A 67,104-nucleotide genomic window follows, 5' to 3' on the forward strand; every position below is an offset into this window, starting at 1 on the left:
TCTGATAGGCTAATTGACATCATTTGAGTCCATTGGAGGTGTACCTGTGGATGTATTTCAAGGCCTACCTTCAAACTCAGTGCTTCTTTGCTTGAACTAATGGGAAAATCAAAAGAAATCAGCCAAGACCTCAGAAAAACAAGTGTTGTCTGGTTCATCCTTGGGAGCAATTTCCAAATGCTTGAAGGTACCATGTTCATCTGTACAAACGATAGTACTCAAGTATAAACACCATGGGACCACGCAGCCATCATGCTGCTCAGGAAGGAGACGCGTTCTGTCTCCTAGAGATGAATGTACTTTGGTGCGAAAAGTGCAAATCACTCCCAGAACAACAGCAAATGACCTTGTGAAGATGCTGGAGGAAATGGGTACAAAAGTATCTATATCCACAGTAAAACAAATCCTATATCGACATAACCTTAAAGACCGCTCAGCAAGGAAGAAGCCACTGCTCCAAAACCGCCATAAAAAAGACTACGGTTTGCAACTGCAGATGGGGACAAAGATTGTACTTTTTGGAGAAATGTCCTCTGGCCTGTTGAAACAAAAATAAAACTGTTTGGCCATAATGATCATCGTTATGTTAGGAGGAAAAAGGGGGAGGCTTGCAAGCCAAAGAACACCATCCCAACCGTGAAGCACGGGGGTGACAGCATCATGTTGTGGGGTGCTTTGCTGCAGGAGGGACTGGTGTACCTCACAAAATAGATGGCATCACGAGGAAAGAAAATTGTGGATATATTGACGCAACATCTCAAGACATCAGTCAGGAAGTTAAAGCTTGGTCGCAAATGGGTCTTCCAAATGGACATTGACCCCAAGCATACTTCCAAAGTTGTGGCAAAATGGCTTAAGGACAACAAAGTCAAGGTATTGGAGTGGCCATCACAAAGCCCTGACCTCAATCCTATAGAAAATTTGTGGGCAGAACTGAAAAAGCGTGTGCGAGCAAGGAGGTCTACAAACCTGACTCAGTTACACCAGCTCTGTCAGGAGGAATGGGCCAAAATTCACCCAACTTATTGTTGGAAGCTTGTGGAACGTTTGACCCAAGTTAAACAATTTAAAGGCAATGCTACCGAATACTAATTGAGTGTATGTAAACTTCTGACCCACTGGGAATGTGATGAAAGTAAAAGCTGAAATAAATCATTCTCTACTATTATTCTGACATTTCACATTCTTAAAATAAAGTGGTGATCCTAACTGACCTAAGACAGGGAATTTTTACTAGGATTAAATGTCAGTAATTGTGACAAACTTGAGTTTAACTGTATTTAAACTTCCGACTTCAACTATGTGTGTGTATATATACATACATACATACATACATACATACATACATACATACATACGGATATATATATATATGAATAGTGTCAATAGTATTTTGTTTTCTCTTGGTGTCTTTAATATAACTCTTATTTTAATTTGTATTTTGAATTTAATGTAATATCTTATGTTATTGTCTTACTGTTCTGTACTTGGTCATCTATTTGTATGTTTTATGTGGACCCCAGGAAGAGTGCTGCATGTACAGTAGTTAATTGTAATCCTAATAAACTAAACCTCTGCTTGTGTGTGAATGTGCAGTAAAATGGTTTGTCCATTGTCATGACGATGGTACTATGACGCCTCAGAGTTCTAAATGGCAAGGCATCATAATTCTGAAAATTCTGTCATTCTGTCAAGACATCAGACCAACTATCTCATTGTTGCAGTTACAGAAATGAATTGTCTCTCAGTCTGTTATACCCTTTGATCAGAGCAACAGACATTTACTCTTCAGCAACCTTTCCTGCAGTTGTTTTGTTTTCACATCACTTTTTGTTGATAATTTAAGTCAATAGATATTTGATTTATTTTATATTCCCCTCAAGTGGAGAAAAGTATTTTACACAAGATGAGCCCTGAATCTTTTAGATAAGTTGGACAATGTCTTTACTCTGTGTGTTTGCCATATTTTTCTTTCTATCGTGAAGCTATAATCATTTGATACATTTTGACGTTAAATCTGTTTTGGAATTCCATTGAGCGATGGGTGTAACACCTCAAATGTGTAGATAGTGCTCTACATGCAAGGACTGACAGTCCATGTCATCCATGACATGTTTTAACATATTTGGAAGCTATACATGGTTTACATTTATAAGTAAGACCCTGTGTTTTGGTTAAGCATGTCACGACCTTTTCCAGAAATGAGAATTAGACCAAAAATTAAAGCAATTGTCTGAGGATGGTGCTGGACCATCTGACATAAAAAGAAAAGTGGACAGTTTGATGGAAAAGCTTTAAATACAAGTTAAAATCCAGGTCATGTGACATGATTAACTGAAACGGCGCCCTATATACACTCGCAGGCCAGTTTATTAGGTTTACCACACCCTTCACGATTATTGACTATTGATGGAATGGCTCTCAAGATGGTCAGGGAGTATCACGACTCAGAATATGACCCAGATATATTTATTATACAAGGGGACAGGCCAGGGCAGGTAGAGGTCAATAATCCAGGGCAGAGTCAATGAGGTACAGAACAGCAGGCAGAATGGTCAGAACCGGGAAGAGTAGAAAACAGCAACTAGAACGACATAATGGGAAAACACGCTGGTAAGACTTGACGGGACAAACAGAAAAAAACTGGGATAATGGGGACAAATGGGAGACACCTGGTGGGGGGGTGGAGACAAGCACAAGACAGGTGAAACAGATCAGGACGTGACAGGGAGAGCGTTCCATAGGCGAGGCAGCAAAATGCTCAGTTCCCCATAGTACAGAGAGTCAGAGACATGTCTTGGGGTCTTGAAGCAATGGAGTGTTGGTAGAGTGAAGAGTGCGAGTTGGCTCATTGTCTAACAATGAGGTCGCTGATGTAGGTGGGATTCAATCCATTCAAGGCTTTAAACACTAGGAGGAGGATTTTAAAGTCAATCCTATAGTTGACCGGTAGCCAGTGGAGTTCAGCAGGGATGGGGGTGATGTGGGCTGACGCCTTGGTCCTGGTCATGACCCTGGCAGTATTATTCTGTTGAAGTTGTAGCCTCTGAAGTGATTTGGCTGGAAAGCCCCATAACAGAGCATTGCCGAAGTCAATCAGAGAATATGAAGGTGTGGACAAGTTTGACATAATTTCACTATTAGAATAATATTTTTTTAAATTCGGTATCTTTATAGTCAAAATTTGACTTAATCAATCACAGTGAACATGGCAGATGTAAACAGCATAAGGCTGCATTTCTCCATAGTTCTTGGCTAAAAGCAGCAGTGAAAGATTCTGATTCTGTTACAAAAAGGTTTTCTGCTGAGTGTTTTGCATTGATCTGTGTCAGGTCTTGTGAGTTAGGTACGCGTCTATAAATAGAATATTGATGTCAGGGCTAAAAAGTAGCTCAACGCCCAGTTCTAAAAACATTAAAACATTTGTTTTATTAAACTAGGTATTTCAAATGTCATGGTATATCCTTGTAGGTAACAATGTCACAAGGACAATCTAATTTAATGTATTACAAAGCTTTTTCATTGTTAACATTTACATTTACATTTAAGTCATTTAGCAGACGCTCTTATCCAGAGCGACTTACAAAATAGGTCTACACATTTTTCTCTCCAAACTAGCCCCCCCCAAGAACAATGTCTAATTTCTGACATAAAAAAGCAACGTTTGGGAAAAAATTGGTATGTGGATGAAGGTAAATCTTAGGCAAATAAACTATAAAGGGAAATAAATGGTTACAGTTGACACGTTTTTAGTAATTTTATGAAATGTTGTTTTTAGAAAAGGGGCATTACCCCGGTAGAAGATTATGGCATAGGGTTTCACACAAGTGTGTTAAAATCCATTTAATCAGTTTTATTTAGAAATTCTTTAAGTAATACTTAAAAGCTAAGTCTGTCTTATTTTAATGATTTAAATAAAAAATGGGGGGGAAATGGTGTTGCACATTAATTATCCATTAATTATCCGCACTATGAGGAGATTTGATGTAAAGACCCTCTTTTTAACTCACCTGCACATTCATTTTTTTAGTTTTTTCTTTGTTGTGCCTTTTCCATACAATATATTATGTACAATTGCACTAAATATGAATAATGCAAGATTTTAAATCCCACCAGTCATTAAAATTACATTCAGGAGAAAAGTGTTTTCAATAGTTGTTTTTAATTCATAAAAATACAAAAATAATTGGAATGGAATATAAATAATAACATTTAATAACAATAACTCAGTGTAACATTGATGCGGCAACTCTTATGCTCTGCTATTGCACGATTGTAATTTGTACCTGTAGGTCACAAATAAAGCTATCCCCAGTAATATTGGAGCACAACTCATGAGCCCACCTCTTGCACTGCTCACACCTAAATCAAATCCCCACCTGTGACTGAAAACAGGGGGAGAGATGCCAATTGAAAAGTCCTCTCTTAAAAATGTAGATAGCTATCCAGCTATATGACATAAAATGCTGTGTAAAATCAGTTACACCAGCTCTGTCAGGAGGAATGGGCCACAATTCACCCAAATTATTGTGGGAAGCTTGTGGAAGGCTACCCAAAACGTTTGACCCAAGTTAAACAATCTAAAGGCAATGCTACCAAATACTAAATGAGTGTATGTAAACTTCTGACCCACTGGGAATGTGATGAAAGAAATAAAAGCTGAAATAAATCATTCTCTACTATTATTCTGACATCTCACATTCTTAAAATAAAGTGGTGATCCTAACTGACCTAAGACAGGGAATTTTTACTAGGACTAAATGTCAGTAATTGTGACAAACTGAGTTTAACTGTATTTGGCTAAGGTGTATGTAAACTTCCGACTTCAACTGTAACTGCAGAGATGGAGGACAAGCATGTGAAGACTCAAGAGGGAGAAAGCTGTTGCAAAGGGAATTGTGTATGTCAACAGAAAGAGAGAGGTTGTATTTTCTTTCTCTGTACTTTATTTTTAAACAGTAATTGTAATTATTTATCACATTTTGAGGGTGTTATGATTGATTGGTTGACTAACTACGGGGTTCTCAAACCTCTCGTCAGGGACCCCCAGCTGTTCCATGTATTTGATCTATTCTAGAGCTAGCACATCTGATTCAATTTGTCAACTAATTATCAAGCCCTTGATTAGGTGAATCAGGTGAGCTAGTTCAGGGCTACAAAAAAATGGTGAAACGTCTGGGGGTACCCGAGGAGGGGTTTCAGAACCACTGATCAGGAGCAAAAGCCTATCACCATTCCTGGTACTGGTATCTTGATATGTATGAGACTTTTGAGCAAAGTGATAGCAAGTAAGAACGTGAACCTTCCAGTGGGCCTTTTCTGAAGAGAGAGAGAAAGAGGGTGTGTGTGTTTGTGTAGTGTATGTGCATGTCCATTGTAACTGTGTCCACAGGATGATGTGGTTAGTGGAGTCCAAGCTGAGCGTGGAGGCAGCTGTTCCACACGCAGCTCACACCACCCAACATCCGAAGATGAGCAGAATGGCCAGGGCCATGGACAGAGTTCAAAGAGAAAGGAAGGCAGAAAGACAGGAGTGGAAAAGAGAATGGAGAGACAGACAGTCAAGGAAAGCATAGGTACAGAGGTGAAGAATGAGATCCGTAAGACCTGCAAGAGGGAGAAAGATGAGCTAGAAGATAAAGAATTTGTAAAAGAAACAAAATAATTGGAGGGAAGAGAAATAGTAGATAAAGATGGCGAACAAGGAATTGGATAAGGAGGAGGTAGATAAGAAAGAGGTGGTGAGGGAGAGAGAGAGGAGGATAAGGAGAGGTTTGAACAGAAGGATAGTTGAACAAGAAGATGGGGACAGTGGAGAAAAAAACAACAGCCTTGAGAAGGAGTTTCTGCCGGAGATGACTGTTTTTTGTTTGGAGTGTGTCTAAGGGTGCGTTCAGAAACCTCTGGTTGCTAGGCAATGAAGTTAGGCGGGAGATCTAGTGATTACCCGCACCTGCATCTCATCAACCTTCTGCACACCTGGTCCTGATGATCAACCCTTCTTAAGCCCTGAGCTGACATCCATTCCCTGCCGGATCGTTAGCAACGAACAGTATGTTGTGCCAGCGTATCAGCCACATGTTTCCTGAGCTAGTCTTGTTCTTGTTTCCGGTTACTCACTCCCGTTTACTCTGTCTACAGTCATTCTCCCGGAACATTCAACTCCCTTGCCTGGCCGTCGGTGGATACAGTGACGTCACTGAATCCACCCATCTACTCTCATCAACTCACCTCCGCTGCCGCTTCGTCTCCTGGATCACTCAAATTACACATCAAGACTACCAATAAATACTCACCTTCATTTTACTCACCTTGTTCTGGTCTGCTTCTGGGTTCTGTCTTAGAGAATCGTGACAAGTACAGGCCGGTGCTGATGGAGGATGATAGCACCCAGCAACAGCCAACAAAGAGCTATTTGAAAGTTTAGTGCTTAAAGCCAGCAAACAAAATTGTTTGGGGACAGACTTGATGGAGACAACTGAAGGTGATCCTTGGTAAAGATTGCCACTCCCCCACCTTTGGAAGATCTGTCTTGCCGAAAAAGTTATAACCAAAATAGTTCTCAGTATTCAAAACACTTCCTTAAATAAAGGTTACATTAAAAAAAATGTAAATGACAATTAGGAGCTCATTTGAGTTAGCCTGCACTGTAGCTAGTCAGCTAATAATGTTTTTGTTTTTTTTACATTTTCAAAATGTATTTACTTACTTGAATAGATTCTCCCAGCCATGTGGACAATTGGAAACAGGGCAGCAACGTGTGTTTGTTACCAGAGCATATTACTATTGAACTAACGTACCCATTTATTAACCAGACCTTCATACAAATTTGCTATGCTGAATTACTGACTCACAATTGAACGTGCTGCCAGCCCGCCCACAAGCGAGTCACAATGGGCGGCCTAAGTGGCACGCGGCAATTTACCACATGGTAGTGAACATGTCTGTCCTAACGTTTCTCACTTTCTGCTCTTCAATACCATAGAGAATGATAGAGGCCTCTAGTGTCTTTAAGGCCATTTTAGCATAGGCATCCACCTTGCTTCCACCACTTTAAAGTAGTCAACTGGGTGGGAATTCCTATGAGTTGTAGGCTCAATGGCGCTGCCCATGTTGTCAAAGACGTTATAATAGCACAGCTATAACGATGTATCCTCTATCTCTATGGTCAATACACTGTTGAAATGCTTGCTGGGATACCTGTCATGGCTGCGGCTTGTGAAGGATTGAAATGGATGTTTGTTATCGCTGAACATGTAATGCTTATGGCATTGAAAGCCATGGCATTGAAAGCCATGGCATTGGAATGGCAGTGTCAGCCAGTATGCAAAGTTGATCTTCATGTAATAAGGAATTCCCTTTGACCACACCCACGAATTGGGGGGAAACAAACATTATTTCCAAATGACCCCCATTGTAAAAGAGCCAACTTCGTGTTGATTTTTATGTTATACAGAAATAACAAAACATGCCAAAAAACAAATGTGTTTTTTGTAATGCTCCCACGTAGGGAAATGGAGGCTGCGAGAAGAGCCCGGTGGTTTCAAGTTATTCAATGTGGGAAATGTGTGGACCCTCAGGCCCCTTTTCATGAAGTTGCTAGCAAACTGTGGTTGCAGATCCCCGTAGTCAATCTACTGTACAGCACGACTGCAGATGCCAATGTGAAATGAAAATAACAGTTCTGTTTTTTTAGCACTGAAATGAATTGGGCGACCTCCTTGATAAGCAGGGTGAGACTGATAACCCATACCGACCCTACACTGGTTGCAAACTATCTCCTTTCCCTATCTTTGCTCCAGCTTGGACCCCTGCTCCTCCACTGACCTGCCACCATGCCAGATATTCCTTGCTACTAAGCAGGTAAGAAATAGGGGCATGCTTTGAGTTTAGGAAAAACGTATTCAGACCCCTTGACTTTTTCCACATTTTGTTACAGCCTTATTATATAATTGATTAAATGTGTTTTTTTCCCCTCATCAATCTACACACAATACCCCATAATGACAAAGCGAAAACAGGTTTTAGAAATGTTTAAAAAACAGAAATAACTTAGATAAGTATTCAGACCCTTTGCTATGACACTCTAAATTGAGCTCAGGTGCATCCTGTTTCCATAGATCATCCTTGATGTTTCTACAACTTGATTGGAGTCCACCTGTGGGAAATTCAATTGATTACACACCTGTCTATATAAGGTCCCACAGTTGACACAGTGCATGTCAGAGCAAAAACCAGCCATGAGGTCAAAGGAATTGCCGTAGAGCTCCGAGACAGGATTGTATCGAGGTACAGATCCGGGGAAGGGTACCAAAAAACATCTGCAGCATTCATGGTCCCCAAGAACACCGTGGCCTCCATCATTCTTAAATGGAAGAAGTTTGGAACCACCAAGACTCTTCCTAGAGCTGGTCGCCCAGCCAAACTGAGTAATCGGGGGAGAAGGGTCTTGGTCAGGGAGGTGACCAAGAACCCAATGGTCATTCTGACAGAGCTCCAGAGTTCCTCTGTTGAGATGGGAAAACCATCTCTGCAGCACTCCACCAATCAGGCCTTTGGTAGATTGGCCAGACGGAAGACACTCATCAGTTAAAGGTACATGACAGCCCGCTTGGAGTTTGCCAAAAGGCACGTAAAGGACTCAGACCATGAGAAACAATATTCTCTGGTCTAATGAAACCAAGATTGAACTCTTTGGCCTGAATGCCAAGCATCACTTCTGAAGGAATCCCTATGGTGAAGCATGGTGGTGGAAGCATCGTGCTGTGGGGATGTTTTTCAGCGGCAGGGACTGGGAGACTAGTTAGGATTGATGGAAAGATGAACGGAGCAAAGTACAGAGGGATCCTTGATGAAAACCTGCTCAGGACCTCAGACTGAGGCAAAGGTTCAAATCAAATCAAATTTATTTTTATAGCCCTTCTTACATCAGCTGATATATCAAAGTGCTGTACAGAAACCCAGCCTAAAACCCCAAACAGCAGGCAATGCAGGTGTAGAAGCACGATGGCTATGAAAAACTCCCTTGAAAGGCCAAAACCTAGGAAGAAACCTAGAGTGGAACCAGGCTATGAGGGGTGGCCAGTCCTCTTCTGGCAGTGCCGGGTGGAGATTATAACAGAACATGGCCAAGATGTTCAAATGTTCATAAATGACCAGCATGGTCAAATAATAATAATCACAGTAGTTGTCGAGGGTGCAACAGGTCAGCACAGTAGTTGTCGAGGGTGCAACAGCCGATCATTGAGAGTATCTCTACCGCTCCTGCTGTCTCTAGAGAGTTGAAAACAGCAGGTCTGGGACAGGTAGCATGTCCGGTGAACAGGTCAGGGTTCCATAGCCGCAGGCAGAACAGTTGAAACTGGAGCAGCAGCACGGCCAGGTGGACTGGGGACAGCAAGGAGTCATCATGCCAGGTAGTCCTGAGGCATGGTCCTAGGGCTCAGGTCCTCCGAGAGAGAGAAGGAAAGAGAGAAAGAGAGAATTAGAGAGAGGATACTTAAGTTCACACAGGACACCGGATAAGACAGGAGAAATATTCCAGATATAACAGACTAACCCTAGCCCCCCGACACATAAACTACTGCAGCATAAATATTGGAGGCTGAGACAGGAGGGGTCAGGAGACACTGTGGCCCCATCCGATGATACCCCAGGACAGGGCCAAACAGGCAGGATATAACCCCACCCACTTTGCCAAAGCACAGCCCCCACACCACTAGAGGGATATCTTCATCCACCAACTTACCATCCTGAGACAAGGCCAAGTATAGCCCACAAAGATCTCCACCACGGCACAACCCAAGGGGGGGCGCCAACCCAGATAGGAAGACCACGTCAGCGACTCAACCCACTCAAGTGACGCACCCCTCCTAGAGACGGCAGGACAACGACCCTAAGCACACAGCCAAGACAATGCAGGAGTGGCTTCTTGACAAGTCTCTGAATGTCATTGAGTGGCCCAGCCAGAACTTGAACCCGATCTAACATCTCTGGAGAGACCTGAAAATAGCTGAGCAGCGACGCTCCCCATCCAACCTGACAGAGCTTGAGAGGATCTGCAGAGAAGAATGGGAGAAACTCCCTAAATACAGGTGTGCCAAGTTTGTAGTGTCATACCCAAGAAGACTCAGGGCTGTAATTTCTGCCAAAGGGTCTTCAACAAAGTACTGAGTAAAGGGTCTGAATACTTATGTAAATGATATTTCAGTTGTTTTTTTTTTAAACCTGTTTTTGCTTTGTCATTATGGGTTATTGTGTGTAGATTGATGAGGGGAAAAAACTATTTAATCCATTTTGAACTAAAGCTGTAACGTAACAAAATGTGGGAAAAAAATTGAGGGGTCTGAATACGTTCCGAATGCACTGTAAATGCAAATGTTAAGACATGTAATAGGGCTTGACCTTAATTGAAAACAGAGATCATGTGGCCTGTGGCGGTTTAGTGATCTTTCCTTATGCTTTTAGATCCATAAAAGTTTTTGAAATCGTGTCTTTTATTCTAGGGAAAATGCCCTGGTAAAGTTCAGAAAGTCAAACCGAAGCAGGACAAACAGGAAGTAGAAATATAGCAGAGGATGACGGTGTCTGCACTGGCTCAAGCTATGAACAAAGACTTTGGTAAGGCTGATTAATTGAATGTAGAATCATTCAATAGTCATTTATTTTCCTGAATTATGGCATGAAGTATTGAGTGTTGTGGCAGACCATGGGGTTTGGTCAAGACGTTTACACAGATCAGACACAGACAGAGTAGGATTAGCACGGTTTCAAGGGCGTTTATTTAAATAATAAATAAAAAATAAAAAGTATAGGTCTCCCCCATGAGACCCTCTCTGGGATACCGTCTTCTGGGCTCCGGGTCTTGCTGTATCCTGTCGGGATCAACTCACTCCTGTTACCTCTGTAACCATCGCCAACTACACAGGAGTCCTTTCTTTCCCCACGTGCTGCCCTTCTGCAGCTTTATGGACCTTGCACAGCTGGTGAGCAATCAGCCCTTGATTACTCACCAACTCCCAATCAGCCGAATTGGTCCTGGCCGGAGAACCCATCTAGACCTGGCACGTCCAGCAGATGGAGCCATCACCTCGTGATGTATACACCGTCTGTCACCAGGCCTCGACGAGTCTCCCCCTGGTGGCAGACCTGCTGTACGCCACACTGTGTTCCAAGATTATTAAACTTGTCCAATAAGAAACGCTTGTTTTCGTTTTCCATTCCAAAACGTTTTACTACGGTGTGCACTAATGAGTACAACCCAGGTCTGATGTGTAGTACTAATTTGAACAGCATACCATTTATTCCATAGATCATGTCTTTGAGGCTCTGCTCAACACCTCAGTGGACCTGGATTCCCTTGAGCCCCACTCTGTTCTGGAGGAGCAGTGAATCAAGGTTGTGAAGCGGTCTGGGAAGAAGTACAAGTGGGCCAAGCTGGTGGAGTCCAAAGAGCGTGAGAACAAAGACACTCAGAGAAGGTAGAGGACCTTTTCACTTGTCTTGTCGGCTGATTGTTAGAAGGGTGGTTAATAGGCCTCCCGAGTGGTGCAGTGGTCTAAGGCACTGCATCGCAGTGACGTTCCCATTCAAGCTCAAACCAGCATAAAACCCAAGTTATAGCACCTGAATATGAACTTTTTAAAAACATATTTATATATTTTTCTTTTCACGTGAATGAACATACAAAGTAGAAACAGAAGTTGAATCTGAATGTAAATCAATGTTTATTCTAGAGCTCCACCAGATCCGGCCGTCCTGGTGTCTCGTCCTCCTGTTGTAACCATTATGGGCCACGTAGATCACGGGAAGACCACTCTGCCGGACAGCCTTAGGAAGAGCCAGTTGGCTTCACCCAGCACATTGGGGCCTTCCTGGGTAGGGAAACACCAAGACTCCACAAGAAGTGTTGTTTTGTCATCCACGCAAATTTGCTTGAGATTTGACTAAATGTTTTATGAAACTGCACATTTTTGTGAAATGTTTAGTGATTGTAAAACTAGCTGCTAGCAGTAGTGAATCTTACAGAATCTAGCTGAATGAATCAAGAGAATCGTATTAATATTGTATGAAAATGTTAACACTGGCAGCTCCCCTCAGACCTGTCCCCATATCTGCTCTTTTCTTGAGACCACCTGTCAGATGCAGATCATTAAACTGTAAAAGTTGTTTCTCAACCTGGTGCCATGATGCCTCATAGCAATACATATTTTGAATATACCAAATTTCTCGGTGAGGTTCGATTTAGCTTCACAGATTTCAAAAGGTTCCATCATTCCCCCTTTGGGGGAAAAGATCACATTCTTGGACACCCCAGGGCACGCTGGCTTCTACGCCATGAGGGCCCGTGGAGCTTTGGCCACAGACATTGTCATCCTGGTGGTTGCTGCAGATGACGGGGTCATGAAGCAGACTATTGAATCCATCCTACATGCCAAAAAAGCCCAAGGTACTGTCATATTTCATGTTGGCATTTCTCTGCGACTATAACACATCTTGGAAGATATCATTGAGGGACATAATATTTGTTATAGATTAAAACAATTTTTTTTTTTACATTTTAGTCATTTAGCAGACGCTCTTATCCAGAGCGACTTACAGTAGTGAATGCATACATTTCATACATTTTTTTCCCCGTACTGTAACTTGATGGCATTCAATCCAAACTGCAGCTGGCGATAGCATCATGTACAACACATTTAGCTGCTGTTCACTTTAAATCTATATACACTGAACAAAAATATTACCGCAGCATGTAAAGTTTGTCCCATGTTTCATGAGCTGAAATAAATATCCCAGAAATGTTCCATACGCACAAAAAACCTATTTCTTTCAAATTTTGTGCTCAAATTTGTTTACATCCCTGTTAATGAGCATTTCTCCTTTGCCAAGATAATCCATCCCTTTGCTGACGTCAACGTTGTGAATAGAGCGCCCCATAGTAGGGTTATGGTATGGGCAAGCATAAGCTACGCACAATGAACACAATTGCATTTTATCGATGGCAATTTGAATGCACAGAGATACCGTGACGATGTCCTGAGGCCCATTGTCGTCCCATTCATCCACCACCATTACCTCATGTTTAAGTGTGATAATGCACGGCCCCATGTCGCAAGGATCTCTACACAATTCCTGGAAGCTGAAAATGGTCCAGTTCTTCCGTGGCCTGCATACTCACCAGATGTCACCCATTGAACATATTTGGGATGCTCTTGATCGACGTGTAATAGAGCTTGTTCCAGTTCCCGCCAATATCCAGCAACTTCACACAGCCATTGAAGAGGAGTGGGACAATATTCCACACGCCACAATCAACAGCCTGATCAACTCTATGCGAAGGAGATGTCGTGCTGCATGAGGCAAATGGTGGTCACACTAGATACTGAATGGTTTTCTGCAGTGCTAATCATTGTGGCAGTGTGATGAGCATCAAGTTGACCCAGCGCATGTGAAGCAGGAACTACTATCCCATGATGTAGTATGGAGGAGAGGTTCAGGCTATCCACGTTTCTGCCCTGAAGGCGAGTTCCTCATCCGTAGGGAGGTTTACTTTTAATATATCATGACATCATCAATATGTAATTGAATATATACAATTTTGATTCATTTCCATTGTTGTCCTCATTTATTACAGCAGACCAGTTGGGAAACAAAAATGTCAGACATTTAGCAAGCCTAATATATGTATATACAGTTGAAGTCAGAAGTTTACATACACCTTAGCCAAAAACATTTAAACTCAGTTTCACAATTCCTGACATTTAATCCTAGTAAAAATTCCCTGTCTTAGGTCTGTTAGGATCACCACTTTATTTTAAGAATGTGAAATGTCAGAATAATAGTAGAAAATTATTTATTTCAGCTTTTACTTCTTTCATCAAATTCCCAGTGGGTCAGAAGTTTACATACACTCAATTAGTATTTGGTAGCATTGCCTTTCAGTTGTTGAACTTGAGTCAAACGTTTTGGGTAGCCTTCCACAAGCTTCCCACAATAAGTTGGGTGAATGTTGGCCCATTCTTCCTGACAGAGCTGGTGTAACCGAGTCAGGTCTGTAGGCATCCTTTCTCGCACATGCTTTTTCAGTTCTGCCCACAAATTTTCTATAGGATTGATACAGGGGTTTGTGTTGGCCACTCCAATACCTTGACTTTGTTGTCCTTAAGCCATTTTGAGATGTTGCTTTAATATATCCACAAATTTCCTCCCTCATCATGCCATCTATTTTGTGAAGTGCACCAGTCCCTCCTGCAGCAAAGCACCCCCAAAACATGATGTTGCCACCCCCGTGCTTCACAGTTGGGATGGTGTTCTTCGGCTTGCAAGCCTCCCCTTTTTTCCTCCAAACATAACGATGGTCATTAAGGCCAAAGTTATATTTTAGTTTCATCAGACCATAGGAAATTTCTCCAAAAAGTAACATTGTTGTCCCCCATGTACAGTTGCAAAACGTAGTCTGGCTTTTTTAATGGCAGTTTTGGAGCAGTGGCTTCTTCCTTGCTGAGCGGCCTTCCAGGTTATGTCGATATAGGATTCGTTTTACTGTGGATATAGATACTTTTGTACCTATTTCCTCCAGCATCTATTTCCTCCACCGTTCAAGGTCCTTTGCTGTTGTTCTGGGATTGATTTGCACTTTTCGCACCAAAGTACGTTCATCTCTAGGAGACAAAACGCGTCTCCTTCCTGAGCGGTATGACGGCTGCGTGGTCCCATGGTGTTTATACTTGCGTACTATTTTTTGTACAGATGAACATGGTACCATCAGGCATTTGGAAATTGCTCCCAAGGATGAACCAGACTTGTGGAGGTCTACAATTTATTTTCTGAGGTCTTGGCTGATTTCTTTTGATTTTCCCATGATGTTAAGCAAAGAGGCACTGAGCTGGAAGTTACACCTCCAATTGACTCAAATGATGTCCATTAGCCTATCAGAAGCTTCTAAAGCCATGACATAATTTTCTGGAATTTTCAAAGCTGTTTAAAAGGCACAGTCAACTTAATGTAAACTTCTGACCCACTGGAATTGTGATACAGTGAATTATAAGTGAAATAATCTGTAAACAATTGTTGGAAAGATTACTTTTGTCATCCAAAAAGTAGATGTCCTAACAGACTTGCCAAAACTACAGTTTGTTAACAAAGAATTTGGGGAGTGGTTGATAAACGAGTTTTAATGATTCCAACCTAAGTGTATGTAAACTTCCGACTTCAACTGTATTCTACGCCACATGGCTATCGCACTTCCATATATTTATATGTACATATTCATCCCTTTACATTTGTGTGTATAAGGTTGTGAATTTGTTAGATATTACTGCACTGTCAGAACTAGAAGCATCTGCTAACCATGTGTATGTGACCAATGAAATTTGATTTGTTGTACAGGGAAAAAAACTAAGATCAGCCCATGTTATGAATTCTGTCACTGTACAAATAGTTATATTGACTATATCTGTCCTAGCTCGCTCAATGTCTTAATCGAAATTACGGATTGCCTCTTATCCGCTTGTCGTCCCCTTATTATACATAGCAAGTTTGTACATCAATTGTCAGTAGAAACCACATTTGTTTAGGCAAGTCAGCCATATCAGCTGTTCTTTTTACAAGGTAGTTAAAGAGGCTGAATTAACTGTTTTGCTGCCAGACAAGACTTCGCTGATAGCCAGATGTAGCAGTGGTATAGTGCAATTAATGTATTGTTTAGTGGCTTTGCTGACATACATCCCACAGTTATGTTTTTGACCCACCAAGATTTACATGCTAAAAATCACCACTGGTTTAAACCATTGTTCAAATCATAGTTAACAATCCCATGTGGAGTCTAGACAACTGTCTGATTGACCAGTGTGCCAGGTATACTTGTTTTGGAAGCCTTATCTATTCATTCAACCAGTTTGAATACAAAGAGACATCCACCCTTGGTGGATGATCAGCAAGACAATAGAATCTGAGTTGAGAACATGTGAGAAGTCTTGAGGGTGCACTAAATGATAGTTATCAAATTTGTTTCAAAGTAATCCAACATGTAAGAATGTAACTAAGCAAATTACATTACATTTTTGGGAGAATCTGGGTTGATCATTACAGTACATTTAAATCAGGTTACATTTAATCCATTACTACCCATCCGTGGGAACTACAGTCTCCATTATTTTAGGAGTAAAATGTTTTAATGATTTCTCAGATCACCTGCAGACCAGATTGGACCCCTCCCTATGGGCCAGATCCAATACCTCTGATCTAACATCAAGTTGGAAAATCCTCAACTTCCCCTTGAACATATACTACAACTGCATGTTGTGTTTCTCAAATAACTCCTCAATAATGCATTTGTGCTAAAAACAGTAATACACCCACCAACCCAAATAGATCTACAGTTCATTTGTTATAAATTCTCACATGTCAGCAGCCCACTACATAAAGTATAAGGCATTACATTGTATTGCATCTGCGTTCCATGAAATCTCCTCCCTTTTCAATGTCCTACAAAGGACAACAAGAAAGTGATTGCACTAGTTGCTGCACATTTAATGCACAGACAATTCCCCTTTTCAATAACACTGAACCACTGGGTGTTCTAAGACTGTCAGGACAAATAAACAGAAGTTTGACACAGCCAGAGACTCAATTGATTGTTGGTTCCAACATAACAAAAAGGCAAACAATATTAAACGCTTCTGAAATCCACATCCATTAACAAAATTATCAATTTTACTACAAACTACAGTACAAGAGAAAAGAGCGGAAAAAAGGAATAAGTAAAAAAATTAAGGCATTTTGGCAAGTTGTGGGATATTCATTCGGTCTTAGACGGATGTCCCTTCCTTTGGTTGCTCGGGCTCCTCCTGGTGGAGAGAAAGTACCAAAAACAAATAGCACTTTGAATAATCACTGTCCAGAAACATATGAAGACCATCTGATAAATATTAAAGAGGACCCTAACAAGTCTAAACCACTGCCTGGATTCCGACAACTAGGGATGGGCGTATGTACAGTATACCAAAATATCAATACTGCCAAATCAAACTGATGTTCTGGTATCGATACTCTGCTCACTTTCTCTCTTTCTTTCTCTCGGAGGACCTGAGCCCTAGGACCATGCCTCAGGACTACCTGGCATGATGACTCCTTGCTGTCCCCAGTCCACCTGGCCATGCTGCTGCTCCAGTTTCAACTGTTCTGCCTGCGGCTACGGAACCCTGACCTGTTCACCGGACGTGCTTGTTGCACCCTCGACAATTACTATGATTATTATTATTTGACCATGCTGGTCATTTACGAACATTTTAACATCTTGACCATGTTCTGTTATAATATCCACCCGGCACAGCCAGAAGAGGACTGGCCACCCCTCATAGCCTGGTTCCTCTCTAGGTTTCTTCCTAGGTTTTTGGCCTTTCTCAGGAGTTTTTCCTAGGGAGTTTTTCCCAGCCACCGTGCTTCTTTCACATGCATTGCTTGCTGTTTGGGGTTTTAGGCTGGGTTTCTGTACAGCACTTTGAGATTTCAGCTGATGTACGAAGGGCTATATAAATAAATTTGATTTGATTTGATTTAAGCATTGGTGTATTTGCAGGTGTTTCTCTTCAGTATTCATGCATTTTTAATCCTCCCTTTTTTAAACCAATGGTATCGATATCAGCAATAGCCTGATAAATACTTGGTATGATATCAAAATTGAAATGTGCAGCAAAAAATGTTGTTTTATTTTGAAATTATCCAACCCTTGAGGTCAGTTTGCCAGAAACAGATTATGCCTAGTCCTGGGTCCAAAGAATATTCCCAATTGAGAATCTCCATTGAAAGTGCCTTTTAGTCCAGGACTGGGGCTTGTTCTGGGTCCGGGAAACAGCCGATAACGTGTCTCAATCTATTCAAGTGCTACTTTAGCCCTTCTTAATCACCTAGGGCCCGATTTCGATCAGAGTTAAGTGTGCGTAAATGGAATGCATTTCCCTTTTTTGGCACTTATACTTAAGTTCAAGGTCAGAATACATGAGAATAGCATGCTATTCACCTGCTATTCCTTTTGGGTGGAGATCGAATAAATGGTGGTGTGGCGGAGGTGTGTCTACAGATACACCATATTCTGACCTTAACTTAACCGCCAAGGAAACATGTATAAGGTCTTAGGGAACTACCTTTTATTTTGTATAGACTACATTCCATTTAATTCCATTGTTTTGTTTAACTTCATTTGCTTCCTCTGTAAATGGCATCATGGCCATGTGGTTGTTGCTGAGGATCATGAGTAATAGTTAGCCTTTATTTTTATATATATGATCTAATTCAATCGTTATGGAGAAGCGCAGACAAACAGTTTGAAACTGACGCATGGCGCAATACTTGGCTGTGTTATCACATAATTCCATGTGTCGTGTCTTTGGCTATGCCGGATTAAGTGATTTGACATGCTAACCTATAAAATTCTTTCTCTAATTAATATTACCTGATTAAGCTAATCATGTAAATGTAATTAACTAGAAAGTCGGGGCACCACGGAAGAACGTTTATAGAGCTGTTATCTTCCGAATAAACTCTTAAAATACTTAGTAATATTTTACATCGATAGCAGTCAATATTAACCCTTATCTTATTTTCAGTCTCATAATGAAAGTTGTACATTCTTGGCTATCGTCACAAACCCTGGCTAACAAGTTGAATCAGCAATACAAACTTGGGTTTAATTATTTATTTACTAAATACCTAAACTAATCACACAGAATTACAAATACACAGAATACAATGATGTCATACAGAAAACATACCGGTGGACGGAACAGATATGACGGCTGGTTACACAAAGGAAAGGGGGTTGGGCTTGAATGAAAGAGCGGGAAGACTTAGGAACAAACAAACAGCAGCTATGCTATCTTAAATACAGTATCTTATGCATTCTAAATTACCGCCCATTTGGAAAAGGAAAATGCAATAAATATTTACTCTGAGCTGCGCTTCGGTAGATTGGTCGTAGATGCTGGCCGGGTTGGCCAACAGATCTTCCTGTACTCGGAAGAATGTCTCTGGTGGTAAATTGGATACGTGGTGGTATCTTCGTCCGTCTGTTAGACTGGATCCGTTGTCCGTCCTTTCCTAGCCCACGTCTACAGCGGCCGCTGCTAACTCAACGGCTAGGAAGTATCACTTCTGTAGTGAATAAGCTCAAAGTTCATACCATTCGCCACCAAAGCTCACGCCGAGGTTGGCTTAGTTGACATGTGTGTCCTTCTAACGTAGAGGCTGCAGACCTCATGTACTGGAACAACGTGGTTATCTTTTCATCAAAGGCTTATATAGTGGAGAGGGGGAAGGAGGTGTTTCATCATTTATAACCCCCGTCTCTTCACAGGGTTGGGCCACTGATCAAGCAGGGCACTTTCCTTATGAAAACCCAATTCTCTCATTTGGAAGCTAAAATTACATTTAATCTCCTAACAAACAATTTCAATATCAAACATTTCAATTGCATAACAATTCCATGTGACTGATAACTAGACGGTGGATACTTTCCCAGGTACAGTTTATGTCGTCCTGTCATCAGTCATAATGTCTCAGATGACAACTGAACTGACATCCATACTCATTACGTTCCAAAGCATATTTCCAACTGGTTTTATTACCAAAATATGGTTCCTTTTCCCCATTTGTTTGATGTTCCCAGACTCTCTATATTTAACACAGGCTATTCAAGTCCTTCAGTAGGGTCAGAGAGGGGAAGGGAGAAAGGTATTTATGGGGGGGGGGGGTCATAAACCTTACCCACAGGCCAATGTCATGACACATGGTTAGTGCAGGCAATAGATAAGGGTATAGCCTACTATTGTACTTTATTCTCCCCATTATAATTCTATGTACACTAATCTTCAAACATACCCATGGGTTAAACTGAACATTTTTAGAATGAATCAAACCAGTATTTCTTTCTTGCGTAAAGGGTCTCCAAACACATTTATGATTCATAAATACTTCCGTAAGCCTAAATAATCCGCAAGATCAGAGTATTATTTAATCACCAATTGGTGCTGAAACAGAAATGAAAATGCATAAATTTAGATGTCTTTCTTTCATTGAACCCAAATATTCTGAACCCATTCTCTCAAATTCAAACTAAAAAAGGTACACTGTATTTAAAGGGATGGCTTAAGATAAATGTACTGAAAAACCTATTGAATGAAAACTCCATGAGCAAGTGGGAGGGTTTTCAGCGGTTGAATTACATTTATTCAGCGTGCGCAAACCCCGTGTGCAAACCCCGTGTGCAAACCCTGTGTTATGCACCTTAAAAAAGGTACACTACATGAACAGTATGTGGACACCTGCTCGAACATCACATACCAAAATCATGGGCATTAATATGGAGTTTGTCCCCCCCCCTTGTTGCGATAACAGCCTTTACTCTTCTGGGAAGGCTTTCCACCAGGTGGTGTCAGAGGAAGGCCCTAAAAATTGTCAAAGACTCCAGCCACCCTAGTCAGACTGTTCTCTCAGCTACTGCACGGCAAGCTGTACTGGAGCGCCAAGTCTAGGTCCAAGAGGATTCTTAAGAGCTTCTACCCCCAAGCCATAAGACTCCTGAACATCTAATCAAATGGCTACCAAGACTATTTGCACTCCCCCCCCCTTTACACCGCTGCTACTCTCTTATCATCTATGCATATAGTAGTCACTTTAATAACTCTACCCACATGTACATATTACCTCAACTAAACAGTGCCCCCCGCACCTTGACTCTGTACCCTCCTGTATATAGTCTCACATTTGTTATTTTACTGCTGCTCTTTAATTACTTGTTACTTTTTGTTATAATTTTTTGAAGTGTACTTTTTCACTGCTTTGTTGACTAGGTGTTCGTAAGTAAGCATTTCACTGCAAGGTTGTATTCGGCGCATGTGACTAATACAATTTGATTAGACTTGCTATATTCAGCCACAAGAGCATTAGTAAGGTCGGGAACTGATTTTAAGCAATTAGGCCTGGCTCGCAGTCGGCGTTCCAATACATCTCAAAAGGAGTTGGGGTCAGGGCTCTGTGCAAGCCAGTCAAGTTCTTCCACACCAATCGACAAACCATTTCTGTCACTCTAAAATTCTGCCCTAATACAATTGATTGGCAGAGGCCTTCTGTCCAGCTTCTGAAGGCCTAATCAATGGCTGGCTGAGAAACACAATTTTTGTATTCTTTCTATTCAGCAATTAAGTCAGAATATCAATTATTGTAGAGATGAAAAATAATTATTTTTATAAATCCCTAGGCCTTTTCTGAAGGCCTTGACGTTCCCTTCTGGGTGGTGGGAAATTGCTGGCTTTATGCCAAATCCCAAATTCACGGTTGCCATTGTCCAGTAGCTTTAATGTCACACTACAGTGTAAAAAATAATCTACTAGTAACACACTTTTAGTACAACATTTATTTGGTATCACCCCACTAATTACCTGGTAATCACTTAGAAAATACTTAATTCTACGTATTTAATTCTCAATTATTACTAAAGTGTGGTTAGCGTATAGCAAAAGCTGCTGCCTTTGAGAAGTATCAGACTGAATAGATTAGGTGTGGTGTGAAATAGTTTTTACACTGGATTCTGCTGAAGCCAAATATTTGTCATAATAGCTAATAACTGAAAATATGAAATATTATTTAATTGTATAAGGGCATAATTCGTGTGCCATCATGCCGCACATTATTATTTATATACAGATTGGATGTCAGTCTTTAGAAATTGGTTGATGTTTTTCTTTTGAGTAATGAAGAAGTATGGCTGTTCAGAACGAGGGTCGAGTCCAGTGTACGGTTGTGGTTTGGGCGCGCGACCTGAAAGCTCGCTCCACTTTGTTTTCGTCCGGTATTGAACACAGTTTATCCCGTCTTAAATTTGATCAATTATTTACGTAAAAAAATACCTAATGTTGTGTTAGGAAAGTTGTTTGAAATGTTTGGATCAAGATTACAGGTAACTTAGATATTTTGTAGTCACGTTGCGCGAGTTGGAACCAGTGTTTTTCTGAATGAAACGCGCCAAATAAATTTACATTTTGGAGATATAACGACGGAATTTATCGAACAAAAGGACCATTTATGATGCTTATGGGACATATTGGAGTGCCAACAGAAGAAGATCTTCAAAGGTAAGGCATGAATTATATCGTTATTTCTGAGTTTTGTGTCGCGCCTGGCGGGTTGAATTATGATTGTCATGTGTTTGTTTGATGGGGTGCTGTCCTCAGATAATAGCATGGTTTGCTTTCACCGTAAAGCCTTTTTGAAATCTGACACGGTGGCTAGATTAACAAGAAATTAAGTTTAATTTGGTGTATTGTGAATGTATGAAAGTTAAATATTTAGAATAATTTTGGGGGAATTTCGCTCTGCTATTTCACCGGATGTTGTCGAAGCGTTCCGCTAGCGGAACCCCTAGCCGTAAAAGGTTAACAGTGTCCAACGAAGGGCCAGAAGTATACAGAATGGTGTCGTCTGCGTAGAGGTGGATCAGAAAATCACCAGCAGCAAGAGCGACATTATTGATGTATACAGAGAAGAGAGTCGGCCCGAGACATGAACCCTGTGGCACCCCCAGAGAGAGACTGCCAGAGGTCTGGACAACAGGCCCTCCGATTTGACACACTGAACTCTATCAAAGAAATAGTTGGTAAACCAGGCAATCATTTGAGAAACCAAGGCTGTTGAGTCTGCCAATAAGAATGTGGTGATTGACAGAGTCGAAAGCCTTGGCCAGGTCGATGAATACGGCTGCACAGTAATGTCTCTTACCAATAGCGGTTATGATATCATTTAGGACCTTGAGCGTGGCTGAGGTGCACCCATGACCAGCTCTGAAACCAGATTGCATAGTGGTGAAGGTACGGTGGGATTCGAAATGGTCGGTAATCTGTTAATTTGGCCTATTGAAAAAGGTTAGTGTAATCTGATCCTAGAGATGTGGTTGAGGGAAACTACTTCAAGCAGGAGGTCAATAGTAGATTGGTCATTTAAGCCCCCAAACAGCCGAGTCCATCACTGCTGGAGTAGATATGGCATCATTTTATGGCACTAAAATAGCGACTGGTACGTCAAACCTGTTAACTCGAAATGACACAACGACAAGGTTCCAGTTTAACAAAGTTTACTATACTGTATGAACACACTACAAGGTAGCCATTACACTCATGGCTAGGTCCATCCACGAACTAACTTCCTGCGCAGGCGCACTCTTGACTGAGTGATAGCCCCGTAATAACAGAAATATAGGGATACTAAAAACATGAACTTAACAAAACCTACCACAGAGAGTTCCTCTGCCTGCTTCTGTTCTTCCAATTGTGCCGTCTCCAGCTGACTCTGGGTCTTCGTTAACAAGGCCTTTAGCTGCAAAGGCAAACAAGATGTAGACTGTAGCTACAAGCAATCAATGGACAACCCAAGTAGCAAAAAATACATATTTATTTTATTTAACCAGGTAGGCTAGTTGAGAACAAGTTCTCATTTACAACTGAGACCTGGCCAAGATAAAGCAAAGCAGTGCGACACAAACAACGAGTTACACATGGAATAAACAAGCGTACAGTCAATAACACAATAGAAAAAAGTCTATATACAGTGTGTGCAAATGGCATGAGGAGGTAAAGGCAATAAATAGGCCATAGTAGCGAAGTAATTACAATTTAGCAGAATAACACTGGAGTGATAGATGAGCAGATGATGATGTGCAAGTAGAGATACTGGTGTGCAAAAGAGCAGAAAAGCAAATAAAAACAATATGGGGATGAGGTAGGTAGACTGGGTGGGCCATTTACAGATGGGCTATGTACAGCTGCAGCGATAGGTTAGCTGCTCAGATAGCTGATGTTTAAAGTTCGTGAGGGAAATTTAAGTCTCCAGCTTCAGCGATTTTTGCAATTCGTTCCAGTCACTGGCAGCAGAGAACTGTAAGGAAAGGCAGCCAAAGGAGGTGTTGGCTTTGGGGATGACCAGTGAGATATACCTGCTGGAGCGCATGCTACAGGTGGGTGTTGTTATCGTGACCAGTGAGCTGAGATTAGGCGGAGCTTTACCTAGCATAGACTTATAGATGACCTGGAGCCAGTGGGTCTGGCGACGAATATGTAGCGAGGGTCAGCCGACTAGAGCATACAGGTCGCAGTGGTGAGTGGTGTAAGGGGCTTTGGTAACAAAACGGATGTCACTGTGATAGACTGCATCCAGTTTGCTGAGTAGAGTATTGGAAGCTATTTTGTAGATGACGTCGCCGAAGTCGAGGATCGGTAGGATAGTCAGTTTTACTAGGGTAAGTTCGGCGGCGTGAGTGAAGAAGGCTTTGTTGCAAAATAGAAAGCCGATTCTAGATTTGATTTTGGATTGGAGATGTTTAATATGAGTCTGGAAGGAGAGTTTACAGTCTAGCCAGACACCTAGGTAGTTGTCCACAGATTCTCGGTCAGAACCGTCCAGGGTAGTGATGCTAGTCGGGCGCGAACGGTTCAAAGCATGCATTTGGTTTTACTAGCGTTTAAGAGCAGTTGGAGGCCACGGAAGGAGTGTTGTATGGTATCGAAGCTCGTTTGCAGGTTAGTTAACACAGTGTCCAAAGAAGGGCCAGATGTATACAGAATGGTGTCGTCTGTGTAGAGGTGGATCAGGGAATCACCCGCAGCAAGAGCGACATCATTGATATACACAGAGAATAGAGCCGGCCCGAGAATTGAACCCTGTGGTACCCTCATAGACTGCCAGAGGTCTGGACAACAGGCCCTCCGATTTGACACACTGAACTCTGCGAAGTAGTTGGTGAACCAGGCGAGGCAGTCATTTGAGAAACCAAGGCTATTGAGTCTGCCGAAAAGAATACGGTGATTGACATGCTTATTTAAAATGGTGAGGAAATCACTTTTAAAGAACGACCAGGCATCCTCGACGAGATGAGGTCAATATCCTTCCAGGATACACGGGCCAGTTCGATTAGAAAGGCCTGCTCGCAGAAGTGTTTTAGGGAGCGTTTGACAGTGATGAGGGGTGGTCGTTTGACCGCGGACCCATAGCGGATGCAGGCAATGAGGCAGTGATCACTGAGATCCTGGTTAAAAACAGCAGAGGTGTATTTGGAGGGCAAGTTGGTCAGGATAATATCTATGAGGGTGCCTATGTTTACAGATTTAGGGTTGTACCTGGTGGGTTCCTTGATGATTTGTGTGAGATTGAAGGCATCCATCTTAGATTGTAGGACTGCCGGGGTGTTAGGTGACCTAAACTGGGATATGCTTAACAGAACGAACTCTGAAGATAGATGAGGGGCAATCAATTCACATATGGTGTCCAGGGCACAACTGGGTGCTGAGGGGGGTCTATAACAGGTGGCAACAATGAGACTTATTTCTGGAGAGATTCATTTTTAAATTAGAAGCTCAAACTGTTTGGGCACAGACCTGGAAAGTATGACAGAACTCTGCAAGCTATCTCTGCAGTAGATTGCAACTCCTCTCCTTTGGCAGTTCTATCTTGACAGAAAATGTTGTAGTTGGGTATGGAAGTCTCAGAATTTTTGGTGGCCTTCCTAAGCCAGGATTCAGACACGGCAAGGACATCAGGGTTGGCGGAGTGTGCTAAAGCAGTGAGTAAAACAAACTTAGGGAGGAGGCTTCTGATGTTTACATGCATGAAACAAAGGCTTTTTTTCGATTACAGAAGTCAACAAATGAGAGTGCCTGGGGACACGCAGGGCCTGGGTTAACCTCCACATCACCCGAGGAACAGAGGAGGAGTAGGATGAGGGTATGGCTAAAGGCTATCAAAACTGGTCGTCTAGTGCGTCGGGGACAGAGAATAAAAGGAGCAGATTTCTGGGCGTGGTAGAATAGATTCAGGGCATAATGTGCAGACAGGGGTATGGTGGGGTGCGGGTACAGTGGAGGTAAGCCCAGGCACTGAGTGATGATAGAGGTTGCATCTCTGGACGTGCTGGTTATACTGGGTGAGGTCACCGCATGTGTGAGGGGTAGAACAAAGGAGGAATATGAGGCATGTAGAGTGGGACTAGGGGCTCCACTGTAAACTAAAACAATGATAACTATCCTAAACAGTATACAAGGCATATTGACATTTGAGAGCGACAAAGCGAGGCACAAAGCAAGGCATAAAGCAATCACAGGTGTTGATTGGGAGAACTAGCTAAGACAACAAGGGGTAAGACAACAACAGGTAAAATGGCGATGAACGGACAGAGGGTCAGTTAACTACACACAGGGTCTGAGTTTGGGGCTAGGGCCGACAGATAAAATAAAATAAATCAAATGGAGTACTGTGATAAATGAACAGTCCAGCAGGCATCAGCTATGTAGCCAAGTGATCATAGGGTCCAGTGAACAGCAATAGATGGAACAGGTAAGCCGCGGGGTAGTCGTTACTACGCTAGCACACGGGAGACACGGCGTTTAAAGTTAGCAGGCCGGGGTAAGTAGAAGCGTCTGCTCCGACGTCCGGCAACGGCCTTTTGAGGGCACAGTGGACGGAATTACGTCTGCAGACCAGTCGTGGTGGAACGGCAGGGCGCCGTGTCGACAAAGGGTCCAGGCCAGATGGCGAAAGAGGTGTTGTAGTAATTTCATTTGCTAAGATGCGCCTGGCTCGCGGCTAACTGGTGCTAGCTTCGGGGCAGGGGCATTAGCCACTATAGCCACTCGGTAGCAGCTAGCTAGCAGCGATGATCCACTTCAAAGCTCCAGAGCTTACGGCAAGTATCCGGTGGAGTAGTGGATTCTAGCCGTGTCCGGGAGGCATCGGTCGAAGTTAACGATGTAAAATCTGTTTCAACAACTATTGCCACACTTGGAAGGCTAGCCCATGGTGGGCTAAGAGAGATCCTAATCAAAAATAAAACCTATGAAAAAAGCTTAACGTAGGTTGTGCCCATTAGGCACAGACTACAACGTGACAATGACAATGTGAAAACATTTTCAACCTGAAAACATAATGACTCAGGTGTAATGGCATGGTTTGCCTACCTGGGCGACCTCCTCGGCGTAGGTCTGACTAAAGCTGATGGACTCCAGCTGTTTCTCCAACTGGGCCTCCAGAAGCAACACCTGCTCTTTCAGCTGCACAAAACACAGGATAATACATCACTTTTTAATATCATACTAAAACCAATCAAAAAGCTCTCATTGGTTTACTTGAGTCTGTGACTAGAAGTAAATCCAACATATATTAGGGTTTAGATTGAGCTTTGTATACACCCATCACCAAACCGTTGCTGAAGCTCTACCTGGTCTGTGCTTTCATTGTCCATCTTCATACCCTCTGCAGCTTGCTCCAACACTTTCACCTGATCCAAAGCCTGCAAGAAAAAAAATTGCTTTTAACTCCGTATCAAGTCATCTTATAGGAAACCATCTCGTCTGCTGCTATTCAGTAAGACCAGAGAGAGAATTTAAGAAAATTAACTCACTGCTTGCCGTTGCTCCTCTGCCATTTTGAGCTTCCACACGTGCTCCTCTTCCTCCACACTCTTCTGAAGGTCTTTCAGCATGCCCTCCTAAAGGAAGTGGGATAATGTGGGAATGCAGTCATCTTACATCATAATACCTACTTCTAGGTGTAAAGCAAGAGTACAAGTATGTTAGTGCAGCTAGCGATTCTTCCCTGTTTCCGTTAAAGCTTACACATTATTCATGTCCCTCACCTTCTGTATTACTCAATCATTTCCATATACAGTGCATTATGTAGGATATAGGGTGCTATTTGGGAGACACACCAGGGTTTTATCACACACACCAAAGTCAAGCTGTGTCCCCCTCAAACGGACTGAAGTTGGATGGAAAGTTAGGCGTTCACACACAGGACCATGGTTGGACTTACCGTTTCAGCCAGGACAGTTCTGTACTGCTCACACTCCGCCTGTGCCTGAGACTCCTCAGCTTCTGAGTTTTGACAAAAGCTCCTTAAGAGAAAACAAGCACACAGTCATGACTGGGGCTCATCTGAAACACCAGGGCAGGAAAAGCCAAGATGCACTTTTGTTGTCTGTTTGAGACAAACATGTAATTAATGGTCAGCAGTAGGCAACTAAATGTATTCTTACAGCAACAGGTGTAGAGGAACCTCTATTGGTAATAAGTGGTATTTTGAAGCAGTCCAACATTACAATAATGTTGGTCGCTTCAAAATGCAATGCATAGACTACATCAGGGTAAAAACACAGGGTCCTAACCCCAGAGTCTGTGGTTTGCAAATTCTCTCGCTGGACTTCTTGGCTCTGTGGAATTTCAGTAGCCTGTGCTTTCTGGATGAGTAGGTTCAACCAGTTATTCTGTAAAGAATAACACATATCTTATGGTTACAATTAATAATTGAGGCATTTTAACTACAGAGCTGGGGGGGAAAAAAAGAGTCTGCTGGTGTAATCATGTTTAAGGTGAATTCCATTTTTACATCTGCAAGGATTTACATTGGCAAGTTTCCAGAGTGATTTTATTTTCCAAATCCATTCCTGTTGACATAATATATTACTGACCACCCTGTTGGTAATGTGTGGGTATGTAAGGAATGAACTCTAATTCAGACAAGCATAGAGTATCCACACAGAACCACAAGCTTTGTGTCGGAGAATAATAATTTGAAGAAAAAATATATAACACTTTCCAACACCAAGTCTGTCGGCAATTGCAAACACAACTAACTTACCTGCTAAGCTTCTAAAGAGACGTCAGGGCAGATCTGAAAAGCCTTTTAAGCTTCTGTCTGGAACGAGCTTAGTGCTTCCTCGGCTACGCTCTACAAATAGATGCAAAGTCAAAGCATGAATGCCATCCATCACACACCGTATTCACAACTGTGTTTGTCAACGGGAGTGTAGCCAGAGTATTTAGCGAGAGTTCAACCAACTTTAGTGCCAGACATGTTGCTGTCTTTAAGCATTTCATTCATGATGTGCGTTTGAATTCAAGTTCCAATTTTAGCCATTCAGATAACCTTGTTGGAAATTCAGAAGGTCCCTGACCTCCTATTTGCCAATATTGATCAGGAGGCACCATGGCTGCCATGAAAGGAAAGAGTCAGCACGAAGTGGAGTGCATATATACGACTCTGGGTGTTGCATGCCACTGACCTGTGCACCCTTCGCCACAGCCAGTCTTTCCTTATTCAACTTCTCAGCAGCGGTCAAGGCTTCCATTGCCACCCAGTTGTTTTCGTGAAGATCCTGTAGGGTAGAGCAGAATTGAGCTAAGCCAACACAGTCAAGGGGCAACAAGCATACCTCTCTTTGGGCAATGCAAAATCATCAAACCACCATTAAACTAACTTACATTGCTTTTGATCCTAACTTGTTCCATTTCCTCCTTTAGCCTTTGTAGCTCCTCTTCCAGACATAACATCTGGGAATCTTTCTCAAGGCTGAAAATATAACACTCATTAGCAGGGCTGGGTGAAAATTCCAGATCAATTCCAGTATCAGTTCAGGAATTGAAATTCATTCCAATGGGGAAATACCATGTCCAAATCAAAGGACAGGAATTTAACTGGAATTGACCCCCAACCCTGCTCATATGACAATGCATGCACTTTGGGGGGGGGGGGTCAGAGAACACACCTCAGCTTAGGAATGGACACATACCTTTCAAATGGCTGTTCAGCTTCTGTCTCACTTCCTGACTCCTGTGTTGGGGAAATTGAAAGAATATGCAACGTTCAAGATGCCAATGGTCATGCTTTTCATCTGACAAAAGCACGTATATAAAACTTAAATTTTACACAAAAAGACTAAATCTAAGCCTTACAGAGTAAGACTAAACCTTAATCAGTAAGGCTTAACACCACGCACACTTGTGCGCACACAGAGGAGAATAGAAGCCTTACAACGTTTGCACTCTTCCCTTGCGCCATCTCCTCTCTCAGCTGTTTGAGATCTTCCTCTAATGAGGCCACCTGGCTCTCCCTCTCCTTCAGACTGCTCTGAAGCTGCTCTGTGTCTGCTGAGCTCTCCACCTGCACAACAGATTCAATACAATTCAAATGACTTTAAATTATTAATACATTTGTCCCATGAGGGAACTTCTGGTGTGGAATGGAACATATAGTACATACACAAATGCAGGATTGTAAGAGAGCAATGTTGAATTTCAACTAAGTTGCCAACAGGTTTACCAACTTACAGCATCAGTGATCTTCACCTCCATCTTGGCTCGCAACGTCTGCAGTTGCTCTTCGAGGGACGTCACGATTAGAGGTCGACCGATTAATCAGGGCCGATTTCAAGTTTTCATAACAATCGGAAATCGGTATTTTTGGACGCTGATTTGGTCGTTTTTTTTTTGTTTTTTTTAGACCTTTATTTAACTAGGCAAGTTAGAACACATTCTTATTTTCAATGACGGCCTAGGAACGGTGGGTTAACTGCCTTGTTCAGAGGCAGAACGACAGATTTTTACCTTGTCAGCTCAGGGATTCAATCTTGCAACCTTACGGTTAACTAGTCCAACGCTCTAACCACCTGCTTTACATTGCACTCCACGAGGAGCCTGCCTGTTACGCGAATGCAGTAAGAAGCCAAGGTAAGTTGCTAGCTAGCATTAAACTTATCTTATAAAAAACAATCAATCATAATCACTAGTTAACTACACATGATTGACGATATTACTAGTTTATCTAGCCTGTCCCGCGTTGCATATAATCGATTAGGTACACTTTGCTCCAACCATAAACATCAATGCCTTTCTTAAAATCAATACACAAGTATATATTTTTAAACCTGCATATTTTGTTAATATTGCCTGCTAACATGAATTTATTTTAACTAGGGAAAATGTGTCACTTCTCTTGCAAACAGATTCAGGGTATATGCAGCAGTTTGGGCCGCCTGGCTCATTGCGAACTGTGAAGACTATTTCTTCCTAACAAAGACAGCCGACTTCGCCAAACGGGGATGATTTAACAAAAGTGAATTTGCGACAAAAAGCAATCGTTGCACGACTGTAACTAACCATAAACATCAATGCCTTTCTTAAAATCAATACACAGAAGTATATATTTTTAAACCTGCATATTTAGCTAAAAGAAATCCAGGTTAGCAGGCAATATTAACCAGGTGAAATTGTGTCATTTTGCATTCATTGCACGCAGTCAGGTTATATGCAACAGTTTGGGCCGCCTGGCTCGTTGCGAACTAATTTGCCTGAATTTTACGTAATTATGACATAACATTGAAGGTTGTGCAATGTAACAGGAATATTTAGACTTAGGGATGCCACCCGTTAGATAAAATACGGAACGGTTCCGTATTGCACTGACAGGAATAAAGTTTTGATAGTTTCCGGATTCGACCATATTAATGACCTAAGGCTCGTATTTGTGTGTTATTATGTTATAAGTCTATGATTTGATATAGCAGTCTGACTGAGCGGTGGTAGGCAGCAGCAGGCTCGTAAGCGTTCATTCAAACAGCACTTTTGTGCGTTTGCTAGCAGGCCTTCGCAATGCATTGCGCTGTTTATGACTTCAAGCCTGTCAACTCCCAAGATTAGGCTGGTGTAACCGATGTGAAATGGCTAGCTAGTCAGCCGGGTACGCGCTAATAGTGTTTCAAACGTCACTCGCTCTGAACTACTCCAAGTCTGTTTCCCTTCCTCTACATGGGTAACGCTGCTTCGAGGGGGGCCGTTGTCAATGTGTTCCTGGTTCGAGCCCAGGTAGGAGCGAGGAGAGGGACGGAAGCTATACTGTTACACTGGCAAGACTAAAGTGCCTATAAGAACATCCAATAGTCAAAGGTATATGAAATACAAATGGTATAGAGAGAAATAGTCCTATAATAACTACAACCTAAAACTTCTTACCTGGGAATATTGAAGACTCATGTTAAAAGGAACCACCAGCTTTCATATGTTCTCATGTTCTGAGCAAGGAACTTAAACGTTAGCTTTTTTTACATGGCACATATTGCACTTTTACCTTCTTCTCCAACACTTTGTTTTTGCATTATTTAAACCAAATTGAAAGTTTCAATATTTATTTGAGGCTAAATTGATTTTATTGATGTATTATATAAAGTTAAAATAAGTGTTCATTCAGTATTGTTGTAATTGTCATTATTACAAATAAATGTAAAAAAATAAAATAAAATATATATATTTTTTTAAATTAAAAAATTAAAAAACGATTAATCGGTATCGGCTTTTTTTGGCCCACCAATAAAAGGTATCGGCGTTGAAAAATCATAATCGGTCGACCTCTAGTCACTATGCTCTCTTTTTCCTTAAGGCTGACATGGGAAAACTGAGTTATTAGGTTGTGATACAGTAAGACTTATTTAAAGCACAAAGACTAGGCCAGACTAGACAGGGCTAATCAATTATTGCCCTAGAGGGCCAAAACTTCTGGGACATGTTCAATAGGCAAATGCAGTGAAATGTTTTTTTTTACTAGGCAAATATTGCAGATAGAATTGTCATGAATAGAGCTGATGTGATTCCTTATCCTTTACGTGTACATAGTGTTACTATCGGAACACTACACAACATTGTGTTCTACTGAACACTGTCCTGGTTTCAATCTTCAGACACCAGGTGAGTGAACTCACTGTCTAGTCAATGATAAACTGACCAATTAACACACAGGCAGTACTTCATCCCTAGAGGGCCAATAATTGAATAATAGGCTTGCCATTGGAGATTTGTGCATACTGGCTAAGTAAGTAAAGTGAATAGTTCATAATAGAACTATAACAGATTCCTCCCATACCTGTTCTGTAGGAGTTCGATCTCTGCCGTGTTGTCTATCTGCACCAGCTGTTCTTCAACAGGTGATTGCTCCTCCTCTTCCTTCATACTGACGTGCCAGAAAAAGAAGGCAACTAAATGTTTTTAAACATTTTACAGAATGATTATGACTTCAGAATCGATCGTTTTTGGTTTTGGGCGTGGATCCATTTGTTCGTCTACATATGTCGATAAGGCACCAGTAAACTTTATTTCCCTTAAAGAGTGGGAATTCTAACTTTTGTATTTATATATGTAACAGAGCAGATACTGTAGTATAGTTAGAGACAGACAGCTAAGTGAGATGAGAGAAGATGTGTGTAATAATAGCAGTGGGGAGCAGAATTGGAACCCACAAGGACACGGTTGTATTCATGTGCTGAGGACCGCGGCGCTAACCACTTGGCTAAACCAACCCCAGGCCACATGGTGTCCCAGTAAAAGTGAATCTACCACTTTCGGTAGAGAAAGTTGGATACTGAGATTCGATACATGGTATCTAACAGAAATAGGACTCAATGTACCTGTTCTTTAGCTCTTCAACCTCAGTGGAGTTGTCAACCTGTTTAGAAACAAGATGGATATGACGTGTGGTTTAACACTAGAACTGCTGGGCCACGAGGGATCCCCCTTCAAGCTAATGAGCGGTCATTCTGACTGCAACATTCTAACAATGTAATTAATACATTTCATATACAGTATGCAACAACAAAAAAGTTCATGAAGGCCTTGTCAGATTAACACATTTTTATTTAAAAAATGTACAACAATAGAATTCATTATTTTGTGTGTAAAAAAATACACTGCTCAAAAAAATAAAGGGAACACTTAAACAACACAATGTAACTCCAAGTCAATCACACTTCTGTGAAATCAAACTGTCCACTTAGGAAGCAACACTGATTGACAATACATTTCACATGCTGTTGTGCAAATTGAATAAACAGGTGGAAATTATAGGCAATTAGCAAGACACCCCCAATAAAGGAGTGGTTCTGCAGGTGGTGACCACAGACCACTTCTCAGTTCCTATGCTTCCTGGCTGATGAAGGCATTGATGCTATGGACTGGCCCGCCCGTTCCCCAGACCGGAATCCAATTGAGCACATCTGGGACATCATGTCTCGCTCCATCCACCAACGCCACGTTGCACCACAGACTGTCCAGGCGTTGGCGGATGCTTTAGTCCAGGTCTGGGGGGAGATGCCTCAGGAGACCATCCGCCACCTCATCAGGAGCATGCCCAGGCGTTGTAGGGAGGTCATACAGGCACGTGGAGGCAACACACACTACTGAGCCTCATTTTGACTTGTTTTAAGGACATTACATCAAAGTTGGATCAGCCTGTAGTGTGGTTTCCACTTTAATTTTGAGTGTGACTCCAAATCCAGACCTCCATGGGTTGATAAATTGGATTTCCATTGATTATTTTTGTGTGATTTTGTTGTCAGCACATTCAACTATGTAAAGAAAAAAGTATTTAATAAGATTTCATTCATATCTAGGATGTGTTATTTTAGTGTTCCCTTTATTTTTTTGAGCAGTGTATATTAAGTACATTTTATTAGTGGAGTGTCTTTGTTACAACTATGAAACGGAAAGCATGTGTTGGAACGCGGTAACAGCTTTTTATAACAAAACATATATATAATCCAACCACCTAGACGCACGGTCAGCAAGACTTGCTTCAAATTATGAAAACATCATAGCCTAATCATAAGCACCATGTGTGCTTGATAGTCAAAATCAGTAAGCAATAATGGCGTTATAATGAATATACTTTTTTTGCTTGAGATGTAAGGTCCGCCCTCTGTGTTCACATTTTGTGCTGTTAATCGGCCCGTAGCATTGTCAGTGGCTTGTTCTATCCAAACGGTGTGGTCCTCTCCTATCTCACCGTTTCAATTGGTGGCGGCGCGGACACCTGCTCAGTGCGCACCATTCTTGTATTTTTGCACTTGGGCATCGGAGGTGTAGGTTCAGGCTGAAGCTCAGAATCCGAAGAATAATCAGAGACTTCATAATTAATTTCTTCCCCACCATAAGTATTTTTAGTTCAGATTCTATAGCAATGCTAACGCAGCATGTGCAGCATTTCTTGGTCTTCTTGCCATTGTAAAAACTACGCACGCACTTACTGTGTACTCCAAGAAGACTGATAAGATTATAATTCAAATAGATCAATACAATGGCCCGCCCTGTTCTTCATTCACAATTGGTGCATCGTTTACTTCCCCTCACTCAACTCACCCATATCATACTTTACTTCATTTATTTAGTCTGTTACATGTGTGAAATTAGTTTCGGTTTAGTTTAGGCAGTGGAGGCTGCTGAGGGGAGGACAGCTCATAATAATGGCTGGAATGGAGTCAATGGAATGGTATCAAAACACAAAGACGTGGTTTCCATGTGGTTGAAACCACTCCATTGCAGCCATTATTATGAGCTCTCCTCCCCTCAGCAGCCTCCACTGAGTTTAGGTTCAGAAAAAGGCAATTATCGGGGTGATTATCAACTGGGCTCGGCAACTGGCTAGAGGAGGAGGGGAGCAGCCCTACTGTCACGAGGGGCAATGGGAGAAATACAAAATGACATGCCCTCCTAAAAATGGTTATAACTCAAGTTCTGTTTGTGATATTAAGATTCTAACGACAGTGTGTTAAACTTACTTAGGAAAATCGTGACTTTAAATGGCTTACTAAATTCTGGCATACGTCAAGATTCTAGGATTTGCGTAAGCCAAAAATTATTGATAAATCCCAAACTGTCACACGCATGTTTTCATTGATATAGTCAGAGCTGCAACCCCATCTGGAAAACATCCTCCATTCACTTTTTATGGTAACAAGAACACCCTCATTTGCTCTATGATTTGGAAATTTTGGAGCTTGGTGGAACAGCAAATATGATACAATTTCTGTTGAGGTGTGGGCAGAATCTTTTAATCCTTTGCAGTGACTTTTTCAAAGAAAAACGACATGCTGCCTATAGTTGTGTTTCCATCTCCTGCCTTGGTATAGGCTCTTATATTAAATATGCTATTATGTGTCAGTCTTATCGCACAGCAATACTGTAGCCTACCTACACTGTCATAGGCTACTGGTCTATTTATTTTCGAGCATGGTTGGCTATTGAATGAACGATGGATAAATGATAGCTTAATATTTGTTATGTAGTGGGAATAAACCAGTCAATTCAAACGAGAAAAGACATACCCTGCAATATGATTACGAATCAGGCCTATACAAGAGTAAAATAAATACATTAGGTGTATGGCTGACCCCATTAAGTAGACTGGTCGATTGTTTGGTCGACCAAGATTTTTTAGTCAAGCAGTGGAAAATATATACAAATAATTGATGGCATCTGTTAATGCATTCAATCTATTATTATTATGGTCTTACCGTTGTCATTGTAGGAGTGGACACGTTTGCAGAGCGCACAACCTAGGCTACACTTGTGAGATTTTTTTTTTGGGGGGGGGGGTTTATTCTATGTATGAGTTGTCAATTTATTCATTGTCTTTTGTTTGGAGCGCTCCTGTCAATCTTGAGTAAGGACACACACCTGATTACGCATAGATGTAGGCCTAGAAAATTTGCCCTTTTGGGGATCTGATAATATTTCTGATTGAGTTAAGACAAAGTACATTTTTCACCTCAAACAGCAAGTAAACAAAGTCTGTTTTTACATCCGTTGAGGACAATAGTTCAACATAGAATATTTTTCAAATATTCTTCCAGCACTCTCCCTTTGATAACCAGTCAGCATGAAAGGGGGAAAAAAAATGTCATGCTCTGACCCGGTGGAAACATAAAATAGGCCTACCTGATACTTGCCTTGCGCAAATACTGTAGCCTACAGCGGTGTTTGTCTGGAACGCACAGGAAATTGAGGGCCCGGAATATTTTATACAATGTTTTCTAGCTTGAGTTACTTGCAGACAGGCTATGCGTAGCCAATGTGATTTATAGGATTTTTATCAGGATATTTTCTACCTGCAGGATGCAATGTTTTTATTTGTTGACTTTATGTAGGCTATTTTTACATATTGGCAATGGCAAGAAATAACTTTTAGATTGGTATAATTATCATTTAGATATAATTTAAACCATATGATATTGAGTGAGATATGAAGACTATTATAAATTAAATGACTGTTCCACGTAAACGTGCATATGAAAATCATAACTGGCATGCAGACCAGTAGAAATGGTACGATAACTTGGCACTCCAAATAGAAAAGGTTGCCGACAGTTGGTGTAGCCAACTTCAGGAGCATAACAGCAAAAATGTCTGGTTAGGTTATATTGATCCTTTAGCTCCTTTAGTAAATTGTGTATTCATTTTTAAATCGCAGTTCTTAAAGCATCAGACAAGCTCAGTAGGCTACATATAGTTGATTTTATTCAAACATAGGGTGTGTTTATATGAAAAATACACGTTTTAAAATTTCTACCAATTGCTTGGTCGAAAGAACAGACTCTCGGTTGACCAAGATTGTCGGGACAGCCCTAATTAGGCGACATGCTGCTATGCGATCTTATCAACGGCAAATTAATCTGTTTTATCATTAGGCCTAACATTATTCTAATTCCTGTGCATCAAACACCGCCATTACCCCAAAAATAACAATATTTGATCAACCACCAGAAGTTGTGAATACTCATGGTCTGAGATTTACATGGAGATGCACACAAAATTTCAAGGATAAATTCCAACCTTTGCGGGAAAACTAGCGCACGAATTCTTTGTAATGAAAGCAGTCTAACAGTCCACTTGTGAGTGCTGGATGTCTTGAATGTTTTATTCAAGTTGGATTACTATGGAGGCTACAGCATCCAAAGACACGGACATTTTATACTCTCTCAATTCAGATTTCCTCGATTCCTCAAGTGCTGTCTCCTTTCCGCCTCCTCAACACTAAGAAGATGGTGGCAGGGAGAGAGGAGGTAAGGAATCAAGTTAAGACGAATTGAGAAAAGGGCATTTTAAGAGTAGACCACAACTGGGTTGTGTTCATTAGGGCAAACCATAGCAGAATGTTTCAACAAAAGAAAAGGAATATTTCTTATTGGGAAAAGTCCAGGTAGTTCCACTCCATTTTACAATTATTATTTTATTTTTTTACATTGGGTGCCTGAACAAGACTCAGATTTCCCCATAGAATAGAGAATAGGATTATTGTATTGTTTCCCCATCTACCTGCTCTCGGACTGGCTGGTGGCGTCTCTCAGGATGGAGTTCTCCTGCTGCAAGCAGGCCATCTAAGCAACTGGGCCATTGTCCAGCTGTTCCTGCAGGCTCGCTATCTGTATGGGGGTGTTAACAAAAAAAAGTACATTTTTATGCTGACAGTTAACAGTTGATTTTTATCGTCTTGTCTGCCTTGTACTTTTATAAACAAGTCCAACACATTTTTACCTAGGGGTCACAATATCTTATTACTGTCAAATTCAGAGGCTGCTGTCAATATCACAAAAAGGAAGTAGTGGTAGCAGCAGCTCCACATTCAGTCAGGCACGAGAACATTGTGGAACGTTCAGATGGAAACGCATACCTCTGATGCGGAGTCAGGACTCAAGTCAGCTCTATTCATTGCATTTCTGTCTGGACTGTTCAGTACATTAAATCACCCATCCTGAACACAACCCTGACTTTTATGGGTTAGTGAACTCTGACCTTGAGATTGAGCTGCTGGGTCTCAGCCACGTGGTCCTGGTAGGAGGCCTGCATGCGAGCCTGGAGGGCAGTTATCTGAGTGTGAGCACTCAACTGAGCTCAGATGGGTCTCGACCGTCGCCATCTTCGATTTCTCTGCGCTCAGCTCCTGTGTGGGCATCGGGGATTGTTAGTGACAGTGAAAAACATTTGGTTAAAGTTGGTGTTCCCCCAATCCTGGCATGCACATTTTGTTCTACACTTTTTTTTGGTTTGTTAATCTGTTTCTCCTGAGTGTTCCAACAGGCAGTGTGAGCCAGTGGCATAAATACCGCAGGGAGATACTTACTGTAAGCACCAGCTACCAAATCCTGGCCTACTGCACTGAGGCCAAGACCTGTTTAAGATGCTACCTTGCCCAACAATTCAATTCATCAACCTATCATCATGCATTTCATTAGTCGAACAAGGTGTATTATTGCATTGTTTGTACCCTGTGCCTGGAAGTCAGTAGGATGTTGGTTTACCCAATTATCTCTCCTTCCTCCCAAAGTGCGCACTTGTTTATTTCCCTTCACTGATTTGAAAGGACATTTCTGGTATAAGAAATAAGGTGGAAATACCTAGTAGTCCATCCCTCCAACAATCCAATGCTTTTAGATTTGTGTACACTTCAGGAAAAATATGATATTATTGGGATGGAGCCATGGTCTTTTACCTTGGTGAGCTCCCTCAGTCGATTCTTGGCGATGGCGACGCCCTCCTGCTCGGTAGACAGCTGCTTCACCTTCTCCTCTAGCTGTTTCTTCAGGGCAGCCATGGGATCCCCCTTCTGAGAGGCCTAACCATCAGATACGAGACAAGTTGACCACCACTGATCGGCTACAGTTGATGTTAAGATAAGCCAGAGAATGACTACATCCCAAAAAGCACCCTATTTGCCATCTAGTGCAGGGTCCATATGGCTCTGGTCAAAAGTAGGGCACTATATAGGGAATTGGGTGCCAATTGGGACACGGACAATATAACCTCTCAGTTGGAAAATATCAGAACAAAGGCGCTTCCAAAACGACTAGGATGATTCAAACTTAAGGGTGTAAAAATTACAATATTAAATTAATTTGTTAACAAGTGTGAAATGCTAGTGTTCTTCATTACTTGAAATGTTGCTATGCTTCAATAATTCTAAGGTTTCTGCAGTTTAGAAGTGTGCGTGTAATGACTGTTTGACTCAGACAAAAAAATAAATAATACTCCATCAGGCACAATCATGTCCGAGTCATTTTAACCGTAACCAAGGTTTCTCAATCTTGTCTCAGAAAACACCTGCTCCTTTTTATTTATGCATGTATACAGTGAATTGGGAAAGTATTCAGACCCCTTGACTTTTTCCACATTGTGTTACGTTACAGCCTTATTTAAAATGTATTACATTTCCCCCCCCCCTTATCTATATGCAAAAACAAAAAGCTATAATATTACTTACATAAGTATTCAAACCCTTTACTCAGTACTTTGTTGAAGCACCTGGTAGCGATTACAGCCTCGAGTCTTCTTTGGTATGATGCCACAAGCTTGGCACACGTGTATTTGGGGAGTTTTTCCTATTCTTCTCTGCAGATCCTCTCAAGCTCTGTCAGGTTGGATGGGGAGCGTTGCTGCACAGATATTTTCAGGTCTCTCCAAAGATGTTTCATTAGGTTCAAGTCTGGGCCACTCAAGGACATTTAGAAACTTGTCCGAAGCCACTCCAGCGTTGACTTGGCTGTGTGCTTATGGTTGTTGTCCTGTTGGAAGCTGAACCGTCGCCCCAGTCTGAGGTCCTGAGCAGGTTTTCATCAAGGATCTCTCTGTACTATGCTTCGTTCATCTTTCCCTCGATCCTGACTAGTCTTGCACTCCCTGCCACTGAAAAACAAACCCACAGCATGATGCTGCCACCACCAGGTTTCCTCCAGATGTGACGCTTAGCATTCAGGCCAAAGAGTTCAATCTTGGTTTCATCAGACCAGAGAATATTGTTCCTCATGGTCTGAGTCCTTTAGGTGATTTTGGCAAAATCCAAGCGTCATGTGCCTTTTACTGAGGAGTGGCTTCTGTCTGGCCACTACCATAAAGGCCTGATTGATGGAGGGCTGCAGAGATGATTGTCCTTTTGGAAGGTACTTCAATCTCCACAGAGGAACTCTGTCAGAATGAACATCGGGTTCTCAGTCACCTCCCTGACCAAGACTCTTCTCCCCCGATTGCTCAGTTTGGCCAGGCGGCCAGGTCTAGGAAGAGTCTTGGTGGTTCCAAACTGCTTCCATTTAAGAATGGAGGCCACTGTGTGCTTGGGGACCTTCAATGCTGCAGAATTTTGTCACCCTTCCCCAGGTCTGTGCCTCGACAATCCTGTCTCGGAGCTCTACGGACAATTCCATCGACCTCAAGGCTTGGTTTTTGCTCTGACATGCACTGTCAACTGTGGGATCTTATATAGACAAGTGTGTGCCTTTCCAAATCATGTCCAATCAATTGAATTTACCACAGGTGGACTCCAATCAAGTTGTGGAAACAGGGTGTACCTGAGCTCAATTTCAAGAATAATAGCAAATGGTCTGAATACTTATGTAAATAAGGTATGTTTATTTGCAAAAAATTCTACACACCTATTTTCACTGTCATTATGGGGTACTGTGTGTAGATTGATGAGAAAAACAAATGTAATACATTTTTGAAATAACAAAATGTGGAAAAAGTCAAGGGGTCTGAATACTTTCCGAATGCACTGTATGACTGCATTTCTTCGAAAGGGAATGCGGAGGTGACTCGGCCACAGGCCACCGTTTGTAATGCTTGCGTGTGTCATTCTGACATTCTGGAGGGAAATACTGTACCAGTTGCCAGGAGTCGAGGCCAGCCTTGTCACGGAGCACTTCGATGAGCCTTTGGGTCTCTCCCTTGCTGCTCACTGTAGACAGTAGTCTTGTATGGCAGGAGGAGGGGAGCAGTCGCAGTCAACGGCAGCAACCACTACAAGGAGAGCGAGTTAGTGAACTCCCTGGCAGACTTATCTATGTCAGGGGTTACAGGATGTACTACTTGAGTATCATTTGGATGACTTACTAGTTTATAAATTGAATAGTAAACATACTTCACTATAACTTCGATTAATTACTTAATTGTTTCTTACTTGTATGACTTACTGTAGACTAGTAGGAAACAAAAAATAAGTTGGGGATGGTTAGAGGGGGAGGTCTTGGGAGAATGAAGGGCCATGTGATCTATACTAAACAAAAATATAAATGCAACATGTTACAGTTCATATAAGGAAATCAGTCAATTTAAATAAATGCATTAGGCCCTAATCTACGTATTTCACATGACTGGGCAGGGGTGCAGCCATGGGTGCGCCCCTGCCCCATGGGTGCCCCCTATAACGATTCCACAGGTGAAGAAGCCAGATGTGGAGGTCCTGGGCTGGCGTGGTTACAGGTGGTCTGCAGTTGTGAGGCCGGTTGTACGTAATGCCAAATTCTCTAAAATGGCGTTGAAGGCGGCTTATGGTAGAGAAATGAACATTCAATTCTCTGGCAACAGCTCTGGTGGACATTCCCGCAGTCAGCATGCCAATTGCACGCTCCCTCAAAACTTGAGACATCTGTAGCATTGTGTTGTGTGACAAAACTGCACATTTTAGAGTGGCCTTTCTGTCCACAGCACAAGGTGCACCTGTGTAACGATAAGGCTGTTTAAATCAGCTTCTTGATATGGATTACCTTGGCAAAGGAAAAAATCTTCACTATCAGTGTTGTCAACAAATTTGTAAACAAGATTTGAGAGAAAAAAGCTTTGTGCATATGGAACATTTCATGTTGCGTTTATATTTTTTGTTCAGCATAGATATAGCGTCTAATCCACAACCAGAACCCATTGCTTCAATTGGCCTTTCATCATAATACCAACACTTCACTAGAGAGAAGCCGAGCGAACAACTTCCTCTAGGAATGCAGCGGTTGTTAGCAGGGTTGGGGTAAATTTAAAATTGTATTTATTTTCAATGATTTCTTGGTAAACATAAAAGGAGAAGCTATTTATGTTAAGTTTTTAATTCCTAAATGTTATATTCAATGAACTTCCTGAATTGACTTACCTGAATTTGGCAAGTAGCCTAGTAGTAAAGAGTGTTGGGCAAGTAATCGAAAGGTAGCTGGTTCAAATCTGAGCCAAAAATCTGTCTATGTGCCCTGAAGTAAGGCACTTAACCCTAATTGCTCTTGTAAATTGCTCTGGATGAGAGCGTTTGCTAAATGACTAAAATTATAAAAATTCAAAATGTAATTCGAATTGACCCCAATCCTCATTTATAGAGTACATGAATTGCAATAGTTTTATATTAAGAGTTTTCATAAAATGAAGAAAAATTTGATCAAAGCAAATTATTTACTACCAACCTGGCTCTGCCTCTGCCTTGGATTTTTCTTTTTAGCAGGTGCTTCAGCCTTGAGTTCCTCTGCCTTGGCAAAGGGTGCGGCGAGAGTGTCACTGGACACCGGAGTGGGCGCTGCAGTCACCGGGCCAACCTCAACAGGTGGCACGACCATGACGGGCACTTCCTTGGCTATGGTCTCCGGGACTACGGCAGGCGCCGGTGCCACCTTGGCCACCTTCTTCTTCGGGGAGGGGGCAACGACCTCCACGGCCACGAGCAGCACAAGCGACCATGACAGGCGCTGGGGCAGCAATGACGGACTCTGGTTCAAGCTCGGGGGAGGCGAGAGGCTCAGGTTCGGGCTCGCTAGCAGACTCTGCAACCGGTTCTGGGAAATTCCCGTTGGGCCACTCTTCTTTCTTCTTGCCTTTGCTCTTGTTCTCCAACGCCTTCTGCTTCATAGAGAAGCGGCGGTGCTTAGCCAGGGCCTCCTCGTACGGCATCTCTTTCATGGAGAGCGTGGAGACCAGAGCAATGCCGATGGCGGAGACTGCCATGAATCCACCAAAGACCATGAAACCGAGGGTTTGCGAATCGTAAACCTCCATGTCTCTTTTTCAATCTTGTCCCTCCGCAAAGCCTAGCACAAAAAAGCAGAGGTCACGATTAGCTAGGTGTCAAAGGATGCGAGCCATAATCGTCAAAAAAGTCACAACATAATGTTTTAGTAAATGGGTTCAATACAGGCGCCATCACAATTGAGTTTTTCCCCCCTCTCAATATATTTATCAATCACCAGGGTGACATTTCACAAAGGAGGATCAAGTAGTTAGCCAGCTAACTTTGGTAACCTCTAAAATATAATTCCTATATTTCTGGTTTATCAACAATGCTGATCTATGCCATTACAGTTTACAGTTTTTCTTGGAGATATAAATTAAGAAAACATTTGTGGTTTCAGAATATTTAGAAAAGTGAAACAAGCAAAATTAAGTTGATGCTGGTAGCAAAACTTCCAAAAATGTGCTCACTCGTGTAATAATATTTAAAAGCCTTTATTTAGAAAAATGTGTTGGCTGGCTCACTGATGTAATATATTACAATGATCAGTCAATTAGGAAAATTACAAGCAGGGGTAGAGATGGCACAATGAGTGTCTCGCAGGTCTTGAGAAGTTCATACCAGTAGGCTATTCGTCCCCTGCGGTACTGGAGAAGACTGACACACGAAAGGCACTAATCACAATAATCATACATTTTACTGAATCTGTAACCCTTTGCGTACTATTGAAAATTAAATAATTGATTATCAACCTAAACTAATGGTCATCTATCCATTGATTACTGTACTGATTACGGGTCCCGTGTGGCTCAGTTGGTAGAGCATGGTGTTTGCAACACCAGGGTTGTGGGTTCGATTTCCACGGGGGACCAGTACGGGAAAAAATTATGAAATGTATGCATTCACCACTGTAAGTCGCTCTGGATAAGAGCGTCTGCTAAAAATAATAATTTATTGGGATTTTCTAACAGTAACCAGATTCTTATAGTTTAGGATTAGGCTTTCTTGTTTTAGTGGCCCAGCTTTGGTCGGAGTCTGAGGAAAGGGAAACATTTTTGGGGGAATAATGTTTATGTGCAAAAATAGGGATAGGGCCTATGTTGTTTTTACGGAATGTGTGAGACGCAATCTCTCCATTGCCATACTACCAGCTCCTGAACTTCTAGTAGGGTTAAAGAAAAACAGATGTCTGAGAAAAGCTCTTCTCACATAGGACCGAGAGTTCAGCATGTAACTTTATAGATAAATAGGGTCACCGAACAATCAGGTTTTGCAATGGGCGACAACTACTCTTCCAATGATGCTTTAAAACAAAACAAAAACGTGGGTGTGCAGTGATTATGCAGTAGCCCATATTGATGAGATAAAATGAAAACAAAAAAACTAAATAAAAGTATCCAAAGCTTTCACATCGTTCTCTAGCTACAAGTTGTTACACCAGATAATGCGATTTAACCAAATATTATTGGTATCCATTACTGGGAGCTACAGCTTAGGTACTGTTTGGTGCAAAACAGAGAATTTTCGACCAAACTTAACTTGGCGATACTATTTTCGTTCTCGATACGGCCAAACATGCATCTTCTAAAATGTCCGTGTCCAGTTGCATATGGTCAGGTTCAATTTAGAACAATGCTCCGTTATTAAAATAAAAATGTGACTCCATGGAAGTAATCCAACAATACGTACGCCGCCATATTTTCTACTTCAATTCTTCCCTTAGATCAAGACAATTGAGTCTCATGACACTTAGGGAGTGGACCCACCTGTTTCAATCATGGGTCGAAAATGATCTGTACTACACCAAACAGTACCTAACCTGGAACTCCCAGTAATGGATACCAACCTTATTGTTGGATAAATCACATTCTGGTGTAACAATCTGTAGATAACATCTCTAAATGTAAAAATGCCTAAATGTATCAAAATACACTAACGTTACAGACACTCACCCTAACTGTAGATAATGCTGAATTCCAGAGTGTGTTGAAGGGGCTACGTGTCTACAGAGTACAGTTTCCTTAACGTTTCTACACATAGCCTACTTGACCACTTGCCAGTTTCACAAAGTTTATTGGCATCATACAACAACTTTACAACTTACAGTAGCTCAAATATGCTACCCATTACAGTTAGACAATTAATACATTTAGAAGCGTTTTAGAGAATATTATTGAGAATAGGTTTATGTGGTGTGTCACCACAGGCAGGCCTACAATAGCCAACTTTATATAACGTTACTGGTCCTTAGTCTCATTCTGTAAAGTTGTACATTTTAAAACATCTGGCATCTCCTCCACACGAAATACATTTAACTGGGAAATTTGTTTTCGTTGCCTCTAACTAAGAAAACTTAACTCCAGTGTACAGTACCCTTAGGTACGCGTCCTCCAATCATTAGAGCTCATTGACCGCAGCATCTCAATTTGTTTGTTGTCGAGTCCTTTAATTAACTCAAGTATATGAGCGAGGAAATCAGGCTTTCCCGATACCATCAATACATCGTCACTTGGTTTGACTATGTAATATATATAAAGATCAAGCAACATTGTATCATCGACAGTTCCGAAACCAAAGTTAAGAATATCTATTTGTTCTCAACGTGAAAAAAAAATCAGTTCATTTCCCGACATGCATTTGTCTATTCGTACGAGGCTGAGTTACAACTTCCTTACACTACACTCAGTTAAGACAATTTCCTATTCTTTTTTTAATGACTCATAAATTCTTTTACAAAGAAACTCTTACCCCCGACCACCAATATTCAATCTTTCTGAATAGCCGCTGAGTGTGGAGTCGTGGCACTTTCTCTGAGCTGGCGAAAAGCCACCCCGTTGCCCAAATAACTCAATTCAAAGAGCGATTTCATTGGGTAGAGGGAGATCAGTCAAAGGCATTTAAACTAATCACGTCATTTTTAAGGTTTCAACTAGTTACCACAGCCACAAAGTCAATATATCGTTAAAAAAATATATATATGTGTGTGTGACTGTCCAATAAAGCCCGACTTTTCGGATTTGTAGTCTCAAATCTAGGTCTCCATATCTATTTATGTTGGACTGTTCCAGCAGTATCTATTTATCTCTCCCTCTCCCACACACTTCACTTTATTCCCTCCCATTTAAGTGAACCTGAATTCCCAAGTACTATGCATATCCACATAGCACACATGCAAAGACGCCTGTAACAATATACACATTGCAACACACACTCATACAAACAGACACACACACACCTCACCCACACCCAATTGCAGACACACACCTTCAAAGCACAGCACACATCCTTGACATGTGTTTGTTCCCAATTGTAAGGCAAACACAGTTAGGGAAGCAGGCCAGGTAGAACCTGTTGGTTCTTGGCCCATTAATCATTATCATCACTTTCCAAACACAACAAGGAGTACTGGCATTGGACCTTTCTTGCAGGGAAGAAAGTAGAGTTGTATTAAGAAAGAAATAAGGCAACACTTTACTTGAATAGACTATCTACATACATAATAATATATCCACAGATTCAGAGTCAGCTAAACATGTCATCATGCAAGCCATACTCAATGTCTCATTCTACCTTAGTCAGGCGAGAGAGACTACTGTAGGCCTACTAAACAAACACAAAACAACAACATAACCCAACAAAAGACAACACAACAACTACTTTTTTGAGTGGTAAAATATCTCTAAGATGTCTGTGACATAAATACCTGCATGTCATCAGACTTGCAGTTAGCATTTACTTTACCAATTTTGGCCCATTGCACCATAAGGAGCATAAGCCATCGGTTATCACCACATACAGTAAATCTGCAAGTCTGTTGATAGTCAGTTTTGGGCATTCACAAATCATTTGTGGAGCACTATCCAAAGGAAGTGGGACCAAATTAACTTTGAAATCCAGTACAATTACATCTGAGAACTGGATATGGTTGTGTTGCTACAGTTGCTCAAATATTGTAGTTCTTTAATAGCAGTCCAGTCTGAAGTCTGGGATTGATTAATAAAGACATTGTCCTGTGCGTACACAGCCTGGTCTCATAGACTAGACGTAACATAATGGAGCTAAATCCGGGATACTTAATTTAGTATGGTTACATAAGACTTAATTACTTAAGGCAAAAATAAAAGTATGGTGGTTGGTAGGGGTGGATGGGTAGGCATATAATGCTAATGTCTAGCGAACCTAAAAGTTGCAAGTTCGAATCTCATCATGGACAACTTTATCATTTTAGCTACTAGCAACTTTCAACTTCTACTACTTTCTAGATACTTTGCAACTACTTAGTGTGTTAGCTAACCCTTCCCCTAATCTTAACCCTTTTAGCTAACCCTTTCCCTAGCCCTAACCTTAACTGTTTAGCCTAGATAATGTTAGCCACCTAGCTAGAATTCGTAACATATTGTACGTTTTGCTGAATCGTAACATATAGTACATTTTTTACATTTGTAACATATAATAAGAATTGTAATTCGTAACATAACATACGAAATGGGTGATGGATATCCACAAAGGAATACATACCATAAGAAATGTAACATATCACACTAAAGTACTTGGGAGTATGGCTGGATGGTGCACTGTCCTTCTCTCAGCACATATCAAAGCTGCAGGCTAAGCTTAATTCTAGACTTGGTTTCCTCTATCGTAATTGCTCCTCTTTCACCACAGCAGCCAAACTCACTCTGATTCAGATGACCATCCTACCCATGCTAGATTACGGAGACGGAATTTTTAGATTGGCAGGTAAGAGTGCTCTCGAGCGGCTAGATGTTCTTTACCATTCGGCCATCAGATTGGCCACCAATGCTCCTTATAGGACACATCACTGCACTCTATACTCCTCTGTAAACTGGTCATCTCTGTATACACATTGCAAGACCCACTGTTTGATGCTTGTTTATAAAACCCTCTTAGACCTCACTCCTCCCTATCTGAGATACCTACTGCAGCCCTCATCCTCCACATACAACACCCGTTTTGCCAGTCACATTCTGTTAAAGGTCCCCAAGGCACACACATCCCTGGGTCGCTCCTCTTTTCAGTTTGCTGCAGCTAGCGACTGGAACGAGCTGCAAAAAACACTCAAATTGGACCGTTTTATCTCCATCTCTTCATTCAAAGACTCAATCATGGACACTCTTACTGACAGTTGTGGCTGCTTCATGTGATGTATAGTTGTCTCTACCGTTTTGCCATTTGTGCTGCTGTCTGTGCCCAATAATGTTTGTACCATGTTTTGTGCTGCTATTTTGTTGTGTTGCTGCCATGTTGTGTTGCTACCATGCTGTGTTTTCATGTGTTGCTGCCATGCTATGTTGTTGTCTTAGTCTTTATGTAGTGTTATGGTGTCTCTCTTGTCGTGATGTGTTTTGTTCTATATATATATATATATATATATTTTATCCCAGTCCCCGCAGGAGGCCTTTTGCCTTCTGGTAGGCTATCACTGTACATAATCATTTGTTCTTAACTGACTTGCCTAGTTAAATAAAGGTTTAATAAATAAATACAAATAAAAAGTGTCTCGGTTTACGTACAGAATAATATATATATATATATATATTTTATCCCAGTCCCCGCAGGAGGCCTTTTGCCTTCTGGTAGGCTATCACTGTACATAATAATTTGTTCTTAACTGACTTGCCTAGTTAAATAAAGGTTTAATAAATAAATACAAATAAAAAGTGTCTCGGTTTACGTACAGAATAATACAAAATGCTCTGAGACCAAGTTGGCCTACAAGCTTTCAGAATACTAATAGCTGCATTGTGCTTGTTGTCTGTATGCTTTCTACATTTTACATTTTACATTTTAGTCATTTAGCAGACGCTCTTATCCAGAGGTCTGCTTTCTCATCTGCCTATACCTTCTGTTGTGCCGTTTTGCATTTTCTCTAGTTCCATTACTCTAAAATCACCCTGTATAGGTTTCATTATTAGGTTTTATCAAGCTGACATGTGGTTTGATGCACCCTATATAGTTCTGTATTACATTAACTGTATGTTTCATAGACATAGAGCAAAGTCCTGGACTTGATTGCGCTTAAATCCAGACAACTGTAGACTTAGATGCATGGACATGTTTTTATATACACTGAGTGCACAAAACATGACAGACTGCCCAGGTGAATCTATGATCCCTTATTGATGTCACCTGTAAAATCTACTTCAATCAGTGTAAATGAAGTTGAAGAGACAGGTTAAATAAGGATTTTTAAGCCTTGAGACAATTAAGACATGGATTGTGTATGTGTGCCATTCAGAGGGGTGAATGGGCAAGATAAAAGACGTATGTGCCTTTGAACAGGGTATGCTAGTAGGTGCCAGGCGCACCGGTTTGAGTGTGTCAAGAACTACATGCCCAACAGTTTCCTGTGTGTATCATGAATGGTCCACCACCCAAAGGACATCCAGCCAACTTGACACAACTGTGGGAAGCACTGGAGTCGAAATGGCCCAACATCCCTGTGGAACGCTTTTGACGCTTTTGACACCGTCTGTGCCCCGACGAATGGAGGCTGTTCTGAGAGCAAAAGGGGGTGCTTTCGGGGCACTTGTTAAACTGCATTTGGAAGAGAGAAATAACTCAAGGCCTTGCTTTTCTGTACCCCTTTAGAAGGAAAATGTACTACAAACATAGCTACTGTATGTGTACACATTTTATATCACAGGGTTAAAGTTAACACCCAAGGATGGCCGGAACAGTGAAAAGCAAATATTTTACTGTAAAAATAATTGTCCTTTCTCAACCACACCACTGATGCAGATATCAGTCAAGACTCTTAAAATAAAGCGGCTTGCGAAAGTATTCACCCCCCTTGGAATTTTGCCTATGTTGTTGCCTTACAACCTGGAATTATAAATATATTTTGGGGGGATTTGTATCATTTGATTTACACAACATGCCTACCACTTTGAAGATGCAAAATATTTTTTATTGTGAAACAAACAAGAAATAAAACAATATAAACAGAAAACTTGAGCATGCATAACTATTCACCCCCCCCCAAAGTCAATACTTTGTCGAGCCACCCTTTGCAGCAATTACAGTTGCAAGACTCTTGGGGTATGTCTCTATAAGCTTGGCACATCTAGCCACTGGGATTTTTGCCCATTCTTCAAGGAACTGCTCCGGCACCTTCAAGTTGGATGGGTTCCTCTGGTGTACAGCAATCTTTAAGTCATACCACAGATTCTCAATTGGATTGAGGTCTGGGCTTTGACTAGGCCATTCCAAGACATTTAAATGTTCCCCGTTAAACCACCCAAGTGTTGCTTTAGCAGTATGCTTAGGGTCATTGTCCTGATTGAAGGTGAACCTCCGTCCCAGTCTCAAATCTCTGGAAGACTGAAACAGGTTTCCCTCAAGAAATTCCCTGTATTTAGCGCCATCCATCATTCCTTCAATTCTAACCAGTTTCCCAGTCTCTGCCAATCGAAAAACATCCCCACAGCATGATGCTGCCACCACCATGCTTCACTGTGGGGATAGTGTTCTCAGGGTGATGAGAGGTGTTGGATTTGTGCCAGACATAGCGTTTTCCTTGATGGCCAAAAAGCTCAATTTTAGTCTCATCTGACCAGTGTACCTTCTTCCATATGTTTGGGAGTCTCCCACAAGCCTTTTGGCGAACACCGAACGTGTTTGCTTATTTTTTTCTTTAAGCAATGGCTTTTTTCTGGCCACTCTTCCATAAAGCCCAGCTCTGTGGAGTGTACGGCTTAAAGTGGTCCAATGGACAGATACTCCAATCTCCGCTGTGGAACTTTGCAGCTCCTTCAGGGCTATCTTTGGTCTCTTTGATGCCTCTTTGATTAATGCCTTCCTTGCCTGGTCCATGAGTTTTGGTGGGCAGCCCTCTCTTGGCAGGTTTGTTGCCATGCTATATTCTTGAAATGTTTTGCTCCGTCAGATGTTCAAAGTTTTGGATATTTTTTTATAACCCAACCCTGATCTGTACTTCTCCATAACTTTGTCCTTGACCTGTTTGGAGAGCTCCTTGGTCTTCATGGTGCCGCTTGCTTGGTGGTGCCCCTTGCTTGGTGGTGCCCCTTGCTTGGTGGTGCCCCTTGCTTGGTGGTGCCCCTTGCTTGGTGGTGCCCCTTGCTTGGTGGTGCCCCTTGCTTGGTGGTGCCCCTTGCTTGGTGGTGTTGCAGACTCTGGGGCTTTTCAGAACAGGTGTATATATACTGAGAACATGTGACAGATCATGTGACACTTAGATTGCACACAGGTGGACTTTATTTAACTAATTATGTTACTTCTGAAGGTAATTAGTTACACCAGATCTTATTTAGGGGCTTCATAGCAAAGTGTGTGAATACATATGTGCACACAATTCTTTTTTAAACAAGACATTTTTTCATTTCACTTCACCGATTTTGACTATTTTGTTTATGTCCATTACATGAAATCCAAATAAAAATCAATTTAAATTACAGGTTGTCATGCAACAAAATAAGAAAAGGGGATGAATACTTTTGCATGCACTGTACATTTTCTATCAGCAAAGATACAAAGGGAGCAGATTACCTTCCAGTGATTAAACCACTGCAATTTATACCTGATTGAATATTCATGGGAAGAAGAAAAGGCAATGATTGACTTTGCCCCTGACACCCCTTTTGTCAAAACTCCCCAGTCATTGGGTGACCTCATTGATGATGGCCTTCGTCAGGTGTGTTTTTGCACATGTCACAGTTTAAGATCAAATAAAATAAAATGTTATTTGTCACATGCGCCGAATACAACAGGTGTAGACGTTACAGTGAAATGCTTACTTACGAGCCCCTAACCGACAGTGCAGTTTAAAAAAATACAGACATGTACATGTAGGTAGAGTTAATTAAAGTGACTAAGCATAGATGACAACAGAGAGTGGCAGTGGTGTGGAGAGGGGAGGGGGTGGGGCAATGTGAACAGTCTGGGTAGCCATTTGACTAAATGTTCAGGAGTCTTATGGCTTGGGGATAGAAGCTGTTTAGAAGCCTCTTGGACCTAGACTTGGCACTCCAGTACCGTTTGCGATGTTGTAGCAGCGAAAACAGTCTATGACTAGGGTGGCTGGAGTCTTTGACAAATTTTTAGGGCCTTCCTCTGACACCACCTGGTATAGAGGTCATGGATGGCAGGAAGCTTGGCGCCAGTGATATACTGGGCCGTTTGCACTACCCTCTGTAGTGCCTTGCGGTCGGAGGCTGAGCAGTTGCCATACCAGGCAGTGATGCAACCAGTCAGGATGCTCTTGATGGTGTAGCTGTAGAACCTTTTGAGGATCTGAGGACCCATGCCAAATCTTTTCAGTCTCCTGAGGGGGAATAGGGTTAGTCGTGCCCGCTTCATGACTGTCATGGTGTGCTTGGACCATGTTAGTTTGTTGGTGATGTGGACACCAAGGAACTTGAAGCTCTCAACCTGCTCCACAGCAGGTCCGTCGATGAGAACAGGGGCGTGCTCGGTCCTCTTTTTTCTGTAGTCCACAATCATCTCCTTTGTCTTGATCACTTTGAGGGAGAGGTTGTTGTCCTGGCACCACATGGCCAGATCTCTGACCTCCTCCCTATAGGCTGTCTCGTTGTTGTTGATGATCAGACCTACCACTGTTATGTCATCGGCAAATTTAATGATGGTGTTGAAGATGTGCCTGGCCATGCAGTCATGAGTGAACAGGGAGTAGGAGGTGACTGAGCATGCACCAATGAAGGGCCCCTGTGTTGAGGATCAGCATGGCGGATGTGTTGTTACCTACCCTTACCACCTGGGGGCGGCCCGTCAGGAAGTCCAGGATCCAGTGGCAGAGTGTTTAGTGTTTAGTCCCAGGGTCCTTAGCTTAGTGATGAGCTTTGAGGGCACTATGGTGTTGAACGCTGAGCTGTAGTCAAGGAATAGCATTCTCACATAGGTGTTCCTTTTGTCCAGGTAGGAAAGGGTAGTGTGGAGTGCAATAGAGACTGCATCATCTGTGGATCTGTTGGGGCGGTATGCAAATTGGAGTGGGTCTAGGGTTTCTGGGGTGATGGTGTTGATGTAAGCCATGACCAGCCTTTCAATGCACTTCATGGCTACAGACGTGAGTGCTACAGGTCGGTAGTCATTTAGGCAGGTTACCTAAGTGTTCTTGGGCACAGGCACTATGGTGGTCTCCTTAAAACATGTTGGTATTACAGACTCGGACAGGGAGAGGTTGAAAATGTCAGTGAAGACACTTGCTAGTTCAAATCAAATCAAAAACTTGCTAGTTGGTCAGCACATGCTCGCCGTACACGTCCTGGTAATCCATCTGGCCCTGCGGCCTTGTGAATGTTGACCTGTCTAAAGGTCTTACTCACATCGGCTGTGGAGAGCGTGATCACACAGTCTTCCGGTACAGCTGGTGCGCTCATGCATGTCTCAATGTTATTTGCCTCAAAGCGAGCCTAGAAGTAGTTTAGCTCATCCGGTAGGCTCGTGTCACTGGGCAGCTCTCGGACGTGCTTCCCTTTGTAGTCTGTAATGGTTGGCAGGCCTTGCCACATCCGACGAGTGTCAGAGCCGGTGTATTACGACTCAATCATAGTCCTGTATTGACGCTTTGCCTGTTTGATGGTTCGTCGGAGGGCACAGCAGGATTTCTTTTCAGCTTCCGGGTTAGAGTCCCGCACCTTGAATGCAGCAGCTCTAGCCTTTAGCTCAGTGCGGATGCTGCCTGTAATCCATGGTTTCTGGTTGGGGTATATACGTACGGTCACTGTGGGGACGATGTCATCGATGCGCTTTTTGATGAAGCTAATGACAGATGTGGTGTACTCCTCAATGCCATTGGAGGAATCCCGGAACATATTCCAGTCTGTGCAAGCAAAACAGTCCTGTAGCTTAGCATCTGCTTCATCTGACCACTTTTTTATTGATCTAGTCACTGATGCTTCCTGCTTTAACTTTTGCTTGTAGGCAGGAATCAGGAGGATAGAATTATGGTCAGATTTGCCAAATGGAGAGTGAGGGAGAGCTTTGTATGCATCTCTGTGTGTGTGTGTATAGGTGGTCCAGAGTTCTTTTCCCTCCGGTTGCACATTTAACATGTTGATAGAAATGAGGTAAAACTGATTTAAGTTTCCCTGCATTAAAGTCCCCGGCTACTAGGAGCGCCGCCTCTGGGTGAGTGTTTTCTTGTTTGCTTATGGCGAAATACAGCTCATTCAATGCTATCTTAGTGCCAGCCTCTGACTGTGGTGGTATGTGGCAGCTAAAAAGAATATAGATGAAAAATCTCTCGGTAGGTAATGTGGTCTGCAGCTTATCTTGAGAAACTCTACCTCAGGCGAGCAGTAGCTCAAGACTTCCTTAGATATCGTGCACCAGCTGTTACATAGGCAAAAAATATATAGAACGCCGCTCCTTGTCTTACCAGACGCCGCTGTTCTATCCTACCGGTGCATCGTATAACCAGCCAACTGTATGTTGATATTGTCGTCATTCAGCCACAACTTCGTGAAGCATAAGATAATACAGTTTTTAATGTCCCGTTGGTAGTTTAATTTTCCCAATAACTCGTCCATTTTACTTGTCCAAAGATTGCATGTTTGCGAGCAGAATTGAGGGGAGTGGGGGTTTATTTGTTCACCTCCTACTCCTCAGAAGGCAGCCCGCCCTCCGGCCTCTCTTTCTCCGCCTCCTCTTCACGCAGATCACTGGGGTCGGGGCCTGTTCCCGAGGGAGCCATATATCCTCTGCCTCGTGCTCGTCAATGTCGTGAAAGACGAAAAAGGATTCTGCTAGTCCGTGGTGAGTAATCACAGTCAAAATAAGATAAAATAAGTTACAAACAACACAGATAAACAAACAAAAGTGTGTGCTACAGGCTACGTTTTAATGTCTATGTTTGTGTTATACTTAATGGGGTTTAAAAAATGCTGTTGTATGTGTACTTTACATAAACTATTTACTATATACAGTGGGGAAAAAAGTATTTGATCCCCTGCTGATTTTGTATGTTTGCCCACTGACAAAGAAATGATCAGTCTATAATTTTAATGGTAGGTTTATTTGAACAGTGAGAGATAGAATAACAACAAAAATATCCAGAAAAACGCATGTCAAAAATAAATAAGTATTTGACCCCCTCTCAATCAGAAAGATTTCTAGCTCCCAGGTGTCTTTTATACAGGTAACGAGCTGAGATTAGGAGCACACTCTTAAAGGGAGTGCTCCTAACCGCAGCTTGTTACCTGTATAAAAGACACCTGTCCACAGAAGCAATCAATCAATCAGATTCCAAACTCTCCACCATGGCCAAGACCAAAGAGCTCTCCAAGGATGTCAGGGACAAGATTGTAGACCTACACAAGGCTGGAATGGGCTACAAGACCATCGCCAAGCAGCTTGGTGAGAAGGTGACAACATTTGGTGCAATTTTTCGCAAATGGAAGAAACACAAAAGAACTGTCGATATCCCTCGGCCATGCAAGAGCTCACCTCGTGGAGTTGCAATGATCATGAGAACGGTGAGGAATCAGCCCAGAACTACACAGGAGGATCTTGTCAATGATCTCAAGGCAGCTGGGACCATAGTCACCAAGAAAACAATTGGTAACACACTACGCCGTGAAGGACTGAAATCCTGCAGCGCCCGCAAGGTCTCCCTGCTCAAGAATACATATACATGCCCGTCTGAAGTTTGCCAATGAACATCTGAATGATTCAGAGGACAACTGGTGAAATTGTTGTGGTCAGATGAGACCAAAATGGAGCTCTTTGACATCAACTCAACTCGCCGTGTTTGGAGGAGGAGGAATGCTGCCTATGACCCCAAGAACACCATCTCCACCGTCAAACATGGAGGTGAAAACATTATGCTTTGGGGGGTGTTTTTCTGCTAAGGGGACAGGACAACTTCACCGCATCATTTGACAGGGCCATGTACTGTCAAATCTTGGGTGAGAACCTCCTTCCCTCAGCCAGGGCATTGAAAATGGGTCGTGGATGGGTATTCCAGCATGACAATGACCCAAAACACAGGGCCAAGGCAACAAAGGAGTGGCTCAAGAAGAAGCACATTAAGGTCCTGGAGTGGTCAAGCCAGTCTCCAGACCTTAATTCCATAGAAAATCTGTGGAGGGAGCTGAAGGTTCAATTTGCCAAACATCAGCCTCGAAACCTTAATGACTTGGAGAAGATCTGCAAAGAGGAGTGGGACAAAATCCCTCCTGAGATGTGTGCAAACCTGGTGGCCAACTACAAGAAACGTCTGACCTGTGTGATTGCCAACAAGGGTTTTGCCACCAAGTACTAAGTCATGTTTTGCAGAGGGGTCAAATACTTATTTCCCTCATTAAAATGCAAATCAATTTATAACATTTTTTACATGCGTTTTTCTGGATTTTTTTGTTGTTATTCTGTCTCTCACTGTTCATATAAACCTACCATTAAAATTATAGACTGATCATTTCTTTGTAAGTGGGCAAACGTACAAAATCAGCAGGGGATCAAATACTTTTTCCCCCACACTGTACACTACATATACAAAAGTATGTGGATACCCCTTCAAATTAGTGGATTTGGCTATTTCAGCCACACCTTTTGCTGACAGGGTTATAGAATTGAGCAAACAGCCATGCAATCTCCATAGACAAAAACTGGCAGTAGAATGGCCTTACTTGAAGAGCTCAGTGACTTTCAACGTGGCACCGTCATAGGATGCCACCTTTCCAACAAGTCAGTTCATAAATGTTCTGCCCTGCTAGAGCTGCCCGGTCAACTGTAAGTGCTGTTATTGTGAAGTGGAAACGTCTAGGAGCAATAACGGATCAGCTTCGAAGTGGTAGGCAACACAAGCTCACAGAACGGGATCGCCAAGGGCTGAAGCGCGTAGCGCGTAATAATTGTCTGTCCTCGGTTGCAACACTCACTACCGAGTGCCAAACTGCCTCTGGAAGCAACGTCAGCACAAGAACTGTTCATTGGGAGCTTTGTGAAATGGGTTTCCATGGCTGAGCAGCCGCACATAAGCCTAAGATCCCCATGAGCAATGCCAAGCGTTGGCTGGAGCGGTGTAAAGCTCGCCGCCATTGGACTCTGGAGCAGTGGAAATGCGTACTCTGGAGTGATGAGTCACGCTTCACCATCTGGCAGTCCGACGGACAAATCTGAGCTTGGCGGATGCCAGGAGAACGCTAGCTGCCCCAATGCATAGTGCCAACTGTAAAGTTTGGTGGAGGAGGAATAATGGTCTGGGACTGTTTTCATGATTCGGGCTAGGGCCCTTAGTTCCAATGAAGGGACGCTACAGCATACTATGACATTCTAGCCAATTCTGCGCTTCCAACTTTGTGGCAACTGTTTGGGGAAGTCCCTTTGCTGTTTCAGCATGACAATGCCCCTGTCCACAAAGCGAGGTCCACACAGAAATGGCTTGTCGAGATCGGTGTGGAAAAACTTGATTGGCCTGCACAGAGCCCTGACCTCAACCCCATCGTACACCTTTGTAATGAATTAGAACACCGACTGCAAGCCAGGCATAATCGCCCAACATCAGTGCCCGACCTCACTAGGCTCTTGTGGCTGAATGGAGGCAAGTCCCAGCAGCAATGTTCCAACATCTAGTGGAAAGCCTTCCCAGAAGAGTGAAGGCTATTATTGCAGCAAAGGAAGGACCAACTTCATATTAACGCCCATGATTTTGGAATGAGATGTTCGACAAGCAGGTGTCGACATACTTTTGGTCATGTAGTATATGTATGTAAGGTAAAGTTGTGTGTAAGAAGTTAACATTTTTAAATAGTTAAATTGAACGTGAAACTAAATTAAAACAGGCAATTTTACACCTGTGATGATGCAGAGACTTGGGTGGATTTACATTCATAAAATATGTCTAGTGAGATCTATCTCTTTTCAACATCAGATTTGCAACTTTTCTGTTCAAAATCTAGATCTGTCTCTCCTGGATCTAGTTTGTGTCGTCAAAGTAGTGTAGTGTAAAGAGGCCCTTAGTGTACAGGCAGCAGACCCGGCATACATTTGTGCTGAGTACATTGACACAGTCTAGCTCCCTCCCCGGGCCTCCCCGGGTCCATACTGTGGATGGCGTGCTAGTGCCCTACTGGGGTAGATGTGATGGTCATTGGGGTGAAAAAACAAACATGTTTGTGTAACCTTTTCCCGCCTCCTTCTCTCATGCTCTCTCTTTTCTCCTCCCTGCAGAACTGGTAAACCTTTGCAGCTCAGACTGTCATTCTACTTTATATTTTACACTGATAAAGAGGTAGATTTTCATTGTTGTTAAAATGAACCTAGAGGAGAGAGGCAGAAGGAGGAATACACTGTATAAGAGACTGTGGGTCATCAAAAGGTTTTCAATATGTGTTTTACAGTAAACATCCAGGGGAAAAACTTGATGAAAACAGTTCTGTGCTGAACAAGTGTGGTCTACAGTCAATCTAAATGTTTATGCAATAATTATGAACTGATTCGGCACATAGACCTCACATACTCAGAAATAGACCCAACACTCCACATTTCTCTGATAGAACCTGGGAAAACTGACCATTGGGAAGATAATTTCTATTGGAGTTCTGGGGAGGACAAAGGACTTCTTTTTTTTGCCCAGAGGCTACACAATGGGACATTAAATGTTTGCTCAGCACGCTTGCTAGTTTCTATAATTTTTGGTGGGTGCAGATGGATGCCAAAGATACACATAGAAATTGCTATTGCGGGTTAGTATTGAATGGAATCACGAGAAAATAAGTAGGCCTATTTTGTAGTTTGTTATTATTTAAAAAAAGATATGCAACAGTTGAAATTTTGAGTAAGTTTGTTTGTAATCAAGTTTGCCCACTCCTAATTGATATCCTGCCAAAAGAGCAGAAGTTTGCACAGTGCAAACGTGTGCCAAGAACACAATGACCATGCTGATAAACCGATGAAACATCTGCCAGAAATCCCAATTATGAGGCAGGATTTTGACTCTGTATACAGTACACTACATGGCATGCAGACCTGAGTCATGTTCATTATGCACCAAATGGAAGAAAATGGACCCAAACCAGGAGGGAATACCTGCCCTTGTCCAATAAGAAACGCTCATTCTCATTTTCTGTTGTAAAACGTTTTAAGAGCATTTCAGTGCATGCCCTCATAAACATGACACAAATCCCTGAGGCTCATGGGAAATGTGACATCTGTTAACTGCACTTTTAGGAAGTTAGAGGGGCATTGTTGGGGTGGTAGTCTGACTGTTTGCTTTAGCTGTCACAGGCGTGGATAATTCCAGGGAAAAGTTACCCCCCTGCACACAAAGCAAAGGCAAAGGTGAGCAAACCTCTGGTACATAAATGGCCCTAACATGCCAATGGCTTGTCAAGACAAGAGAAAGTTTAAGGTCTGGTGTCGTCTTAGTAAAGTGTGAACTTAGTGACTGCTTTGCGATCCATTTTGAATATCATATCAAACTAAATATTTCAACAACAACAAATGCAACAATGGCAGAGAGAACGGTTAATTTAGTTTCTGTATGAAGCACTTTAGCAATGATCAGTTCCTATTTCTGAGAAGCTTTCTTATTTGTTATGAACTTAAGTAGTACACTCAAAGTGTGATTCCATCTTTCAATTGGGCTACATCCAAAATTCTAAAAACAATATTTACCAAAGTCACCCTGAAGCAAAAAAACATCAAACATCAATTTCTGATAAATAATTCTTAGATGCTGCAACACATCAATCTTTGCAAGCAAAAAGTATACTATTTCAGGAAAATGCTGAGTTCCTTAAGTGGGGTGATTTGGAACTGGTAGTATGCTGAGAAGTCTGCTTAGGTTTTTAGCTCAAGACGCATTGATGGGAGGGAGGGGGATGTGGGATACATTACAGAGTAGACACATTCAAGCAGTAAACTGAATTCTAGGTAAAATGGGGTAAACAAAAACTGCACCTCAGACCTATCCTTTCAAAATTCAGTCAGAGCAGTGTTGGATATTGTGGACGGCTGAGTGCATGAATGCACATTATTAGATAGGAGACGGGAGGTGCTGTACATTCTTCAGCTTTTCCCCGAAAGTCAGTTGCCACGGCTGCATTTTATGTAATGTTACTTAATGTGCACAAAGGGGAGCTCCTGTGGTTACATGTACCAGTTGAAGCTCATGGGAGAGGGGCAGTGATAGAAAAGAGCCATGTTCTCTCAATTTATTTGGGGCACCGAGCAAATTTTAGGTCTTGTGAGAGGAAACTGGAACATTGGGAGAACTTTGTGCAACTTCCAGCGCTCGTTTACAGTGAACACTGAGGCTGTACCCTCACAGTTTTAGACAGTAGCCAATAGGCTATTGTGGTTATTTGAGCAAAATGTAGGCCTACCAACAAAACCAATGGAGCAAATCCCGTAACATTTTCACATGGAAATAGCTTTTATAAAAGTTTACATTATGAAGGGCTTGACATGAATTAATTATTTATTACTTGGTCTGTAACACCATGGGCCAAATAGGTGCCTGTACATTGTATTGCATTATATGATGTAAGAAACCACTTTACAAACAACAACAAAAATAATGATTATTACCATACAGAGAATTAGACAATGTAGGCTACCCCTCTGCCTATTGGCTTATTTGCATTTTCAAGCCTGTCTCAAAATACAACGCTGCCCCTTTAATTAAGACATAAGCTTTTTACCTGACTGGCGAGACGGGAAATGGAGTCCCTAGAGAAAGCAAAACCAATATGTTTGTCAGGAGTAGTGCAGTATTATCATAAGGAGACGTACAGTCGTGGCAGAGAGTACAGAGGATGACACAAATATACATTTTCCAAGTTTGCTGCTTCAGTGTCTTTAGATATTTTTGTCATATGGAATACTGAAGTATAATTACAAGCATTTCATAAGTGTCAAAGGCTTTTATTGACAATTACATGAAGTTGATGCAAAGAGTCAATATTTGCAGTGTTGACCCTTCTTTTTCAAGACTGCAATCCGCCCTGGCATGCTGTCAATAAACTTCTGGGCCACATCCTGACTGATGGCAGCCCATTCTTGCATAATCAATGCTTGGAGTTTCTCAGAATTTGTGGGTTTTTGTTTGTCCACCTGCCTCTTGAGGATTGATCACGAGTTCTCAATGGGATTAAGGTCTGGGGAGTTTCCTGGCCATGGACCCAAAATATCGATGTTTTGTTCCCCGAGCCACTTAGTTATCACTTTTGCCTTATGGCAAGGTGCTCCATCACGCTGGAAAAGGCATTGTTCATCACCAAACTGTCCCTGGATGGTTGGGAGAAGTTGCTCTTGGAGGATGTGTTGGTACCATTCTTTATTCATGACTGTGTTCTTAGGCAAAATTGTGAGTGAGCCCACTCCCTTGGCTGAGAAGCAACCCCACACTTGAATGGTCACAGGATGCTTTACTGTTGGCATGACACAGGACAGATGGTAGTGCTCAAGCTTTTTTCTGGATGCCCCAAACAATCGGAAAGGGGATTCATCAGAGAAAATGACTTTACCCCAGTCCTCAGCAGTCCAATCCCTGTACCTTTTGCAGAATATCAGTCTGTCCCTGATGTTTTTCCTGGAGAGAAGTGGCTTCTTTGCTGCCCTTCTTGACACCAGGCCATCCTCCAAAAGTCTTCGCCTCACTGTGCGTGCAGATGCTCTCACACATTTACATTTACGTCATTTAGCAGACACTCTTATCCAGAGCGACTTACAAATTGGTGCATTCACCTTATGATATCCAGTGGAACAACCAATTTACAATAGTACATCTATATCTTTTTTGGGGGGGAGGGTGGGGGGGGGTTAGAAGGATTACTTAATCCTATCCCAGGTATTCATTAAAGATGTGGGGTTTCAGGTGTCTCCGGAAGGTGGTGATTGACTCCTCTGTCCTGGCGTCGTGAGGGAGCTTGTTCCACCATTGGGGTGCCAGAGCAGCGAACAGTTTTGACTGGGCTGAGCGGGAACTGTGCTTCCGCAGAGGTAGGGAGGCGAGCAGGCCAGAGGTGGATGAACGCAGTGCCCTTCTTTGGGTGTAGGGACTGATCAGAGCCCCTCACAGCTCCGTAGGCAAGCACCATGGTCTTGTAGCAGATGCGAGCTTCAACTGGAAGCCAGTGGAGTGTGCGGAGGAGCGGGGTGACGTGAGCGAACTTGGGAAGGTTGAACACCAGACGGGCTGCGGCGTTCTGGATGAGTTGTAGGGGTTTAATGGCACAGGCAGGGAGCCCCGCCAACAGCGAGTTGCAGTAATCCAGACGGGAGATGACAAGTGCCTGGATTAGGACCTGCGCTGCTTCCTGTGTGAGGCAGGGTCATACTCTGCGAATGTTGTGGAGCATGAACCTACAGGATTGGGTCACCGACAGGGTGTTGTCCAGGGTCACGCCAAGGCTCTTAGCACTCTGGGAGGAGGACACAATGGAGTTGTCAACCGTGATGGCGAGATCATGGAACGGGCAGTCCTTCCCCGGGAGGAAGAGCAGCTCCGTCTTGCCGAGGTTCAGCTTGAGGTGGTGATCCGTCATCCACACTGATATGTCTGCCAGACATGCAGAGATGCGATTTGCCACCTGGTTATCAGAAGGGGGAAAGGAGAAGATGAATTGTGTGTCGTCTGCATAGCAATGATAGGAGAGACCATGTGAGGATATGACAGAGCCAAGTGACTTGGTGTATAGCGAGAATAGGAGAGGGCCTAGAACTGAGCCCTGGGGGACACCAGTGGTGAGAGCACGTGGTGCGGAGACGGATTCTCGCCACACCACCTGGTAGGAGCGACCTGTCAGGTAGGACGCAAACCAAGAGTGAGCCGCGCCGGAGATGCCCTGCCGGCTGCCATTCCTGAGCAAGCTCTGTACTGGTGGTGCCCCGATCCCGCAGCTGAATCAACTTTAGGAGACGGTCCTGGCGCTTGCTGGACTTTCTTGGGTGCCCTGAAGCCTTCTTCACAACAATTGAACCGCTCTCCTTGAAGTTCTTGATCCAATAAATGGTTGATTTAGGTGCAATCTTACTGGCAGCAATATCCTTGCCTGTGAAGCCCTTTTTGTGCAAAGCAATGATGACGGCACGTGTTTCCTTGCAGGTAACCATGATTGACAGAGGAAGCAAAATGATTCCAAGCACCACCCTCCTTTTGAAGCTTCCAGTCTGTTATTCGAACACAATCAGCATGACAGAGTGATCTCCAGCCTTGTCCTTGTCAACACTTACACCTGTTTTAACGAGAGAATCACTGACATGAAGTCAGCTGGTCCTTTTGTGGCAGTGCTGAAATGCAGTGGAAATGTGTTTTGGGATTCAGATCATTTGCATGGCAAAGGGGGACTTTGCAATTAATTGCAATTCATCTGATCACTCTTCATAACATTCTGGAGTATATGCAAATTGCCATCATACAAACTGAGGCAGCAGACTTTGTGAAAAGTAATACTTGTGTCATTCTCAAAACTTTTGGGCACAACTGTATACTTGGAAAATGGAGGTAAAAGGAGAGGAGGTCAGAGAGGGAAGGAGAGGGTGAGCTTGAATCGGATACAAAATGGTGGAAAAAAGGGAGATGATTTGTTAAAAAAGAATGGTAGAAAGTGTAAGCAGAGGGAGCTGAAGACAGGAGGAGAAATGGAAGTGAATGAGGGTGAAGTTATCGGAGAACGAGGTGTGCACCAAGGGTCAGGAAAAAGATGAGTCTGTGACAGTAGGAGTGAAGTTTATGGAAAAAGTTAATTCTTTTGGCTGATCCATTTGTGGTTTCATGGTGGGTGAAAAAAAAGAGTTGGGTAATGTGGAATCGGTGAGGGTAATTAGAAGTGGTCTAGGGATAACTGTTTGTGTTTCTGTTGGTCAGAGAGAGAAGGTGCTCGGAGTAAAATAAATGGGGGCAAGAAAAGTTCATTGTTTCGCTCGCAAGAAAAGGGCACCAATGAAAGGAGTGATAACTGGGGTAGCAGTAAATATACAAGTTGACCAGCTGAGGGGAAAGATTCCCGGTGTATGTGATGCTCGTCGTTTGGTGCGATGCAGACAGGGTGGCGAGAGGGGAGAAACAGAAGAGTCATTGTCGGTTCTTTTGAGTTTTGAAGTTGTCTTTACCTGACAAAGTGAAGTTACGATATATAAGTTATCATGTAGGAATGTATGTCCTGAATACTTTACGATGTTACAGGTGTCAAGCTTATGGGCATGTGGCAGCAGTGTGTAGGAGGGAGGGTCCAAGGTGTGCAGAAGGGCGTGAGATAAAGGAATGTGTAGTATTGGGGAAAGTAGTGGAATGTGTTAATTGTAGGGGTGCCCGTGAAGCTGGGGATCGGAAATGTCCCGTGCGAGAGAGGCAGGTTGAGGTTTCCAGGGTTAGAGTAGTGCAGAAGTTGTCATATGCTGAGGCAGTGAAGAAAATAGAGGAAAATGGGTTAAGGGGGAGAAGTGGTGAGAGTAGTAGAGATATACCAGTACAGAGGGATAGGCCAAAAAGTGATACGTTTCAGTAAGATTGGATTTATAGAAATGGTTATCAACTGTATTGCAGGGATGGAATGGAAGTCGCAGAAAATTGAGGTTGTGGTGGCAGCTGCAGAGAGCTATTTGGGTGTTCGAGACTTGACATCAAGAGTTACAGGGTGTGTTAAGTGGTGATGACCCATCCTTTCAGGATGATTGCATGAGGTAGGAATAAATACATTTAATTAGTGGAGTAGGGTGGTGTTAATTCAATTTTATATAATTTTGAAATTAGTGAGTGTAGTGTTAAATGGTAGGGTATTTATTTATACCATTTTTATTTTTCAAGCAAAGTATAAGGGAGTTGTAATCGACTCTAGTAGGTGGAGGTAATGCAACAAATTGGATGCCAACTGTCGTTAAACTTCAGAAGAAGACGATTATCTGACTGGCTTTTCATAGGCAGCTTGAAATATAGCCTATACGTTTGGTGCTCTTGTAGGAAGCAGTAACTCCCCATTGCTGACCAATATGTATCTATAACTGGGCTAATAAAACTCGCTAACTAGCAAAGAATATCAACAAATGTGCACACAGGCGGCTTGTGCGCTCTGATCTGAAAAGAGCATTCACTTCCGGGTGATTGAAGGACGTGGGCTACACAGCCAATATAATGCTTCTCTTTTGCGCTCTGGCTCCGCCTACATCAAAATCACAGACTCAATCATGGAAAGTTAGATTTGTTTTGGTTTGTTGCATTGAAAAGGGTCTGATAATGTTGATTCTATCACAGAAAATCTAGTTGATCTATATAGTGCGAACTCGGTGAAGTACAATCTATTGCGTATTTGCGCAGCATGGTATTTCCTCTGCACGGCAGTCCCAGAGGAGCAACACGTCTTTAGTTTCAATGGATGACTATTCAAAGCTTTACAAGGCTTTCTCCTACCTGCTTACAGTAGTTATTCAGCAAGTTGAACTGAGTTTAACTTACTGAATGCTGCCTGTCCCTGGCTTTGTATGTTGTTGGGTTGTATGAATGAGCAAACAAATGTTTGAGATCCCAATATCACAAACAGACCAGGATTTTCTTTTTACATTTAACTAGGCAAGTCAGTTAACGCTAGGGCAATTGTGCGCTGCCCTATGGGACTCCTAATCACGGTGTAGGGTGTGATACAGCCTGGATTCGAACCAGGGACTGTAGTGATGCCAGTCGGGATGCCACCGTTTGTCATTGACAAATGAGTGGGTTGGCAGTTGCATGCCATGACTATCATAGCAAAAACAATTAACCAAAACAGGCAATATAATTTTAGCAGATTTCAACTACATCTCAGGATGTGTGTCTTTATTTTTAAGTGATAGAACGATAACACAGATGAAAGGTATCTGCCTTATCACCTTCTGTACCCTGAAAGTGTCAAACAGCACAATGAACAAATATTAACAATTTGCCTTGCATCAAATATTTACAACTACAAAGACTACAAAGTAAAATGGTTGAGAGCATTTTCCTTGAATAAAATATTTTGTATATACATCAGTGTCCAGTGTGGATCAAATTTGAAATCTGCAAACTTAATGATGGTGTTGGAGTCATGCCTGGCCATGCAGTCATGGGTGAACAGCGAGTACAGGAGGGGACTGAGCACGCACCCCTGGGGAGCTCCAGTGTTGACGATCAGCGTGGCGGCTGTGTTGCTACCTACCCTCACCACCTGGGGGCGGCCCGTCAGGAAGACCAGGATCCAGTTGCAGAGGGGGGTGTTTAGTCCCAGGGTCCTTAGCTTAGTGAGGAGCTTTGAGGGTACTATGGTGTTGAACGCGGAGCTATAGTCAATGAATAGCATTCTCACATAAGTGTTCCTCTTGTCCAGGTGGGAAAGAGAAGTGTGGAGTGTAATAGAGACTGCATCATCTGTGGATCTGTTTGGGCGGTATGCAAATTGGAGTGGGTCTAGGGTTTCTGGGATAATGGTGTTGATGTGAGCCATTACCAACCTTTCAAAGCACTTCATGGCTACGGATGTGAGTGCTACGGGTCGGTAGTCATTTAGGCAGGTTGCCTTTGTGTTCTTGGGCACAGGGACTATGGTGGTCTGCTTGAAACATGTTGGTATTACAGACTCGGACAGGGAGAGGTTGAAAATGTGAGTGAAGACACTTGCTAGTTGGTCAGCGCATGCTCGCAGTACACGTCCTGGTAATCCATCTGGCCCTGCGGCCTTGTGAATGTTGACCTGTCTAAAGGTCTTACTCACATCGGCTGCGGAGAACGTGATCACACAGTCTCCGGTACAGCTGGTGCTCTCATGCATG

The 67,104-nt window shown here is 42.4% G+C and overlaps 2 protein-coding genes and 1 pseudogene across 4 annotated transcripts; 1 reads left to right on the forward strand and 2 right to left on the reverse strand.

Annotated features, from left to right (window-relative positions):
* The first annotated feature begins 7,679 nt into the window (after positions 1-7,679).
* Positions 7,680-14,043, forward strand: LOC115178007 (translation initiation factor IF-2, mitochondrial-like; annotated as a pseudogene).
* A 9,065-nt stretch (positions 14,044-23,108) lies between these two features.
* On the reverse strand, positions 23,109-30,278 carry LOC115178363 (ribosome-binding protein 1-like). Of its 3 annotated transcripts, XM_029739518.1 has the most exons (9): positions 30,144-30,278; positions 29,848-29,976; positions 29,606-29,646; positions 29,298-29,385; positions 29,099-29,191; positions 28,675-28,764; positions 28,202-28,300; positions 27,850-27,931; positions 27,512-27,526 (listed from the first exon to the last, which is right to left on the reverse strand). In XM_029739518.1, exons 1-6 carry the CDS (start codon positions 30,165-30,167, stop codon positions 28,720-28,722), a joined length of 420 nt encoding a protein of 139 aa, XP_029595378.1. In that variant the 5' UTR covers positions 30,168-30,278; the 3' UTR covers positions 27,512-27,526; positions 27,850-27,931; positions 28,202-28,300; positions 28,675-28,719. The 3 variants fall into 3 exon arrangements, with proteins under 3 accessions (XP_029595376.1, XP_029595377.1, XP_029595378.1); XM_029739516.1 differs by lacking the exons at positions 28,675-28,764; positions 29,099-29,191; positions 29,298-29,385; ... (1 more) ...; positions 29,848-29,976; positions 30,144-30,278 and adding exons at positions 23,109-23,367; positions 26,997-27,089; positions 27,257-27,328 and having other exon boundaries at positions 27,440-27,526; positions 28,202-28,571; XM_029739517.1 differs by lacking the exons at positions 28,202-28,300; positions 28,675-28,764; positions 29,099-29,191; ... (2 more) ...; positions 29,848-29,976; positions 30,144-30,278 and adding exons at positions 23,109-23,367; positions 26,997-27,089; positions 27,257-27,328 and having other exon boundaries at positions 27,440-27,526; positions 27,850-28,178.
* A 12,585-nt stretch (positions 30,279-42,863) lies between these two features.
* Positions 42,864-46,226, reverse strand: LOC115178362 (ribosome-binding protein 1-like). Its single transcript, XM_029739515.1, has 2 exons — positions 46,129-46,226; positions 42,864-43,459 (listed from the first exon to the last, which is right to left on the reverse strand). Exon 2 carries the CDS (start codon positions 43,425-43,427, stop codon positions 42,972-42,974), a length of 456 nt encoding a protein of 151 aa, XP_029595375.1. The 5' UTR covers positions 43,428-43,459; positions 46,129-46,226; the 3' UTR covers positions 42,864-42,971.
* Positions 46,227-67,104: the final 20,878 nt, after the last annotated feature.

This window comes from Salmo trutta, chromosome 38 (genome assembly GCF_901001165.1).
Source record: "Salmo trutta chromosome 38, fSalTru1.1, whole genome shotgun sequence".
Classification (NCBI taxonomy): Eukaryota; Metazoa; Chordata; class Actinopteri; order Salmoniformes; family Salmonidae; genus Salmo; species Salmo trutta.

Coding starts and splice junctions, on each gene's coding strand:
- LOC115178363 (XM_029739516.1), bottom strand. CDS start 27,520: ATGCTGAAAGACCTTCAGAAGAGTGTGGAGGAAGAGGAGCACGTGTGG. Junction 27,090..27,256: donor ACAATGAAAGCACAGACCAG/GTAGAGCTTCAG, acceptor TGTTTTGTGCAG/CTGAAAGAGCAGGTGTTGCT. Junction 23,368..26,996: donor ACGCCGAGGAGGTCGCCCAG/GTAGGCAAACCA, acceptor TTGCCTTTGCAG/CTAAAGGCCTTGTTAACGAA.
- LOC115178362 (XM_029739515.1), bottom strand. CDS start 43,427: ATGGAGGTTTACGATTCGCAAACCCTCGGTTTCATGGTCTTTGGTGGA.